This window comes from Lissotriton helveticus, chromosome 9 (assembly GCF_964261635.1).
Source record: "Lissotriton helveticus chromosome 9, aLisHel1.1, whole genome shotgun sequence".
Taxonomy (NCBI): domain Eukaryota; kingdom Metazoa; phylum Chordata; class Amphibia; order Caudata; family Salamandridae; genus Lissotriton; species Lissotriton helveticus.
The window spans coordinates 575199014-575271102 of record NC_136070.1 but is presented as its reverse complement, the minus strand read 5'-3'; the positions used below and the strand labels follow the sequence as shown (position 1 = coordinate 575271102).

Genomic DNA, 72089 nt, shown 5'->3' with positions numbered 1-72089 from the left:
ACTTCCCACTATGATGAACAAATGGTCTCTGTTTCCAGATACCTAAGAGCCTTGCTAGTTTATTCAGATAACAACCAACACACACTGTGGTCGATTGTGAAAATATGGTATTGTGTACAAAAAAGGGGAGAAATGCTCCTCTTTTAGGTGTCCCCTCACTCACCAGGGTTGCCCCACGGTGACATGCTTCATCATTGGGGCCATCCCAGTCCTCTACGGGCTGGGGCGTGCTGCGACTTGCGAAAGTTACGTAGGAGCACTTTATTAGACTATGTGTGGTGCATGTGTATTTGAGGAGTGGACTATGTGATGTGTGAAATACCTGCCCAGTAGGTTTACAATAAACTTTATTCTTGCCTCTAGGTGGTAATAAACGGGGTGGAAAGATAGGCTGCCCTAAACGTAATGTGTCCAGATGTACCTATCAACTCCTATCGTCGACATGTTTCGTGCATACCCCAAGCACTATGATGGACAGCTCACACAAGGGACCCCTGCGCACATCTGTGCAATTGCATAGTAACGCACACATGGACACTGGAGACAAAGATGGCGCTCGAGTTGCGGCACAAACTCAGGAAAACAATCATCAACACAAAAACATTTGTGAGCTTCCCACTATGATGGACAGCTCACTCAAGGGACCCCTGCGCACATTTGTGCAGTTGCATAGTAACGCACACATGGTCAATGGAGACAAAGATGGCGCTAGAGTTGCAGCACAAATTCAGGTAACAATCAACAGCCCAAAAACATTTGTGAGCTTCCCACTATGATGGACAGCTCACTCAAGGGACCCCTTCGCACATGGCATAGTAACACACACATGGTCACTGGAGACAAAGCATGTGTTTGAAAAGCAGCACACAAAAAAAAACATTCATCAGGCCAAAAACACTAGTGAGCTTTGCCTAGGCAGCACAGGTGTGTTTTTTAGCCACTTCAGAAACACACATCAGTATAAGTAATGAAGGACAGAGGCACTTGCATCCTTCATTACAATGAGCACTATCATTTTACTTTATAAATGACCCCCATCAGCATTTTTGTAGAAAAAACGGCCTTTCAACAACATTGCAGCCAAGAGAAGACTTCATAGATAATGTTCCCCCAACAAGCGGAGCGACCCTTCCCCAAGGGGCCGCTCCCCGAACTACGAAATTGATCACGAAACACAAAAAAAAAAAATCCCTAACATTCCTGCTGCACGATCGCACGATCGTGCAGCAGGAAACCTCTAAAGTGCCATCGAGGGAAAGGAAAAGCCTTTCCTTTCCCTCGATGCAAGTTTGAAAACAATCCCCCCCGCCCCAGCCACGAAACAAACCTCTTTTGCCGAAGACGCGCAGGAAGCAAATGGCTTCCCTGCGCGTCTGTAAACAAAAGAAGCCTCCGGTGACGTCAGCGCGCCTCGCGCACTGACGTCATTGATGACGCGGGCGGGGAGGGCGGGGGGAGGCAGGGGAAGGTCTTCCCCTGCCATCCCCGAAGAAACGAACAAAATCGGGCAGACTCGGGGGGAGCGCTGGCGCTTCCCCCGAGGGTGGGGCTCATGACGAGCTGGGCTCGTCATGAGCGTGCGAGGAGGCTACGCCATGACGAGCCCAGCTCGTCATCAGCCCCGAAGGGGTTAAGCCTCCGTTTGTTGGAATTTTCTTTGATATCGTAGTTCCATTGGCCAGTTTGATAGTCACTCATGTGTTGGTGTGTAAGTCAGATTACTTTGAATAGTTGCTCAGGAATGTTCCACTCCTTCAGCTTTACCCAAAGAATGTTCCAGTTGACTCTATAAAAGCTCCGCTGTAGTCTAAAAACATACATACAGTGTAGACCTCTGTTTATGGCTGTATTGGCAATTATATTGATACTGTTATATTATCCAAAGTTCTCCAGCCTTTTTGAAAGCCGGACTGCAATCTTAGCAGAATGTTCCGATTGAAAATCTAACTCTCTAGTGTGAGAAGTTGGCCTGGTATATGATGCTCACTAGTTCTAGTGATCACCTTGTACCATGCCAAGCAACCCTTATGGTGGAGGTTGTAAAGTCAACCTTATAGACAAGCTATCCTAGGGGTAGCATGGACTAAGCAGTCTTAGGCTAAACTCTGTAAAGGCATGTGAAGCAAGCTGTTTTACCATACACAATCCCCTTGAATACCAAATGAAAAGACACCACACAGATATATATTGAAAATATATATAGATTTATTTCTACAATTATCCCCTATACTCTTTATGAGCACAGAAGCAATAGCGTTAAAACAAAACACAGTTTAAATATACAAAAGTTGCACGAATATGGATGAGCCCTAGGGGCCACCTAAACCATATACTAAAATAGTGGTATAAGGACCACTATGGGGAAAGTGAAGAGGCCTAGGGCCTGGGGAATCGCTGGAGCTGTTCGAGACTAGCAGTGATGAAGTCGGGAAAGGCCCGCGGGACTCGGGTGCAGTGCGGAAGGCGCACGCATGCACCAATGCAATGTCAATGGTGCGTAAAAGTTACAAAGTTAATGTTTAAAGAACCTTCCGATGGACCTACAAGGATAAAACTTTAGACACAGGCACTAGAGGTGTACACCAGTGTGGGAACACCGGCGTTGCTGAGTTACCTCACCCACAGGAAGCGGGTGCACAGGTGCGAAGTAGTGTCAGGTTTCGTCACGCAGGTCGATGGTGCTTGGAGCTGAAGATGCTGCAGGCGGGTCGTCGTGAAGAGTTCCGGTGGATCCAAGGGTGGATCTGAAGAGGTGAAGACCTGAAAGCAGAGGGGACAATGTTCAAAGTCCCTAGCCAGTGACTACCGTGGAACCAGGATGGAACCAGGCGATGTCGGGTGCAAACAGGTGATGACGTGAAGATTGTCTCTGCAGCCACTTGGACACGAAGAGGTCAAGGACGTCCAGGAGTCGATCACGAGCTGCCCCACGAAGGCTCTCGCTGATGGCGGTGTCGGCAACTTGATTGGAGCAAACAAGCCTTGGCTAAAGCAAGCCACGCAGGAAGTGATTCAAGCTTCTCACTCGGACCAGCAAGGTCAGAGCGGGTGCTCCTTTTCAGGGGAGCAAGGGCCAGTCTGGAGCAACCAGACCAGCGGTGTAGTTTGTCGTTGTCGTCGCCAAGATGGCCGCTAGCCACGTGGCAAGTGGCCGGGATGGCGCGTCTAGTGGCACAGTGCAAAAGGGCCCCACGCAGATCGTGGAGATGCTGGGGGGCTGATCTTCGGTGCAAGGGCTGCTCGAGGTTGGGGCTTCTCAAACCCCAAAGCACAGCGTCGAGGGTACCTCGGGTGCTGCTCAGTCAGCTTCTCTGGGGTCTTTCAAGAGGTCTGGTCCCACGTCTCTCGGTGCCTCCACGGGTCCCTTCTTTGCAGGAACTGTGGATCGGGCTGTGAGATGTCTGGGCGTCTGGGTCTTGTCAGGCTCTGGGCTCGGGCTCCGGCGGGAGGCGGCAGCAAAGCAGACGTCGAGTTGCTGGTTGGTGCCTGTATTCACAGGGTGGTCACTCCTTGGCCACAAGGGAGATTCTCTTCAGTCTTCTGTGCAGCAGAATGTCGAAGTCCAGTTTTCTTCTTATTTCAAGTCGAGTTCAGGATGATATGAAGTCTCAGGACACAGCTCCTACTCTTATTCCAATTCTAGGGGCCGGATCACCTACTAGGTCCCTCCTCTGGGTGGGACCAGGAAGGGGGGCGGTTACACCCCCTCTCCTTTGTCCAGCTTCGCGCCAAGACTGGGGCAGGAAAGCCCCAGCACCGGTTTGAACTGGCAAATGCACGGGGACACCTTGTGTGCCCCAGGCATGTCTGATTCTATTCAGCCCTGTCCTACCCAATACACAAAATCCTGTCTGGGGTGGTGCTAGCACCTCCCAAGGCAGGAAACCCTTTGTCCAAGCTGCCCTCGCTGGAAGGACTACCAGCAGCAGGAGGTCAGACTTGTGTCTGTGGTGGCAGCATCCATTTTGTGATGCTGAGGCTCTGTTGAACTTTAACCGGGGTTCAGGTTATGTACATGTCGTGTCCCTCTAGAAGGGTGGAATGCTACCCCCGTCGCCAGAACTGGCGAGGGGGTAGTATTCCAATTCGTATGACACCTTACTCGACATGTTTTGATAAAGCCCAACCAAAGATAGCATTTAACCGCGAGGATTATAATGCACTTAAGAGTATATGGTATGGCAGTATCATGAAACAGCTAAAGGACATGGTTCCGAAAGCTGCAGACAGGCTCAGCTCATGCCAGAGCACTATCTCACATATTTCGAAGCACTCTGCCTCCAGGATTGATGAGGCCTTCCATAGGAGTGGCTGATAGGAACATATGTGTCCATTTTAGGTTAGGTAATGGCCTACTACACCTAAGTAAGGGGTGGTTACACCGACTTACCCCAGCTGAGTGATCAGCCAGTTGTGTCAAATGTGGAGGCCAGGCCAGGGGTGGCACAATACGTGCTGCAGCCCCTGGTAGGCCTTGGAAGCACCTATGCCCTGGGTACCTGGGTACACTGTTACAGGGGCCAATAAGGTGAACCAGTTCCAATTCAGTAATGCACCTAAAGTGCATTGGCAACAACTTAGAGAGAGAACAGCAGGCTGTGGGTCTGATTAGCAGGCCCACAGCCACATTAAGTCATAAACCAGTGAAGCAAAAAGCACAAATTTGGGGTGACCATAGGATAGCAGACCCTACTCTCCTACATCTAGTTCCTCCAGCAAAATCGCTGGTGAACACTTTCGCTTCCACATCCAAGAGTGCGACAGTTCTGGAATATTGGAGATTATTTATGGTCCCCTCTTATGGATAGGATGAAGAATAGACCCCTCTAGTTATCCAGAATTATTCCTTCTGCCAGGATCCCATTGTAGAGTGTTAACTGAGGAGGGGTTCCCAAGGGTTCAGATCTTGTTTGAAATCCATTGGAGGAACTTCATTCGAGTCTGGAGCACCATTACCCCTTAGGGCCGTTACTGATTTTACAACTTCTGCAATTGTGATCACTAATGGAGTTGACTTTCGTATGGTCCTACTTGGTCTCATAGTTTTCAGTTTCCTTATCCCCTACGATTGGATTAGGAGTCCAAGGACGAATATATTATCAGTAGGGCTCTCTGATGCTTTGGGCTCGGTGTCAACATGATAGAGGTAAGACAAGTATTTCTCCCAGGAAGATTCATCAATTTTTTGGAGGATCTGAGGATTCTAGGCTAACCTCTAAGATTCACTGTTATACCATCTTTGGGTGGATGTCAAACCATCTCCTAGCCTCAACTGTTGACTCGGCGTCCCAGCATTTTATTGTATAATCACAGGTTAAATGATCACCGGTTCACCCAATGAGGGGAGGTGTATTGGGGGGGTCAAACATGAGCTTGTTAGTACAAAAAAGAGTATTGCAATCCAGAGTATTGTTGATTGAGGTATGACTGCTCCAAATGTGGATGGAAAGCATCCCCTCATGCACTGCGTGCAGCAGGCTGGGGGGAAGCTGACAGGACAGAATGGAGTTGGGCCACTACAGCTCCCTAGAAAGGGATGACAAGGAGGTCAGATTCATCTAGGAAAGGGCTCGTACTCCGGTTAAAGTAGAAAGGTTGAGATACTGGTTGCAGTAGTATTAAAAGAGAGAATATGCAGCCATACTGCTAGAAGGGTTCAAGTTTTAGGTTAGGTTAAGAGGGCCCTAAGATAAGATGGTGAGCAGAGAATTTTGCTCCATGAAATAACACATAGAAGAAATGGAAAAGACGTTGAGGAAGCAAGTGGTAGAAGGTAGGATGGTGGGTTCTTTCACTGGTTGGCCCTTGGAAAGACGGATTATTTCCTCAATTGGAGTGGCGTCAATGAATGAAGAAGTTGACTCAGCAGTGGGTTCTCCCCCTTTGAGGGTAGAAACTCGAGTTTTGGCGGTAACCTCTCCCATTGTTCTGGGGGTTTCAGAGAGTAGAACTGGGGCCTAAAGGTTCCACGGCTTACAGCCCTTCCAAAAAGGGAAAGAGAGCCAAAAACTCAATTGCAATATTATTTTTCAAGCAAGGCATGTCCCAGAAGTGAAGAATGAAATTGTGGATACATTAACTCATTAGAAGTAGACCAGTACAAGAGACCAATGCTTCAGGATTTATGGCACATAGAAGTTTGCAAATGCTTTAATTTCTAGAGAGCTAATTGGCCCTGTCCCACAGAGTGTACATGCACGCATGGGCAGAGTTTGTGCCATCTAGAGCACCAAGAAGGTTGCTCAATCTGGAAGGTGGTAGGGGAAGATGCAATACATTTTTTGATGATTTAGATTGAAAGAGGTTTTTCTGCGGTAACTTTAACAGGTACATTGACGGAGATTCCTTGTCAATGCTTCTACTGCAAATTGCTGTGGGGTTTTGAGCCAACAACTGAGGAAATAGACCATAGGCATTAGAAGGGTGGTCTAGAGAAAGGATGGTCTAGAGAAAGGATGGTGAAGAGCAGTATAAGGTGGCTTATACCAGTGGAGTTGCTGGGGGGATTAGTACCTTTTTCACAGGTGTGTAATAATGCCAGAGAGGCGCTATTGTTCCCATTTATGAAGGCGGGTTGTTCTTTAGGCTTTTCAGGTATCAGAGTTATTGTGTTGAGGAATATGAAAAGGTACTTGAAAGAAATAAGGGGCTGTAGTGTGAATGACGTTGGTGTGGACAGAATTGATTGCTAGGAGGGAATAGAGATGGCCCAGGAGCCGAGCTGTAATTGACAAAGCTAGGTGGAAGGTAAATCGCGAGATGAGGAATTTCTGTAGGGAGGAAGGTATTATCAAGCTGGCTCATGTGGACATAAGGTTTGATAGCGCTGATTTATTTAGAGAGGATGGTGTACACCTTTCTTTTATGGCTAAGGAGTTATACCAGTTTAAGTTGAGTGACATGTTGGCAAAGTTGCTCGGGGAGAGCCTCTGACAGAGGGAGGCAGTACACCGCCTCCAACAGATTTTTATATGGGTGGCACATTTAAGTCATTGATTGTAGGCCACAATAACGTTGGTTTACACTACTAGGGTGGTAGATCAGCCTGTGGGGCAGGTGGGGGTAGCAATTGGGGTCTGGGAGCTTTCTAAGTTTATGGTTTCAATCTCAATTCAGTTATACCAAGAAGTACATTGTAAAACAACATAATGTGCATCACCTAGACGAGAATCCACAATTCTTGGTTTAAGTAATCTACAAATGAAACAAAACAGTGTTTCACCCTCCCTCTCAAAGCATTCAAGATGCTACTGTTAAATGGCTTCAGCAGTGTTATCAGTTCTCAGTTGATTAGATGGACACGGTTCCAGTGGTGGAGGCCAGTTCGGACAGCCGTAGGATACGAAGGTCCTTGGGGCAGGTTAATTCTCGGAAATCCTTTGTAAGGAGCGATTACCCTTGATTGGAAATAGAAAGAGTGATCTTTTCCATGCTGAGTATAGGCCAAAGGCGGTGAAGCCAACCCAAATGTATAACGCTATATTCTGGATCGACGCGCCCAAAGCCAAATCAATCTGCCACCCTGGCCTAGATTTTAGGGGGTAAGAAATTGGGTTAGACAGACCCAGAAGTGTGTATGAGAAAAATCGGGGAATATGTGCATCTAAGTGCTTGTCAATATCATCTAGCACTTGAGCCCAGTATGTCTGGATATGTGGGCAATTCCACAAGAAATGCACCAGAGTCCTCCCCCCCCCCCCAACAGGTCACACTATTATTCGAGTCGATCCTATGTAAGCGTTCTGCGGTTAGGTACCAATTTCTGGCCACCTTAGTGAGTGTTTCGGTGAGTGAAGTGTTGTAAGTGGTGTGGTGCGCTCTGTAGTATATATCCTCCCACTCCCTACTGGTCCGGTGTCTCCCTAGTTCCTTTTCCCAGCGGATCTGATTAGGTTTGTAAGAGTGTTAGGTTAGGAGGGTGTAGAGGTCAGATATTAACCATCTGTCAGATGTCTTGGAGACCAGTAATCGTTCATAAGGGGTAAGGCATATCTGCACCACCTCCTCATTGTCAGGGTGAAAAAGCCAGTGTCGAAGTTGCCGATAATGCAACCGTTCCGTCTCGTGGATGGTGTAGTCTGCTCGTACCGGTGTGAAGGGGGTCACCCCCTCCTCGTCCATATGTCCTGTTGTGCGACAGGGGGTCTGTTTCCACTTATGGAATGCCCCAGGGTTGTTCCCCGGCTGGAAATCTGGATTATCAGGTAGGGGTGTCAGCGGCGAGGGAAAGGAGGATAGATCACATATAGTGCCACACCAGTCCCAGGCCTCCATTGTGACTTTTGTGATAGGAGATAGGTAAAGTTTCTGGGGTCCATGCGGTTTCTTCAGGAAGGGACTCTTCAAAAGGAGGTCCCTCCACTGCCTGATCCTGTAAGAGCCAGTGCTGTTATGATTCCTCTTTGTTCCATTCTACTAAGTGTCGTAGTTGGGTTGCCTGGAAGTATAGTTAGAGGTTCAGTATCCTGAGCCCCACATCGCCTGGTGGAAGAGAGCTGATTTCTCTCCACATTCGTGGATGCTTCCCAGACGAATTGGCGCAGTTTAGAAATAATCCCTTTTTGGCGCGTCATGGGCAGTCTTTGGAAGAGGTACAGAATTTTGGGCAGGATAGTCATCTTAATCGCCGCAACTCTTCCCAACCAGGAGACTGTGTGCTGTTTCCAACGGGCCAATTCCGACCTTGTATGTCTGTATAGGGATTGATAGTTGAGCAAGGAGGTTTCCTGGACAGTAGAGGCTAGTCGGATCCCCCGGTAAGGGACTGCTGATGTCGCCTATATAATCGGGTAGTGTTTCCAAAGTGGGAGGCATGGAGAGATTCAGTGCCTGAGATTTGGTGATATTGATTTGAAAAGCCGAACGCCTCCAGCTCAGTAATAATTGCCGGAAGGGCAATGCTGGATTATCTGTTGCCAGCACATCGTCAGCATAGAGGCTAATTTTATGTTGCCCCCCCCCCCCCCTCCCTCCGAAGGTGGTCCAGATGATCTCAGGGTTATCTCGGGCACTTTGAGCTAAAGGCTCCATATAGAGGGTGAACAGCAGAGGCGTCAGGGGGCATCCGTGTTGGATACCTCTAGCAATGGAGAAAGGGATGGAGACTCATCTCTTCACTCTGACCGACGCTGTGGGAGAGCGGTAGCAATTCAATACCCAAGATCGAAATCTCCCGGCAGTCCCAAAATGGGTTAGGACCTGTTCCTAGAAGGGCCAGTGAACCCTCTCAAAGTTTTCTCAGCATCAATAGCTAGGAGCATGTACTCTTCCTGCGATCTTGAGGCCTTTTCTATGATATGCAAATCCTGTTTAGTATTGTCACTAGTCTGGCGCTGAGGAATAAAGCCCGCCTGATCTGGGTCTATGATAGATGGCATATGCAGACCCAGTCAGGACGCCAAGATGCTGGTGAACAGTTTGAGGTCTACATTCAATAGGGATATCGGGTGGTATGCGCTGCATTGGTGCTTATCTTTGCCAGGCTTGTGGATTACCGTTAGCAAGGCTGTCAGCATCGACCGTGGAATAGCCCCTGGAGCTGAAAAGGAGTTGAACAGTTGTGTCAGGAGAGGGGATAGGACATGGCAATAGGTTTTATAGAATATGGACGGGAATATGTCTGGGCCCGGGGACTTCAGGGTCTTTTGACCGGAGATCACCAAGATGACCTCCTCCAACTGGATCTCTGCGTCCAGAGAGACAGCCTGGTCTAGAGATAGGGAGGATGTGTGTGAGTCCGCAAGGCAGGAGGCGCCATCTGTGGGTTCTAAGCTTTGGCCAGAGTACAGCTCTGCATAGTAATCCCTAATGGTGTACGCAATGGTTATGTTATCCAAAAATTGAGTCCCTGTGGTTTCATATAGGGAGTGTACACCCATTTTCTGTTTCTGAGCGCGCAGCTTGTTTGCCAACGGGCAGCCACCCTTGTCACCCCCTACGTAAAAAGTGTGAGCAGGCGTTGCGCTGTAAATTCCGCTCTGTCAAGGTCAAAGCTGGCCAATAGCGTGCGCGCACCAATTAATTGACGCCTGACTCTCGGGGTACCTACCTGTACGCGGATGTATACCTTCCAGCTCTTTCACCTGCATAGATAGCTGGTCCCTCTTTTCTCTGCATAGTTTATTATCCGCAGCCGAAATAGTGAGGAATTGCCCGTGGATGACCACTTTAAGGGCCTCACAAAGTGTTGCAATGGAAATGTCAGGGGTGTCATTGAGAGCAAGATAGTCAGTGATAGCCCAGTTAATTTGCTGTACAACTTTGGGGCGTTGTAATAGGGCGCCCCTCCTCCACCAGGTCCGAGCTGAGTGGGTCATGCGGGGAAGCCTCATCTCTAGTGCCACTGCTGCATGGTCTGAGAGTGCAGCTGGGAGAATCTCCGCTGCAGAAGTGAGAGTGAGAATGTCTTTCGTGCCCAGAAAGTAATCCAGTCGGGCGTAAGTCTTGTGTGCATGGGAAAAGTAAGAATAGTCGCGGAATGGGGATGAAGTGTCCTCCATGTGATATATAAAAGCCGAGAGTCCTAAAGTCACCAGTGCTGCTCTTTCGTTAATGCCCCTGCCTGGCTATGTCTATGTGTCGAGCTATCCAAGTCATTGTCCAAGACTAGGTTGCGCTCGCCACTCACTAGGACCCTTCGTTCTGAAGTATGTAAAATTTCTGACAGGGCTGTGCGCAGGATTGCTTCCTGACCCTCATTGGGAACATAAATAGAGGCTATTACAAACAACAAGTCATTAAGAGTGAGAGAAAGTGCAAGAAAGCGGCCCGTCACTTCTGCCATTTTGGGTCCAGTTTGCCCCCTAAAAGTGTGAGCTACCAGGAAAGCCACCCCGCTGTTTTAGCATGCCATGAGAAGAACTGGTGCCGTAAGGCTTGGAAACAGAGCCTTGTGTAGACCTGCGGAAGGATGTGTGTGTCCTGAAGTAGGCAGAGGTCTGCTTTCAAATTCTACAGATGAGAGGACTGCCCTACGCTTCACCAGGCTGTTAAGGCCCTTTACTTTGAGGGAGAGTACCCTGAGAGCAGTGCTCCCACAACACCACCAGAAAAATCCAACAGCTACGCACAATGGAGTCCAACACGTAAAGCAACAGCTAGTTTGCCATCCCAATGGGCCAGCCTTCCGTTCATGTGTCCCCTGTTCCAACTGCTGTAAGTATGAGCGCTTTCCTGAATCAAACAAAACCCCATAGGAAAAACCATGCAAAAATTCAAATAGGAAATGTAAATATTAGATCAAGCAAGATGCAGTCCACAGTTCCAGACATCAAGAATAGGGCTTAGTTTGTGACCACATCTCCCTCCCCTCAGGGCCCGCCGCCCAACTACCATCTGTGCAGTCTATGGTGATACTTGCCCAGCTGTATCATGAGGAGGTGGCCTTAGCTAATGCCCCTAGGTCGAGTCCAGTGCAGCCTGTTGACCTTTGGCAATGGTGATAGGATCTGGTTGAGCAAATGTCCTCCCAGCCCGTGGGTTCGACACCCAGGGTGACCATCAGTGGACAGGACGGGGAGTCCCGGGTCACTGCACCATCCGTCGTCCAGTCCCTACCCAGAACCTTGCAGGTTTCCTCCAGAGATCTCAGCTGGAGGAGCTTCCCTTCCCATCGAAAAAGGAGGCGGAATGGATGACCCCATGAGTAAGGTATTCCCTGACATCTAAGGTGTGACATTGCTGGACCAAAAGCACACCTTTTTTGCAAGGTAGATGTGGCCAGGTCCTTGTAAAGGGTAGGTGCTTGATCCCTGAAGGTAAGGGGATGCTTCTCCCAGGCCTTGCGTAGCATTTCTTCCTTCAATTAGAAGTTGTGTCTGCAGACCAGAATGACTGCCGGTGGGGCTGTCTCTGCTCGAGGGGGGGCCTGACCCGATGAGCCCAGTGCATTTTTATCTCCGTGGTTAGAGAAGTGTCACAAATCGCTCGGAAAAGATCAGTGACTAAGCCAACTGAGTCCTTGCTTTTCGCTTTGGAGGATACACTCCTGATCCAGATGTTATTTTGGCGAGGTCTGCTCTCCAGATCCTCAGCGTGTGCCTGAAGATCCAGTTGCTGATTGCGGAGGCATAGTATTTTCTGCTGCAATGTTTCGACATCCTCCACATGGCTGTTGTCACGCTCCTCCAGAGTGGCTACCCGTTCTCCCAGTGAATCCATGTCTCTCCTGAGCTTCCTAATGTCGCTGGATAGGTCCCTCTTGAACTCCTGTAAGTACTCTCAGAGGGAGGTAAACAGATATTCAAGGAAGGAGCGTATTACTGTTTCCTCTAGCCCATCATCGTGTAATGTACCCGGAGAGACAACTGACAGGAGCGGTCCCCAGTTGCCCCACCGACCTGCCTAGAAAGCATCTTCTTGACACTACGGTCTTTCTTTGCTCTAGCCGTCACCGGGCAGACCAAGCAACCTCACTGGGCCCCAATAAGTGCCCACCACCAGATCCCCAGTGCAGGCTGTGATCAGGGCCCAGTGTGGCTCGGTGATCTGGGTGGCGCCAAAGTCGCCAAGCAATGGCGGGCTCCCCAGGCTTCAACTTCTCCTGGTGTCCCCCTCGCTGGTGTCCCCCTTGCAGTGAAGGTGAGTTGGTCCCAGGCCTGTTGCTCCTCTAGGACCCGGAGCACATCTCTGGTCGCCCCTGCACGTAGGTAGAGCAGCCAAGCTCACCCTGTATTGGTGAGGGGGCGTCTGCGTCTCCATTAGTGCCCACAACAAGGATCCATTTCTTGCTACTTCCCAAGGAAGGCCGCAGTGAAGAAATGCTCAGTGTACCGTTTATGCTAGTCCTGGCCTATCTGAGGGGCTTCAGGGTTGTTACTGCGCCTCTGTGTGCAACCAGTCATGCCGTTCACTCCTCCGGTCCGCAGGCCTTCAGGCATGTCCATCCAGCTGCCCTCTACACGCTGACCACAGCCTACTCTGGGCCAGAGCGATTCTTCACCCCACCTCATGAGTGATTAGGGCAGGATGCCCCAGCCAAGTTGCCCCACAGGCCAGAAATGGGTGCAGTGATCAGGGCCTTGCTGTCCTGCGGTGTGCCCCCGCCTGCGTAGCGGACTCAGCAGGGGAGGACGACCACCGTTCTCGCCATTTACTCCTCTGGGCTCATGCCTCCAGGTGAGAAAATCCAGCCATCCTCTACACGCAGACCGCAAACCCCTCCGGGCCAGAGCAATTCTTCACCCCTACCTCGAGCGTGAGTTGGACAGCCCAGCCAAATTGACCTACAGGCCAGAGATGGGCACAGTGGTCAGGGCCTCCGACTATGCCTCTGAGGTTACGGCCTCACTCACCACCAGTCTCCAGAAGGTGTGGCCCAGGCCAGCAGGTCCAACCAATCAGCACTGTCCCACGGGGGCCCGAAGGCCACCGGTAGGCATAGCAATTTCTTCCGACTCCAGCTCAATCCCAGCGGGGCACCAGGCCTCGCTACCCAGCAGACTAGAAAGCTCCAGAATTGGGCAGGTGTGCTGTGAATAGTAGTGGATCAAGCGGCAGGGCTGGAGAGACGGAGAAGAGCGTCTCACTCGGCCGCTATCTTGGCCATACCCCAGGTTTTCAGAGTCTAAAGAGGAAACAGAGACTGGTTGAGGAATTCAGTGGAGAGTTTGTGCAAGGGGTTTGGGAGAGTTTTTTTGAGACAGTGAGTATGTCTTGACCACAGGTATGGTTATGTATACAGAAGCTTTAATGTTAGTCTGTAAGGCTATGACAGAGAATTATGTTTTAGTGATGTCTCATTAAAGCAGCCCTGAGTGGATGTATGTCAGTACAACACGATCTTTTAGATCGCTGTACTTTACAACGCTGCCATTACAGCACAAGTTGTTACAACGACTTGCGTTGGAGGGCCCGGATTGTGTAATATTATAATTTTATATTCCAACACCAGTCCACGTAACAGTAGGGAAGGTGTTGGAATATAAAATTACAGTATTCCTTAACCAACAGCGCCATTCAGCGCACGTCGTAGTAACGACTTGCGTTGTAATGGCAGCGTTGTTAAGGTAGTGCGGTGAAAACACTGCGTTGTAAACTATGTTTCCCGCCCTGAGTTTATCTAAACAGTGATTGGTTTTGCGATTATTAGGAAGGTGTGTGCAAGGGGCGAGGGAGAGTTGTTTGGGAGTTGTTTTACAATATTGATGGGTGTTTTTAGGGATGGTTATATGTGTTGTGTAGTGAGGCGTTAATGTTAGTCTGAAAGGCTGTGGCAGAGGGTTATGTTTTTGTGATATGCACCTGCCTCTTTAAAACAGCCTTTTTCACACAGAATTGAGTGATGTAGTTACTTGGGTTGCGCCACTGTACCCAAAGTAAGGACTGGGAGAAGGTATCACACATTCCATTTCTCCATTCCATCTGGCAGTTATGGAGTGTATGAGAGTGAGATGACGTTAGGGGAAATAAGGAAGGGCCCTTGTGCTAGGAAACACCAACAGAGGTAAAAATTAAGATACTCAGTGCTAGAGAATCAAGGATAGGCCAGAGGTAGAACGAGGGATGGCGGAGTCCTCTGTCCCGAAAAGTATAGAGTCAGACCTCTCAGGCAGCCACACACAAATAGATACATTTGTTATACAATATTTTAACTACTGTCTGAGATTAAGAAACACCAAACAGGTCACTAAAATCTGCACTTTAGGCGGCAATCTCCAGTACATCAGTCAGTCAACCAAGGTCCTGGATAAAGACTATAGATCAGATCTGAACTCAATTGGGGCTAGCAGAACAGTGAAATCAAAGTTTAGCATAATACTTTAAAAGGCTGGTTACAGAAGCAAGTAGGCACTCCTCTTTTTGTTAAGGCTTGGATAGATGTAATAATAATAAAAAAGCTCAATTTACTTTGGACACTTACATCTCATTAAAACCTCAGCAATGTCTAACTGAGCATTATAAATATAGCATTCAAACAAATTATTTGAGGGTCAACTATTAATGCAGAAATAAGAGCCGGCTGGCAGAGAGATACCATCAGAAAAAGATAATTCATTTGATTTGCATTTGCCCAAAACTATTAAATGTCAGTTAAATGCTAGTTTACCACTATTGGACAGGCAATTTACCAAGAGTGTAAAAAGAGACGATGCGCTGGTAATCAATCGTTGAAATTAAATTTAAGAAGGTCTTTGACAATATTGGATTCTGCTTCACCAGTTTTGCACTTCACATCCTGGCAGGCTGTAGAGATTTCTTCCTTTTCAACATCAAAATGGCTATAATTTGTAACATTTCAACAAAGGGTTTGAGGAAAAGGAGTTGTCTTTGTGTTGTCGTTTTAGATACGCAACACCATGATGATTATCTTAAATGATCTACAATACGTTTGACTGGACTATACATTTCCTTGTGGGTACATAGATGAAGAGCGAGGTTGAAGGTGAGCTCCTGGCAGCTCATCAAGGTGGAGCCCTCCAAGGTTTGCTGGAGGCTTAGTCTAGTAATCATCTTGCCTTGTGTGGCCTCGACTAGCCATTACATGCTAAAGACATCATGCTAAGTTGCTTAGCTGGCATCAGAGCCGACACTGCGTTTGGGTGTGTGGTGGATGGTGCCGGGCACAGATTGAACCCCAACAGTTTCATTCCAGGATTTCAAGCTAAAAGGGATGTGGCGTGGTTTGAAACGGAGGTCAGGTCTTTCTACGGGCCTGGTCTGGATTCATGGGAACTAGGACTGCTAAAGAGGAAGAATGAGTGGGTGGATGAATAAATGAATGAGCGAGCGTCTTGTAGCTTTGGGAGTTTGGTTGAGAGAGGAAAAGTACAGAATTCCCTCTGGAAGTGCTGTGAGTCAAGGAATATATGGCCTGTACACTGTTCCCTCAGAACACTGCACTTGCTTTCAATGGCTAATAGAGACGAGCAAGATGGGTCAGAGGGCACGCAGGGACTTTAAAGAAGAATCCAGTCCTTCATACTGGACTATGTTGGCATATAGGACAGGGATGAAAGAGTGCCTAGTGTCAGGGGGGTAGAGAGGTATTGTGTGCATACGTGCAAATAGACCCAATTCAAGCAGGAGACTCCCACTTTATGAAGCCAAAAATGGCTTTATTTAGATTATCTTCGCCTGATAATGCCTCTGCTTCAATAGAAGTCAAGGGGGGGAAATACATTCACCCAATTATTTCTTTTAAAACTCCCACTTTCCTCTTTTAAAATGTTGGTATGTATGCATGAAGCAAGACCGATATTTCAAGGCTAACTCCCGGGGCGCAAACTAGCATAGATGGTCTGCTGAAAGCACTTCTGTAGGTATATTTGCAAGAATTTCTTTTGTGATTTTTTTTGAGAATATGAGGCTGGGCAAGACATGTAAGGCAGCATCTATATCAGACCTAAAAATAATGAGTTTGCCATCCCTCTTAAAGCCGCGTCAGTGTTAGTGCAATTTCTCAGCCATCACATGGAAATGTCTTTCAAACAGGGATGAGCCTGAAATTGATTATAAGCTTTTCGACAGGGTGCTTTGTGTCAGGTTTCAACATTAAATGAGAACTCCATGCTCTCATTTTGAACATCGAAAACATTTTCAATTCAAACTTTGGATATAAAATACTGTTGCTACTAGGTTTGAATACATTTTGAGAGAAAGTCAGTGCACGAAAAAATCTTAAAACAGGTTATTGAATTAGAGAATGCCTAATCTTGAAACGCTGGAATGGGTCAACTTTTCACGTAGTCTGTAAAAAAAAGAGATCTTCCAATCAAGGTTGGAAAGATACCTGGAGCTCTAGGAACAAGTTTTTGTTGCTACAGTTAAAACCTTTCAAATGCTCGCCTTCCGTCTTGAGGTGTTGATATATCTACCGATCCAGCTCAGATTATATTCAGAAATGTCTCAGATTTAAACAACTTCCTAAATAGAAAAATGTTTTACTATATCACTTGAAATTGTGGGGGAAAAGGTTCTTTTCAGTATTTTTAATTGACGGGTTTGGTGGAATCTATTGGGAAATCTAAATTTTAAAGGAATCTAAATTTAATCTTGTGTCCATAATAACCATGTTGCTTAATACTTTAAAAAGATATTAATCCAACAGTAGAATCTATTATCAGTAAGCTGCAAGAGCAAAAAACTTTAGTACCTCCCTCTTGGAGCAGTAAATACCACTTATTCAAGTTGACATACTATGGAATCAAATGCAGAATTCAGTCATTACCACACCCAATTCTGCATGGGCCAGTAATTGTTTATTTTCCCAATTAAATAGCATATTTGACCGAGCAAAGTTTATCAGGGGAAAATTGGAGGGAATTTATTGATCGCAAAACTTGAAATTCTGCTGTGTGGTAATAGGCATAAACATGCAACAGAACAGTAATCCACCACTCAATAAGCATGTTAACTGAAAAATCACGTGGTCCAGCTTGGAGATTTGCGAATTACGATAGTATGGTACTTTACTGTTGACATGCAAAATACATAGCACACAATATTTTTGTTTAATTATAAAACCTCCAATCTTTATTTTTAATAAATTACTAGTGTTTCCGATATTGGCGGTCAATAAATATTACAGATACCAAAATGAATAAATAACAAAAAGTCATTAAAGAATACAACACATTAACATTGGATGTCAGAGGCTGCTTAGATTCACAAGACTCTTCCAGAAAAAGGGAAAATGCAGAAAATACGCTACACAAATGAGGACAAAATCATTGCAGACGTTCCCTGACAGTTCTGCTTTTCCATTTTTTTTATATTTTGTCATCCTCCCTCCTCTTTCGACCATTCTTCCCCCTACACAGAGATGCAATTTCTCCTGTGATATAAATGGGAACTACTATTAAATAAATCCTTTCAGATTCTGCGCAGACCATTAGAAAATGAGGCCACGTAGCACATACAGGAATGGCTCTGTAGAGTTTCTAGACATTGGTTTAGTCAAATCTTTAGACCTACTGTTTGTCACTCAGAATGTTAAAGATGTATCTGTGTAAGTTTCAGCAGGCCCAAATAGTGCTTAGAATGCCCAGGAGCCTTCAAGGGTGCAAACCAAAGACTAAAATTTCAATGGGTGAAATGGCAACACGAAAGGACCAGCTTATTCCGGCGTTGGCACAATTTGACTCACCAACTGGCAAAGTAAACAAGTTGCATTAAAAAGGAAGGCATCAGACACTAATGTCTAATTTCCTGGGCTATCCATTGACCGGCTTTAGAGAAATAAGAATTGAATTAAATACCAAACAAATCATACAATCATTAAAATGTCAATTCGTACAGATGCGTAATGAAGACAGAGACTTGTAAATTGTGGCGCGAGAGCCACTGAAGGTCTTCGTGTGACACCTGCAATTCAAAGAGGGAGATTCAATTGCCTAAAAGTAACAGTAAATTGTTCACAGTGACTGGCAGAGAGAACAATGGAGGAGGAAAGCGGGTGAGCAAACATGACTTATTGCATCTCGTACACAAGCAAAAATACCCAGCCCTTATTCTCAGTCAGGTTATGTATTTGCCACAAATCAACAAACAATGCCAAGTGCAAATCAAGCTCCAATGTGATCGCTTCGCAAAATGTCAGGACTAGGTTAGGACAGGGACATTTGGAGGCTAAACTCGGTTACTTGATGTTCATGCTCTTGTCGCAGTTACAAACTTCCAACGGGGACAGTAAAAGGACGCATAAGAGGCAGACAGGTAGCCTATTGGGAGATTTTGTACAGCACAATTGGATTCAGGCTCAGGCAGATTGAAATGAGAGGTCTCTCAGAAATGTACAGACAAAGCGGCTCAGCTAGTCACTAGTTTGAAAGCCTCGTCGACATCTCTGAAATCCCTGGGTTTCCAAGAAAACCAACTGGGCTCTCACAGAGGAAGGTCTAAACTGGACAGTAAAACTGCACAGCAGCTTCTTGCAAGGGTTATTGGACACAATATTGAGGTCAATAATTTCCACCTGCACTTATATGGACTACCAACATAGCCAAAAGGAGATGCATATAAAGAGAAGCTTGGATTTACTATTCTAACTCCACATCTATTTGCCTCGACGATATAGTCAGTATTGCGGAGTCGATATACGTGCAAGACATCATTAAAACTTAAATACTGTGGCACCCCTACCTTGCAAGAAAGAAGAAGAGTGGTAGGTATGCCTGCATCTTACAGGCTGCCCCTCATTAATGCATATATTTTTTAACATTTCAGCCACGTGTTGTCTTTTTTTCCCCATTGGTTTTGGGAGCGTACATCAGTAAGGCAGTTTAGGTGGAAGACTAAGGGAATGGTCTCAGAGATGAATATAGATAGTGCCATATTAGCCCTTTCATGTTTGTGGGTGTAAATTCTTGGAGGGCACACGGTGCTGAAATGAGATAAGTGGCCTGTTCTTCTTAGGTGCTATTTCTGGATGCTAATTGACCCTGTTGAGTGCCCTTAGATATCTCCTTAAAAACCCTGCACGCCGGGGAGTGAAGCTATGTTGACTTTGGCAGTGGCACATTAGAGGGAAGCGATCACCATGACCACTCATGCCTCAAGGTGCTACTGTTCCATGGCTCAGTTTGGCAGACTGTTACATGTGGATTACATTTTTATCATTAGATGGGGCTCATGCCTCCCTGTTGGCGCGAATACAAAATGCTGCAGTCCTTCCATTGGACTTTGGCAACCTAGAAACAAAAGTTAAAAAATAAAAAAACCTTATAAAAATTCCTCCACTTTCTGTTCTCACAACGACAAATGTGTGCGCCTCTTTTCTCAAAACCAAAAGATGATGGATACAGAGCTATAAATATAGAAATAAATCGCAAAGCAGGGCAAGTTGTTCATGTCCTCCTGAATGCCATCACACAACTGAATAAAATTTGTGAGTTGTGTCTGAGTCCACATCGTACAGTGTCATGTCACAGAAAGCAGCCGTGGCCCATACAGGTAAGAGCGGTGGGCCGGTTGAGGGGGCAGGTTTCAGCAGACGACCACGAGGGAAAATTCAATAAATAATTAATTTTCTCTTGTTGTCTGTCGAAATCCTCCCCCACGCCCCACCGCTCTTACCCACACAGGCCGCGGTTGACAGAAGGGAATGATGGTAAGGAGGTTTATGTAGAGCTGGTAACTTTTTCTTCATGTATAGAATTGTTGGTGACTTTAAATGTTACAGCCAGTCATATTTCTTCCATAGTTAGACCACTGGTTGTGGACACGAGCATCACTAGTTCAAAGCACAGCGGGATCCACATGCTTTTCTTAGGTGCGTAAAAAGCATGCTAGACCTGTTGGACAGAATTAGTGATGCAATACACCTAGATTTTAGCGGTTGAGGGCAGAGTACGACTAGAATTAGGACTGATATGCCCAAAACAAATCCACTTCCAATAATAGACCAATAGCTCACATTTAAAAGACGAGGACAAAGCTTTGGGTGTCCTTTAAATGTCTGCCTTCCTTCTAGTCAGATTTGAAAAGGCTACAAGTAGGCATGGTCAGCTAATTTTATTGTTTTTTGTTGTATGTGATTTGTTTACACAATAACAACTCTCTGCTAATGGTACTAGTCAGGGATGCAATGTGGAAATTAACAGATAAGTGGACCATTGTTCATTGGCACAATGTTCGATTTCCAGTAAAAATGTGCACTCAAAAACCGCCAAGACTTATGTTTAAGGTATTACATATGTTTTATGTAATACCAACGTTGAGTATGTTTCTGGAAGGGTTGAAGGGGGAAATTATTATGTTCTTTTGTACAACCTTCATAAGCCTCTTCACCTACGCATTTATGTAATGGCCTAGTTGAGACTAACCTTCTGTTAGTCGGTTTTATCGTTTATTTCAAGTAGAAAATTAAATTTAGTGGCTGCAAATAGCAAGTAAGTTACATCATGTTTTTGAGAAAAAAGGCACACACATTCATTTTAAGGGTGGTTTGGGGCTGCAAAGATATTCACAGCATGGCAGTTGGGCAACCTTGTAGAGGTGACTTGAGTAGTGACCCCAATTTACACCCGATATTGTAAATCTCTATATGATCATCTGCATACTCAATCTATCCTGCCACTGTGTTCGGTCCACAGTGCGAGCCTGGAAGAAACCTGTAATCCTGAGATTTTCTAAGAAAAAACACAAATATATTACATATACACACAAAGTAATTAAATAACAGGAGATCCCAGTCTCTGTATCCCTTTTAGGGGAGAACTTAGTCAGAAATAGCTCTCTATCCGTCCCCAGAGAGGCTTACAGGTAGAGCAAAACCCCTGCACTGGCTCAGATACATGTACCTACAATTAGAAAGTATCACCCCACATTTGTGCTGGTGGGCTGGAGGTTCCCACAAGCCCCTCTTCCAACTCTTGCATGACCTCGAGGAGAAGTAGCAGCCTTAATGAAGATGGAAAAAGAGTGGTGCTGCAGCCGACAAGAACTTTGTCACAGAAGAGAAAGCGTCATTGTTTCGCAGTGTTGAGGCAGAGTCATTTTCTTGTCTACATACTATAAAGGAACAGCAGCTGAAATGTGAAGTCGTTTACACATCCTTTGAGGAGGTACTGCCCTTGTGTCTGTCTTGGACTCGGGTCTTTTGGCCCATTTCCCCTCTTGCAGCCACATCAATTGTCCCCACTCATTTATTGCAGGAGTGGGCAGGACGAGCGCGTTGTCCTCCTTGGGAGTTCAAGTTGCGCCCGGCTTTGCGTTAAGATTCACCATAGTTCATTATTGCACACGCTCTTGACCCTACTCCTGTCCCTCCCCTCACCCATATTTCACCCCCCGCACCTTAAAACATGTCCTGAGATCAACCACCCTCTGTGATTGCACACTTCTACACTTCAGTCTCCAGCCCGGTCAGCTTCGGCGTAAGGATGCGAGGCGTGACCCCGGAGTTCAGGTCCGTCTCGAACTCTAGCAGCTGTCCCATAAAGTTGAGGTTGGGTGAGATGGCTGGCCGTCGGCCCTTGACGTACTTGTAGGCGTCGCCCATGGTCATCAGGGTGTGCTTCATCAGGTAGGCAATTACAATGGTGGCCGAGCGCGAGACGCCTGCCTGACAGTGCACAAGAACACCCTTGCCGCACTGTTGGGCCTCTTCTGCAAGCAGACAAAAAGAACCGTCATCTCCTTCCTCAACAAGAAGTCCCCACAAACAATATAGCCCGCCCACATGCGGATAAACATAGGCTAAACAACCAGATAGCACAGTGATCGCCTCTCACCAGCGACTCCCACACAAGCATGCTGAGGAAACCTCCCATAGCCCAACAAGGGACAGACACTGCTACCCCATTCAGGCAACCAGATAGTAAAGTCCAGAACGAGCCCACGCTGACATTCTGATACATACTCTGTTGCACAACCAGAGGAAAGAGCCAAAAAGCCCTCACAATTTGGTGCTAAACAATGAGTTAGTTGGCGCTTTGGAGGGAACAGCATCCAACGGTTTGCTACACACTGTGGTACAGAGCCATTCACAAACCAGTGGTACATTCTTCTCGTGACCAAAAATGGACATATACACCAGACGTGCTGCTACACACAAGCCAAACTTCCTGTCTCTCTTCACCCGCCCAGAGACTTCATAAACGGGGTCTTGCTGGGCGGAGGCAGTACCTAACACACACTACTTCCTGAAACAAAATGGAGCACGCAACTCAATAGAATGGCCATCTCCTTTCCATACCAACAGACTCCTCCCAAGCAGGTGGTAAAGCTCTATGTGGCTCAATTTAGGGAAGCACGCAAGCAACATTCCGTAACACACTGGGTTAAAAATAAAATACCAATGGTCATTGCTTTTCCGCGAACAAAGACCCCCTATGCTCAGGCAGTAAGGCAGTCAACATCCATCAAGGAAAAAAATGCACACCCAACATTCTGCTACATCTGCCTTTCGTACTTCCCACTGCACACACAAGAAGGTTCAATGAGTAAATAGTAAGAACTTGTTTTTTTAACACAGTGCATCTTATTTCACTTTTGCTCTTTCTACGCTCTATTAATAACATGTGTTACTATTACCCAATTTAATGTACTCGGTTTAATGGCCTCGGTAAGATGGAAGGCTGAATGAACTTCATCAGGATTCAAACTTGCGACAAGTGTAGGAGTGCATACTTCTGCAGAGTTTTCAACTCACTGATCCAACCTTCTGGCTTAATTGTACTACATTTTTTAAGCAATGAAGGATTAAAGGTTGACTTACCTTTGTCGTGGTTTGCACTTGTGGCCTTCAGATTTTAGTTGTGAGCATGTAAGACAGCAGGATGGATCAGTGAGTTGAAAACTCTGCAGAAGTATGCACTCCTACACTTGTCACAAGTTTTAATCCTGATAAAGTTCATTCAGACTTCCATCTTTCCGAGGTCATTAAACCGAGTACATTAAAATGGGTAATAGTAACGCATGTTATTTACAGAGCGTAGAAAGAGCAAAAGTGAAATAAGATCAAGCGCTAAGTACGAAACAAGTCATTTAAATTTTCATTAAATTCTCAAATGATAAGCAAGCATCAAACTCAACAAAGGAGGAGTACAAGCCTTATTGCTTTGGTCAGACTCAAGCGAAGCCACCAACCACCTCCTGGATCACGGTTTCATGAGACAGTACGCAAAGTCATGTCAATCTATGGGAATATAGCAGACAAATCCAGGACCGACCCTAGCCTGACTTGCCACCTACCAATGAACTCAAAGGCCTCCTCAAAGTACTGCCTCAGGTTCTGCTTGCTGTTGTCGGTGGCTGGCAGCCTCTTATAGCGGACGTTGCTGGACTCCAAGTGGTAGAGGGGCAGGTGGGTGGTGACGTTGATGACATGGCCAATGTTTCGGCCCAACATGCTCTCCAAGTCCTGGGCATCCCGCTCGTTCCCCAGGAACAGGAAGGGGAGGATTGTGCTCAGCTCTGCGTTCTCAATGTCAGGGGTCAGCAACGCCCCGCTGTTCTCCACTGGCCGGGAGATGACATCTTGTGGATTCTCCGGGTCTTCTTCAGAAGTGCTACTGGTACCTGCAGAACACACAGAGTGGGGTTTAACTCATGATTTACAGTTTGACCAATATACTTGTAAAATGTTGATGCACATTTTTGGATTTCCATGCAACTTCTATGTGATGTGCAACAGTGAGACAAGTATATGGGCTTTCTCTTCAGGCTCGATCTACTGCATACTACTGCACAGAGCATGCCACCCAGGTGGCTAACTAGCCCTTGTATTGCTTAGTGTCCTTCAACGTTGAAGATGGGGTGCCTCACAACTCGTAAAGTTGTGGTGAACTAAACTGTTACCATTGGGGTGTTTGGTCTACTAAATGCCATCACCTTCCAACCAAAACACAATTTGATGGATTTTGTGCTCACCAGCTGTCTGAGGAGATCCAAAATACAAGTAAACATATTTTAGGTAAAACAAAAATATGACAACCATATTTTGCAAAAACAGTAACTAGGTGTAAAAAAAACCACAACAATAAATTACCTTTGCAAAAAAACGAGGAATCTACCTCATTCCCTATTCCTCTAGACAAAGCAAAAAATGTTGCCTTTCATTCCGTCTTTAATCTGACCTACCGCCTTTTAATGATATGAACCAGGCTGGTCATCAGTCAAAAAAAGAACTCTATCAACCCTGGCGTCCAAGCCATCTCCGGCACTGCTCCAACCTAGCCATAAAGCTTGTCAATCACATCCCATCCCAAACCTTTATTCCATGTTTGAGAAACTCCTCACTCCCTCCCAGGTTGCAACCATCAGCATCTGGATGTCCATACATTGGAACTTACTCCTTGCTATGTAAAAGTTTTGCTTCCACATTGCCTCATTAATTGGTGCATCGCAAATTTGCTTAATGAAACAAAAGTACCCAAACAACCAAGCCGGCGTCTGCTCATTACTGTACTCTACATTCTCAATCATCATGCTCACCTAATTTGAGATTTTATTTTACAAAATGGGGCATGGAGAAGACTATAGAAATAGTAAGGGGACACTGTTAGGATGAACATTCCATCAAACCAAACAGCAGAAGCTCGCCAGCGTTGCACTTCTGGAAGCTTCTTAAGACAATCTGTGTTGGGTCGATTGCGCACGCTCAATTTATCATGCTCACATCAAAGCTGGCATTCAACTTATCCCTCTTCAAGGTTCTGTCTACATCAGGTGTCACCCACGAGTAGCGCGTGAGCTACCAGTAGCTCTCCAGCTACTTGCGAGTAGCTCTCCTGTGTGAATCCCAGCCTACGACTATCGAAGCTTTTGCGTCGTTTAATTATTATACGTATTCCAAAATGAAAAAGCATGTAGTCAAGACGCAAATGTGTGTATTTTCACAGCTCGTAAGCTAATGTCTGTAGAAAAATAGGAAGGGTGGGATCACACTGCTGACCTCCCAGCATAGTTTGCCCCTTAGCAATATGGTAAATGCAGTTTGTAGAGCACACTTACTTGGTATTTTGCTGGAGTGTTCCACCAAAGTTGGTGCAGGTCAATGCTGTACATCTCTAAATAATACTAAGGGGCGAACTGTGCTGGGAGGTCAGCAGTGTGCTCACACCCGTTCCTGTTTAAAAAGGCTCCCTTGAGCCAGTGAGCTGACGAGCAAGTGGAGATGCATGCACCTGTGCGCCTGTGAGAGGTATTGAGACCTGCAAGAATTGTGGCAGCCTGCCCGGCAACCCCAAAAGAAAATCGTTTTTTGATCTCTACTGATGACGGATAAAATCCAGAAACACATGTGCCTAGAGATGACAGCACTAATCTGCACCACTCTGGTGGAACACTCCAGCAAAATACCAAGTAAGCGTGCAGTACAAACTGCAATTTCATAATGCTAAGGGGCGAAGTGTGCTGGGAGGTCAGTAGTGTGCTCCCACCCCTTTCTGTAGAAAAATAGTTGAATTTTCAAAATGTGTTTAACGCAATTAATTGAGATTTACTAATCATATTTATACCTTGGTGATTCGAGGGTTGCAGCTAGGATTTGTATGCACTACCCATGTAATATTTCAGTTCAAATTGTCAAAGCCTTTTTGACATTATTGCTGGAAACCCTGCGTAGTGCACCGATCTTATCACTGCTGACACTCTTGGATGGGGTGTTCACTTTTACATCAATTAGTATAGTATTAGTAGCTCGGATGATTTTCATTGAACACAAGTAGCTCGTTACAGAAAAGGTTGAAGACCCCTGGCTTAGATGTTACAAAACAAACTACAGCCACTTTGCAACCAAACATGGTCCTGTCTCCATATGTGTATGAGTAATTGCCAGAGCCACTGGAAATATGTGATTCCGGTGTTTTTTTGCATACTTGCAGGTTTGCAGAATTTGCTACATAATTCATCTTCATCATAACTGCAGATTAAAAAAACCATTTTAAATCGTTTCTAGCTCGAACGGATCGAATGTTACAAAAAATGCCACCACGTGTATTGCTGCGCACTGGTAGGCTCGTCACCGCCCAGAGATACGTCCCATTTCCTTTGCTGATGGATGCTTTTGGGTGTTAAATTGATACCAATAATGAGCAACATTTGCCCAGAGAGTGCTAACGTTGTAAAAATGACAACATAACGAAGTGATACTGGCACAAAAAGTGCCGCGTCGTGCTCCATAATGTGTCTAGTCTAGACGCATAATTTTAACTCTGCGGCATCATTTGTTTCTCTCTTGCCGCAGAATTCCAGCGGGCCTGGATTCCAGAGTGAACATGATATTTCACTTGCACCCTGTGCCGTTCCTAGCTGCAAGGTGAGACAGAAGGAGCAAACTCCCAGAACAATAGAAGCACAAAAGCAAACTTGGCTATCGAGGGAGAAAGTCCTGTCGAGCAAGAAAATGACGAACACCAGGAGAAGGAGAGGCCAAAAAAGACATTCCCCACCACAGACAATGGAAGCAGAGAACAAAGCAAGACAATGCCTACGCCCTTTAAGCAGGAAAGATCTGATCTAAAGATCAGAGTCTTCTAAGTTGGTGTAACCTGGGGGATAACTCTGCTGTGGCTTCACCTTCCACGGAGGGAAGATCTGACCAAGAGATCAGTCTTCTACGTCGATGCTACCTGAGCGATAGCTCTGCTGTGCCTTCACCTTCCACGGAGGGAAGATCTGACCTAGAGATCAGTCTTCTACATCGGTGTAACCTAAGGGATAGCTCTGCTGTGCCTTCACCTTCCACTGAGGGAAGATCTGACCTAGAGATCAGTCTTCTACGTCGATGCTACCTGAGCGATAGCTCTGCTGTGCCTTCACCTTCCACGGAGGGAAGATCTGACCTAGAGATCAGTCTTCTACGTCGATGCAACCTGAGCGATAGCTCTGCTGTGGCTTCACCTTCCACGGAGGGAAGATCTTCTACGTCGATGCTACCTGAGCGATAGCTCTGCTGTGCCTTCACCTTCCACGGAGGGAAGATCTGACCTAGAGATCAGTCTTCTACATCGGTGTAACCTAAGGGATAGCTCTGCTGTGCCTTCACCTTCCACTGAGGGAAGATCTGACCTAGAGATCAGTCTTCTACGTCGGTGTAACCTGAGGGATAGCTCTGCTGTCAGAGCCCTGCGGCTGATGGGTTCTTGAATTTTGAGGAAAGATATTGGCGCAACCAGAGAGATAGGTCCATTGACTTAAAAGAGCTCTCTGTAATAGCTCTGCTGTCCAAGACCTGAGCCAAAAAGTTCACCCTGGCCTGAGGGAAAGCCATTCAGCATGTGCCCGTGAGAGCCAAGTGGGGCGAATGTACTGTTCTGAACCCGCACACTGACAGAGCTCTGCTGTCTGCGCGCGGAAGACCTGTGGAACCCGAGAGATAGTTCTGCTGACCGAGACAGGAGTCTGTAAGGTCTGTGTAATGGGGCGTATACTATGGGTAAACCCCTAGCAATAGCTCAGCTATTTCAGACATGAAACACGAGCCCTGTATCACCTGCAGGGTAGCTCTGCAGTATGTTGCGGTGAGGTTTAAATTGAGAGATAGCACTGCTGTCCTAAGCCTCAGCCTGTACACCGTGCAGTCTCTGCCTGGAAGACCTATGTTACCCCGGGGATAGTTCAGCTGTGCCCACACGCGAGACAAGAGTGACAGAGTGTGCAAACCGAACAGATAGCTCTGCTGTCTGAGTATAGTATAAGGTGGGGGATCTGGTGGGTATCGGAGGCCTGTACGATCTGGTCTGTTTAGCCACAGAAATAGCATACTACAACTGGGAAAAAATTGATACTTACCCCTTTAACTTCCAATTGAGTTGGGTTATTTTAGGAGGTGGACAGTTCAAAGGGATGAAAAACGCAATAGCTTTGACAAATCAAATTGCCCACAGCCCTCCCAAACAGGCCTGGCAGGCTGAGAATGTGTGGGGGGTGCCTGTGGTGTCAGAGGCCTCCCCACGCACAACAGAGGAAGAGGGTGGGGATCCGCAAGCGATGAGGTAATGCCCTCCGACCTCCACCGCCTAGTTCCAGCTCAGGGAGTGGGCGGGGCACCTCCTACTCGCAAACCCCTCAAGACACCAGCTGCTCCGGTGCCCGCTGTATGAGATGACATCACCCCGGGCCCCACGACACCCCTCGCGCCCCTTTGTTGGGGGCAGGCCCAGCTGTCAGCCCGGGGCAGATGGACGCTCCCCCAACACAAAAGACGGAGTTGTCAGCCGCCAGTGACAGCTGCCAGGACCCAGCCCTGTTTCGCGCCCACCCTAAAGCGTGGCACAGGCTTGTGTGGTGCCTTCGGCGCTCGGTCTGGGCCCCTTTCTGTTTGTTGTTCTTTTGCGTCACACAATCTTGCTCTCTCCCATAGTCCTGTACCTTTCGATTGGGACCCTTTTGACTGTGTTGTGTACTTCTGGATTTTGATCTGCCCAATTTTCTCCACCTTTTTATTAGCGTCTATATTTGTCTTCCTGGTATACCTAGGGGTGTTGTTGGTCTCTCCCTTGCTTCATTTCTTTTTATCAAGGCAAACTTTTTTTTTCTGTGCGTCTTCATTTGGCGTTGCATATTCTGTTGACGGTTTGACTTGGGTCGGTCTATCCAATGCTTTAAACGTCAATACAAAAGTGCTGGTACTCTCTATTTAGAGTACATATTTGCTCCTGAGAAGTCTCAGTACACTCCCATTAAATGTATTTCAACAGAGGTAAAAAGCGCAGGTACCCTCCTTTTCAAATGAAAGAAGTGCAGGTACGCTTCAACGCCTCGTCAGGGGTAGTAAGCTCTATATAATTACAATACTCGGTACCTGCCCATTCAAAGCCCTTCTAGTGTACTTCTAACTTGGGACTCTCCCGTTCTTGGTTATTTTTTATTTCGATTTGGGCCCATCCCTTTGTTGTGAAGACCATAGTCTTTGCTTTTCTTCTTTACTTTTTTGGTTGGGGCATATACGCCTGTCTTTAGCACTTCTCGAGTCAGGCCTATCACTTTCACCTTTATTCTGGACTCATGCCTTCCTTGTTTAATTCTTATTTTCAGTCTATCTCTTTGTAGTTAATATTAGATTTAAATCCGAAGTTTAGAGTTTTCATGTTTTGGTATGTACCTACCTTAGCTACTTCACAGGTTGTGCCTTTGCACTAACTTTCATGTTTTCTTTGCACATACACTTTATTCTTTACTGTTATGTGTCGTAGCGCCCTCTAAGAAAGCACAGAGGTCGCAGAAAGTCATCTTGCTGGGGAAACGATTGATGTTTTGCCACAAAGTATGCTTGACCCAGGAAGGTTTCCTTCAGGAATGCACTTTTTAAAAAATGCAGAAATTGACTATATACAATCATGATGTTACTTTCAGTGGTCGTTCTTATGTGGCTGAGGGGCAGGGCGGACGTGCACTGCCACAACCTGGTGCACATATTGGAATTGTTGGCGAAGCGGGTGATAAGAAGTGAGGTGCATCTGCGGAGCTGGGCATCGGCCCACCACTGGATTAGAAGGCAAGCTCCTGTGTAAGACTGAGGTGCAGTGGCAAATCTGTGTGGGGCCCCAAATATGGAATAGCAGGGGTCCTGCAGGGCTGGGTGAAAGTGCACTGGCAGTTTCATGTAGGTCTCGGTCATGGAATTGTGAAGCTGATGTAGGACTTACTCAAAGGAGATAATACTACAACAAACCCCTTTGTCACCAAAGATTTTTTGAGAAGTAAGTGGGGATGGTGTACCGACATCCCACATCAAGCCATCTCTAAGTGTTCTCCTATCCGTGCTTTAAGTACTAGACCTCTAGTCTTTAACCACAAGCCAAACTGAAAGTGCTTAGAAGCCTGAGGTGAAGCGTTGGTGCACTAAGATACTTAGGGGTCCCATAAATGCTGGAAGCTTGTCCTCGAACCTCTATTTGTAAGCCACAGGGGGATCTTGCACCTAGAAGCTCCTGACTCAGGAATAACCTATGCCTGGTTGGGCAAAGTACCAGTGCTCCAAAGGCAAGGACTGGGTGTGAAGAGGGTGCCTTAGTATTTTTCATATGCCTCAGCCCAATGTCATCTAGAATCGGGTGGCCCTAATGCTGTGCCATCATCGCAAAAGTTTACATACTAGGGAAACAGTTCCAAGATGGCCGTTGAGGGTAGCACTATTATGACATCATGTTTCGCACTTTGAAACCCTACGCACTTCTTTTAGTTGGAAGAGACTGGAAAGTAAGTGAGGGATGGGTGTCAAGCCTAATGGGAAGCCAAGACATGCTTACAGAGGTCTACAGCGAAGCGGCTCACCTGGAAAATCTAGAAGTCACTTTAAGCATATTCACTGACAGAGCTACATGTCCTAAGATTTCAGACAGGAAGTCAGCTGTGCAACATCAATGAATCAAAATGAGAGTTCCAACCCAATCAAGATCTAACACCTAGTACTGCAACCTCAGCAGAACAATGCAAGGGGTTTCAGTTCTCAACGCAAAATTGCATTATGCCAACTGAAGGACTCCCCAAATGCAATTTTAATTTCCTTTGCATTAACTGGACACCAAGGAGGGGGTGGGGCGCCGCACATATGCCAGGATAGCCTGTAGGGTGGGATGAGATATAGCAATTGTAAATTTTTCAAGTATGCAATGAAAACTCAACAGTCTTGCATAAATTAAGGGAAACATCACTTACAACGCAACTTTTACCACGCAATGCTTTTACATCGCAACTTTTACAACGCAAACCATTACAACGCATTGCGCTGGGGGGCGCTCTAGGATAGGGAATAGGTTTAATGTACTATCCAACACCTTCCCTACTATCCACTGGGACTGGAGTTGGAATAGTAAATTAAACTATTCACTATCCAGCGCCCCAAAGCACTATGCGTTGTAATGGTATGCGTTGTAAAACTTGCGATGTAAAAGCATGCATGGTAAAAGCATGCGTTGTAATGTCGAACATCCATAAATTAATATTAAAAATGACTCTCCTAACAGATGTATACTGGTTTTGCGGTAAAGAGCCTTGCGTGAACCTTTGCTGTAAAAAAAAAAAAATCACACCACTACACTTTTTTAGATGGAATACCATCCATAATGTGTATCAGTTTTGTTTCATAAGTTGTGTTGGTAGGACAATTAAATATATCCCTCTCAAACTAATACGGACTTTGTTTCCACATTAGGAGGCCAGAGTGTAGACCTGGGCTGTGTGTACATGTGATGGTAAGAAACTGTGTGGAAGCTTTGCTTTCAATCTCAGGAACTGTAGAACCAGAATCCAGAACAAGTAAGAGGTCCCTGTGCTACCAGAAGTTCTGGGGTTCAGTTTATGGTTCAGTGATAAAAGTCGAAATTTTCTGTCCAATAGAGAGACTGTGATGGAGGAAACTCAAGCAGCGGGATTCTGCTCCGGATGTAGTACTCACTACACTAACTGAAGATTTTCTTATATCATCAAACTCTAAATCAGGCGCTTAGTTGTGGTATGGACTTAAAGAACCACACCACAAATGCTAGCATTTTAACCCCTTCTCAAGGTCATTCCTTATTCCCCCACTTTGGAAAGAAAGGGAGTGGTCATGCATGGAGTTACCAGAACACAACATGAGCTGTGAAGCTTACCTTTGTCTGCAGGTGAGGGATCTGGGCATGGCCTGTTGAGAGAATTGAGTACCAGGTGCAGGTTCTGGGTGGTCGGCGGCTTGGGAGGCGGGTCGCTGCTGGGTGCTGGTTCCTGCTCACTAGCGCTGCAGGCTGCTGTGGGCTCCTTGGGCCAGAGCCTCTTTAAGGAGTCGCGACCCTCCCGGGAGGTGATGAAGTCCAACATGGCCAGCTTACCCTGCTGCAGGCGGCGCCTCCCTGCGGTGTCAGAGCAGCTAAAGTGCATGGCCCCCTGCAGATGGCTTTTTGTGTACTCCACCAAGTTGCGGCAGTCCAGGATCATGGGCGCCTGCGTGTGCACCTTGCATTTGGTCATCTTCTTTGCCAGCTCCTCCGGCCAGATGGTGCGCACGCTATAGTCATCGTCATAATTGCAGCTGAAGGAGGATCCCTGAGGGTCATAGGTGACAATGGGGTCGCTGCTGCAAAAGCTGCAGGAGCTGCTGACCGACTTGACGGAGGGGTTGCAGGTGAGGCAGGCCAGCGACTTGAGAGCAGACCCACATGGCAGGCAACTCAGCTTCTTCATTGGGGGGCTGCAGCTGGAGCAGGCCAGCGACTGAAGACTGGATGCACTGGAGAAGCAACTCAAGGACTTAAGGGTTGGCCTGGAGGGCAAGCAACTAAAGCCAGCAGCCTCTTCGCAGCGGGCGAACCTCCAGCAGCTGCGGCAGCCGCACTTCAGTGGGTGCATAGCCCACCGGCCACAAGAAGAAGCCACTGGGCTGGATAGGTTGGACGAAGTGGGAGACTGTGCCTTTATGCAGCCCAGAAGCCGAGGCGGCTTGTAGTTCTCCTTGGATGGACTTTGCTTGGGTTTTGCGCTGTGGTGGTTGAAAAGCTTGATTAATTTCAGGCGTTGCAAGAAGTCTTTGGGTTTGTGGTCCAGGCGGGTGGATAGTTTGGACTTGTGGGTTGGGGTGGGCTGGCTGTCGGGAAGGTGGGCATAGGCCGCGTCCTTGGCAGCCTGGTGGCCTTTTTTCACATAGAGACCCGACCGCCGCCCAGTGCCGAAGGCCCGGTCCAAGTGCAGATCCAAGGTCTTGGGCCTTTGGAGCGCCACAAGACGTTCTTCAAGAGGCGAGGGAGGCATGGGTGACACCGGGCTGTGGGAAAGGATGGAGAGCGTAAAGTAAGGTAGTGAACTTTCGCAAGAGGCATAAAACACATTACACAACACCACAAACGGAACACACATACATCCACACAACACATACAGAGAAGTAAAAAGCCCTGGGACAGAGGGAAGACGTTTTAATTGCACTTATGACTGCAATGGCATAAGATATACGTTATTATCATGCACATGTTCTTGTAACTGGAATGTCATACACAGGGAACGGCTCAGTGTTACTGTGGAAGTACTTGCACAAAAAAGGCAGCACATGGTGGCTGTGGATGTTCATGTCAGTAGAAGATCCTATCACGTCCGGGAAGCAGCCGTCACAACGCAACCATTACATCGCACTACACTTACAATGCAGGCATTACATCGCAACATCCTTTACAACGCATGACACTACAACGTAGGCATTACACGCATACCATTACAACACATGACACTACATTGCATGTCACTACAACGCATACCATTACAACGCATACCATTGGAGTTAGAATAGTCATTTTTACCCCGACATTATCCAATACTTACCCTACTGTTGCACCCCCCGGAGTTAGAATATTAATTTTTACCCCTATACTATCCAATACTTACCTTAAATGCAATGTAACGGTATGCGTTGTAAAGGTAGTATGCTATGTAATGGAATGGGTTGTAAAAGTAGTTTTTCAAAATGCGATGTAGTGTCATACGATGTAATGGAATGCGTTGTAGTGGATGTTGCGATGTAAAACTGCGTTGTAAGTGCATGCATTGTAAATGTATGCGTTGTAACGTCATACATTCATCATGTCCACGTGCCACCGAGTCTACAGCATTTCTGGTTCTCCCTGTAATCTAATACATAAAATAAAAAGATGAGGGAGGGAAAACCGAGAAAGGACGCTGACAGCAGTTTTTTTTTTGCAAAGGTAATGCTAGTGAGTTGGTGCAGTGTTGTCTGCCTTTAAGGGAAGCTCGCGCAGCTCCTGCTTGTGACGCACGTGCTCGGTGTATGAGGGGAGGCAGGTGCGCAACGTCCAATGAACTGGAGAAGCTCCAGGCCCCCAACCCCCTTCCACCCGCAATCACTTTCTACCTCCCTCCCAAGCACCCAAGAGGGATTCAAAAAGGTCATTTCTTCTAAAATAACTCGAGGGGGGATGTTGATAAATCGGCTGCAACGGTCTGCTGAACCCGCTGGCTCGCAACTTCAAATCTCTTTCATCTCTGCGAGATGAAATGAATTTCATTTAATGTTGTAAGAATACCTCCTGGTGCTATTAAGTGCCTTGGGGCAGAACCATACAAAATGCTGACAATTTCTTCTTTTTTTCTTATAAACCACTGTGTATAGTGGGTAGAATGACACACTCCAAACGTATCCAACCACGGAGGTCTCAATGCGTGACATGAAACGAGCACAGGATAAAGTGGCAATAATAGCTCAGTGGGCTGAGCTCATGTTGTAGAAAGCGTGGTAACATTCAAGTTCCAACCCCTGCAAGGTAGCTTCAGGGGTTAAGGGTTTGTCACAAAGACCTTCAGGTAACCTGGTTCATTAACCCGGTTTCCTACACGAGAAGGATAGCTTAGTGAGTTACTGAACCTGCAGCTGAGACTTCCATTTTACCGACAGGTCGCTGCACCTACTGCGGAAATGTGTGTCTGTAGCCTGCAGGCCACAAAGTCCTTCCACGGTAAGACAGCTTTTGTTGTTACCGTGCCTACTTACAGGTGACAGTGTTGAAAGTTACAATGCTTGCAGACAAGCTGGTGGGTGGGGGGGCGGGGGGCGGGGGGGAGCATATGGCTGTTAACGTAAAAGCCCCGGACTACAGCACTGGGGCACGGTGTCCTCTGGTAACCTTATGCAGAAATTGTGTATGGCCTGCAAGTGACAGGCTCGATTTCTTGCAGGAGTAGGAGTTTAAGATATAGCCTATGTGTTATATATCTGCCCCAACAAAGTCCTGGTAGAAGCTAGGCATCGTTTTTTAAAGCCTATATGTTTTAAATATAATCTATTTACTGTTAATGACATGATCGCCTTAATTAGATCGCCCTCAAATGAATTTATTACAATTTGTATACATTTTTAACATATTTTTATCACTATTTTAAAAATAAATTATATATCTGTTTATATTTATAATAATGTATCGAAGTTGTATCCATTTTAAACTGTTGATCTCTGAATGGGTCTAAAATAATCAATTGAATTGAATTGCAGGACCAACCTGGACTTTGAGCCTTGCAAGGCAGGTAAAACGAGTGCATTTAAATGTGATGAAAGCAACACCTATTTGTTCAATGGGCAGAACTGTTGCTGGAGGTTATTTCACTTGCTTTGCTTTTCCCCTCTTCCCAGTGCTTAAATGGGCAGGGGTACCATCAGGTACTCACTACCTGCACTTTAATTTGTAAGGGATCGTACCGGCACTTCTCAGCACTACTGACATGCTTTTACTGACATGCTTTTAGTAGGAGTGTGCACACACTTTTCAGCAGAAAACATACAATCTGGGGACAAGGCTGCACTTATATATTTTTGTATTTCGAGCGCTGTCTGCTCTACTCACCAAGAGAAAAACTGATCATCCAATGTGTGTATCTAAATAGATTTTTCTGGGGAGAAGTAAAGTTCAAGCAAATTTGCCCAAGTTCTTAAAATCAGAGCTGCTCTCCTGAAACGGGGTACACAGGGTAGTATATACAAATATTAGGAGGGTCCTGAAAAATATTTCTATTACCCCTACTCTCTCCAACACAACAAAGATATTTTGACATCCTGTGCATGCGTTGGATGTCTGTCTTTAACTAGAGGACCACAACCCATGAAGATATCCTCACTTCTCAGCCAGCTCTATTCCCAAATATCTGAGGGCAGGAAGGGGGGCTTCCACCCACCTCCCAGGGAAAAAAGTTATAGAGACCAATGTAGCTCATACAGAGTGCTTTTTAATGAACTAACTATTTGCAACGAAAAGTCCAATGTATATATGAAAGGAACTAGGACCACTTGTTCTCTGTGCCATAAAATGCAAGATTTAGGACTCATTTTACCAATAAAATCCTGGATATAAATCTGTCCACTTGTAAAACATTAACTCCTATTATGCTGAGTCCAATGTTTACTGCCCCAATAAAATACACTATATCATAGCAAAGGCTTCCTCAGCCATTTCCCTCCTCCTCATTACTGGGACCTCCAGAGGTGAAAATCTCCACTTGCCATGTTGTTTCAGATAAATGGAGCAACTTATACAAAACACACTTGGTAGGTGGATCACCTGGATACATCAATTGGCGGGACCATTTATGTTTCATGCCCAAAGCTAACGTTATAATCTTACACATCATAAGGACAATGAGGTTTCTCACTTGGTCACGTTTTTACTGATGGTATATTTTTAGGGATTGGCAATAAATCACTTAGTGTAAGGAAGGTTGAGAAATAGAGGTTTCTTGTGATACTACCAAAGCAAAAAATTAATATTGGTCCAAGCCAAACACATTCTGGAAATACACAATACAGAGACAGTTTGGCATACCATGAACTATAGCAATGGGCAACTTCACGTCTCCGTTTACAAGGAATAAACAATCCACGGATTGTCTCTATAGATCTTTCAGCTTAGCATCTAAACACTCAATTGGCAACGTTGTTCAGGTGAGAGGCGATTCGGCAGTGGACACCAGGTATACATCCTGCAGAACCGCTTTCTTGGAAAGGTCCATTTTTTTCCCCCTGTGCATCATGATCTCCAGGTGCAGTTCTCACACCGAAAGCAGATAACAGAGTCTCATAATCGTATTCTGGCAGTCTATGATACGGTTTCCAATACTTCTAGAGATGCTCTTGGGCGGCCGATTTCTTCTAGCTTATGCACCACTCCTCCTCTCAGGTTCAACCCCATGATCAAAATGTTTCTGCAACAGTAAACTCTTTAAATGGGAATCTTTGGATTGCCCTGGTCTACGCCAGAGCTCTTGGCAGAATCTATCACATACATCCAGCACGTCTGGATTGTTGGCAGCCACGGCCCGTGCAGGTAAAAGCAGTGATGGGGGATTTCGAAGGAAGATGGCGAGGGAAATTTAATTATTCATTTAATCTTTCCTCATCATCGTCTGTCAAAATCCCCCCACCGCTCTTACCTGCACAGGCCGCGGCTGATTGTTGGTATCACCAAAGTTTACGAATCCATGCAGACAACCTGAAATCATTGGTGTATGGATGGAACATCATTTCTACTTTAGCAGAGATCTCTTTGGTTATTAATTTCCTGATCTCAGTGGCAATGCAAGGAAGGTGGTATTAAACAATTAAGAGCTACCATTCGTCAAATGTACTAAGAAATACCAAACCGGAAGTTAATAGGCAAACTTCTTCTAATACATCAGCTTCTCAGATGCATAACATATCGTCCATCTTTTAAGGAAAATCAACATTTCCCAAGATGCTACCAGAAAAGTGACAAATTTCCACACCATAACTGAATTGGAAAAGGGCCCACTACATTTTCAACAGGTCGCAACGGAGGCTGGCAATGTGAAGAGTTAGACCCCTCCAAATTTGGGTCCGGCCAGTCCTTTGGTATGTGGGATGCTTGTACTCCTGCTGGCTTTGTTGTATTTGTTCTATGTGTGCTTCCATCACTGCCCATGATGTATTTCATGAACGTGAAGGGGGCTGTACAGTTGCTTTGAAATCTGTACCCATTTTAAGTGTTGGAGAAGCCTGAAATGTTGCTGCAGCCTAAGTTCTGTTTTCTATGTGCGAGGGAAGCTTGCACAATTGCAGTCATTACATATCTGTTCTGAGAACGCAGAAAGCAGTAATTGGTGCTACCCATGCTGAACTTTTTACTGTGCGCAAGAAGTCATTCATGCAAATTGTATTTGAAATATTTTAAAAGAATATATATCAAATACTTGATGGGGTGGAAACATGCACTCCAAACAACGTGACTGGTTCTAGTGATGGACAGAGCAAGTACACATTCATTTTATAAGTGTTTATCAAAGGGTGTCAGCTTAGATGGGAAGTATTTTAGTGTATGCCTAGGGTGGAGGAGAGTGAAAAACAGTGTCCCATGTGGTCATGGCTGCCATTCTAGAGGGAGAATGGGTTCCGGTTTGTGGGTGGATAAGGTCTAAGACAGCCGATAGCTATAATTTCTTTTTGTAGGTAACAGAATCTGTTTATTGTTCCGTGTGAAGAGACATTTATTTTGTTCCTGTATGCCAAGCATTATTGTATATTTCTTCTTTTTGCCACGAGGTAATTTCAGACTGTCTGTGCTATATCTGTTTTGTGTGTGAATGATGCTTGCACTGCACCTTACACCAGTAATGTGTCTGAGGGATGCTTGCAGGGACACTACCAGTGCTGCACCTGTTCTGTGCACTAGTGGCACTTGCTCCGTGTTGAACCCGATGTTCCTTTGTGTTTGATGAGAGCTGGAACAGCTGCTGCTTGCGCTGAAACGGATGTATGACCTTACAACGCATGCTTTTACAACGCATGCCATTACGACGCAGGTTTTACAACGCAAGTCGTTACAACGACTTGCGTTGGGGGGCGCTGGATAGTGAATAGTTTAATTTACTATTCCAACTCCAGTCCCCATGGATCGTAGGGAAGGTGTTGGATAGTAATTAAACTATTCCCTATCCTAGAGCGCCCTCCAGCGCAATTCGTTGTAATGACTTGCGTTGTAAAAGTTGGGTCGTAATGGTAATGCGTTGTTAAAGTTGCGTTGTAAAGGATGTTTCCCGCTGAAACTGTTCTGTACATGTTCCTGTTCTGTGTTTGAGAGGTGCTTACATTGGATCACCTATTGTATGAGAGATGGTATCTTGCACTATATGTTTTGCTGTTGCCCAGGCTGTCCAAGTCTTGTGTGAGGGAAGCTTACTTGCCCTAAAGATGGTATGTTGTACTTTGTAAGCATGTGCGTACACATACAATCAGAGGTCGTATTGGGCGAATCTGTGGGGACCTAGATGCCTATATCTTTATAACTTTGAAAAACAGTTCCCCTACATTTCATTAAAAGACCACCGTCCTGGAACAGGTAATTCTGACAGATGAGATGCCTCCGCTGGGAGGAAAAAGAAGTAGTCTCACCGGGAAGCCTGCTACCTCAAAGAAATGTAAAAGGGTCAAAACTAGTTCATCTGCAAATGTTAAGGCTGCTTTGAAAGTATTATTAGCATGAATTGATGGGGTCAAGAAGCTTCATGATGACAAAGATTTTTTTTTTTGAGTGGTAATGAAAAGGTGCAACCATATGGGTTATGAAGATTGTGCTTTTAATAAATACTTACAAAAATGCTTTCAAGACGTACTGTCTGATTGCATATTACTAATATCTATATTTTGAAAGTACTATTTTCACCTTGTACCTAAATATTTTTGTGGCAGTCTAGATTGTGTTTTACGTAATGCAGGTTTAAAATAATGACTTACATATTCACAGTACTTTCTCTCACAGTTCTCATAGACAGGAACAACGTAGCACTGAAAATACACAAGTCACCATTCCCCACTGCACCAACCAGCATTGTGGCTCTCTGGCTAAAGACACAAACATCTGCAACAATTCAATTAACCGACAGAGATTTCACAACATAAAACGGTGCATTGCCCACTGATTCATTTACCTTGCATTCATCTTTCAAGTTGTGAGTTATTTTATATGCAGTTAAGTGAAAGACCAACAAAACAGATAGTTACAGAATGTTTTGTTTTTTCAACCAAGGCTTTAGTCCTGCCCTCACACTGACCCTCTTTGCACTCAGGATCTCAGTTCCCATACGTTTTCATACGCCCGCTGCATGCAACCGCGTTTGAACCGCTGAATCTTTCCTTCTTCGTAGGAAAAGGTTTGCATTGTCTAGTCACGCTATATCCGTGTGCACAAGGAGATAAACTAGAACTTCTGCAGTCCGAGGTCTGCTCGTTCTGAGTTTGCATAAGCTCGCCCTGCAGAGCCGTTCATGCTGTATTTGTTCTGCGCGTGGGAGGAGCTCGTGCAGCTGCCTCGAGAAAGTATCAAACTAGGGCTGTTGTTTTTGCTCTGCCTGGCCTCTGTTAGGTAACTATTAATCATCGGTTCCGTGTTTGTCGCACGTGTCACGGTCCCGTGTTCACACCTGCACCTGATCGGCGGGGCCTGGCTGTGTGTCCTCGTGCCACAGTTACAGGGCTTCACGTGTGCTGGTCTGAAGCGTCTGCAGGAGCGAGCCTCAGGGCGGCACGTGCCAGGGCGCGACCTCTTCGGAGCGTCCATGTGGTGAGGTAATGCTGCTCACCTCTTACGCAGCTCTCCCGGGCACCCACTACGAGGTCCCAGTTTTCCGCCTGGTATCTCCCTATGAGGTGGCGGGGATTTCAGGTTATAAATCCCCAGAATGGGGAATAACCTGCTGGACCTAGGATTAACGGGTACTTTTACACAGTTTCCCCCTAATTCCGGGGAGTTTAACACCGCTATTTACCAACTGCCGTACACAGGTGGTACCTTCGGAAGGCAGTGGAATCAGAGTGTGTGTGCTGGGCGTCTGGGGAGGCTGCGGTGGGAGGGGGGGATAGGGGGGCTGTGTGGAGGGCAACACCTAGTTTTTCTGGAAAGAATGAGGTTGGCAGGACATATAAAGATGTTAATGGGCAAAATTTAAGGAAGTCGTGAAAAGGTTTTTTAAAGTTGCCATAAAAGTAGAGAGCTAGTTGTACCTCTGGGGAAATGCAGGGGCAGCCCTTCTGCAATGGTGGAAGAGCGTCCCCCCACTGGCTCAGAGCCAGCAGCAAAAAAATAAAACAATATTTCAATATTGTTTTATTTTTAAGCCACTGGCTCAGCCAGCGTGTACAGTGAGGGGCAGGGCCGAGGCCTGGGAGGGGAAGAGGAGTGCAAAGTGCACCCCCTAAGTGCTCATGTGTGTTAGGCCGGGCGTGTTAGGCCGACCACAACACACATGCACACTTAGGTTTCTCTAAGCTGGCTGTATGGAACAGCCAGGTTAGAGAAACCCCACAGACTCCCTGACCTGAGTGGAGCGTCTTTCCAGCCTGCTCAGGCCAATCCCAGAGTCCCAGCACAGAGGCGGGAGGCGGCTGGCAGCAGGTAAGCGTAACTTTTTATTATGATGGTAAACACGCCCACGTACCCCCGTATCCCCTCCCGGGCAGAGGGAGAATGGGTTCTGGAGATCAGTATGTAATGGATGGGGATTATCCATACTTCTACGGCCTCTAGCAGCCCACTTTAGATATCTAAAGCAATGGAGACCAGACCAGGGGTACTCCACAAGGCATGGAGGTGGCACAGAACGTGGAAGATCCCAATTGGGCAAGGTGTTTGAACAGGCAGGCAGAAAGGAAACCATGTCAGCAGGGTTGGATTGGGATTGAAAATCGGCCCGGGCACGCAAAAAAATAAATAAATAAATCGGCCCACATTTGCATAAACACTCCTCAAATGACTGCTTCGGCGTAATCTTATAAAACAAGCACTGGCGTTGCCAATAGGTCTCGCAGTAGGAAAGTTGGAGCTATTACAATTGCAAATAACAATGCCTTTTATTTTTGTTTTCATTTAAAAAACATAAAGGGCTTTGTCATTTACAAAACCAATAGCTCCAACTTTCCTACTGCGAGACCTATTGGCAACGCCCAGGCACTGAAGGGAACTAACTGTGCACAGATGTGTTTCTTCTGAAAGAGCATAATGTCTTCACTCACAGTTAAGTTTGCCACTGGCTGAAGTGAGCTCACCCTTTGCCCCTTGCTGTACGCTGTGGTGGGCGGAAGAAAAAACGTGAATAGCACAACAAACCACTGAATGAAGAGTGTTGGCTAAGCGAGCCAAAATCGCTAATTTTAGTAAAATACTATTGTCATGGCTAAATTCAGATTTAAAAATAGAATCCCGACACAGGTAGGTAGGTCCCTGTACGCACACGATCGTCTAGAGTTGATAGTAGGTTACACGTAACTTCCTGGAGTTGTGTGTTCACTTAACATTGGTGGCTGCTGAATGCCTCACACGACGCCGATCCGCAGACGAGTGCTGCTCAGGCGGCTCGACACAGCAAATGGCCGCTGCTCTTTTAAAGCCATGTGCTGGGCATGAATGCAGCTGCTGCAACATAAAAGACCAAATGGCTGTTGACATTTGGTAAACCCTAAAAAAGTTTACTGGGCAAGGCCCTCTCCGAGAGTCCATGAATGCGAGAGAACAATCCGCATTCTTGGGGGCTAAGTGTGTGTTTGTTTAAGACCCACCCTCAATTCAGAAGCTAATTGTCTGAATGGAGATGAAGAGGTTGGTGTGCTCTTTTGGCCAGCGGGGGATTTAAGCTGTGTTTTTTTTGTTTAGTTAAAGCCTCGACCTAGTGACGCAGCGCGGGTGGGTGAGGAGATGGGGCTGACTGTCAGCTCAATTACCAGCTCCCAGAAGGACAGGAAATAAAGCGCTGTAGTTACAACGGCAAGCTCTAAGGCATTTACAGTGTTACAAGTGCAAAATATTACACCATTAGCCTGAAAGGGAACTATAAAGTATAATCGCGAGTTAAAGTGAACTGGCGATGCGTCGAGGCAACAACTTTACATAAAATAATTGGCTGCGCACCGCGGGTTAACGGAGCCTCGGCTCGTATTATTATCACTAACGAAGCTGTCATTACGGACGCCGGGCATGAATATTTTACAAGGTTGGCGCCTGCCCGGTTCTCCAACGGCTGGGCCCAATCTGCACTTTGAGGCTCTGCAGGGGCAAGCCTCTCCCTCCCAAACCACGGACTCCCAAGGCTGAATCATTTAACTGTCTCACAAGAGAAGGGCGAGGCTCTAGTGTAAAAAAAGGGGATTGTGGGTGGGCAGAGATCCACACGATGGTAGAGGAGCAATGGGAAACATCACAGTTGAAGAAACTAAGTTCTGACTGCAAAGTTAGGGGAGGAGAAGTAAAGGCTGTGTTTGAGGGGAGAGAGAGGGGAGGTGCTGGTGTGGGAGGAGTGCTGCTACGGCCTGGGGGAAGCTGGCTGGGGAGGGGTAGGAGAAATGAAAGTAAAGGCTGTGTTTGCGGGGAGAGAGAGGGGAGGTGCTGGTGTGGGAGGAGTGCTGCTACGGCCTGGGGGAAGCTGGCTGGGGAGGGGGAGGAGAAATGAAAGTAAAGACTGTGTTTGCGGGGAGAGAGAGGGGAGGTGCTGGTGTGGGAGGAGTGCTGCTACGGCCTGGGGGAAGCTGGCTGGGGAGGAGAAATGAAAGTAAAGGCTGTGTTTGCGAGGAGAGAGAGGGGAGGTGCTGGTGTGGGAGGAGTGCTGCTACGGCCTGGGGGAAGCTGGCTGGGGAGGGGGAGGAGAAATGCAAGTTTATGGCCCAAAGGCGCGTGCATGTGGTCACGTGAACTTAATGAAAACCGAAGCAAAAAGCCCGTGGTTTCACGAGAATTTTGAGCACTTGAATTCTCGCTCCCTCAATGCGCTTGCGCGCATTGTAGGTCACGAGACCTAAAAATGAGCGGGGGGGGGCTTGGGGAGGAAATGTACACGTTAGTTTACACTGCTGAAATACACCTGGAAACAAGTGAGGCCACTTCTACTCAGGCCCCGTGCCCCCGCTCAGTATGTGCATACATTATTGAGCCGGCCCGAGAGACAAAGGGAGTGACACCTCTTGCTAAACTGAGGTAATGAACACCCATCCGCCTATAGAAGGGCCACTCAGACACCTACTGGGCCACTGGCTGTATTCGAACAATAGAGACAGCGCCCAAATGGCCCCCCAGACTGCTAAAAAAAGCAGCCCTTAGTAAAACTCGGACACCGGCCCCTCGGGCATTGCCCGAATGCCCGCGTTACCAATCCGACGCTGCATGTCAGGACCTTTTCCCTGGACAAATGTGGGTCTGTAAACTAGACAAAAGTGCCCCATGGTCTACTGAGCCAGAAGTCGCTACAAGACCAAAAGAACAAGCAAACAGGCATCACTGGAGGGATCTCTGTCCAGAGAATCACAATACAGTTCGGTAGCGGCACAAACGGCGATGGGAAGAAAAGTATGGGGTTCTTCAGATTCTTTAGCTCTGCAAATGGAAGCTACTTTTCAGGAACTAGACTTTTCCCATCTTGTGGGCTACATTAACTCTACTCCGCTTACTTTTCAGCCGCTCGTGATATATTCAATGAGGGTGCCTAACTTCAATACGATTGTCTACAAAGTAATCCCAGGCCCTCTGGTCTAGATTGGCAATTTACTAGACAGGGTATAAAGAAGAAATTCAAAGGACAAGGGTCTGAGGTGGGAATTCGTGGATGTAGTCTAATGTCAATTCACAGGAAAAGGAGTGTCCAGTGGCAATTCCCAGTATTTGGGTGTAAAGTGGCAATTCACAGGAATAGAGTGTAAAGCGGCAACTAACAGTAAAAGGGTATACATAGCAACTCTTAAGAAAAGGGTTTAGGTGTCAATTCATAGGAAAAGGGCTTACATTGGCAATGCTTAAAAAGAAATGGGTGTAAGATCATAGGCAATTTTGCGAATAGGGCGTAAAGTTCCAATTCAAGGGAATAGGGGTTTATATAACAATTAATAGGAATGGGGTGTAAAGTGGAAATTCAAGGTTGAATGGTGCAAAGTGGCAGTCCACAAGAATCAGATGTAAAGTGGCAGTGCAAATGAAAAGAATCAACGGGATTAGGGTCTGAAGTGACAATTCACAGGAATAGGGCCTCAAGTGGAAACAGAGACTCATAGGGTCAAAGGTTGTCACTGTTGAGACCTTTGAAATAAATCAGGGGCACTAATATGTTAAAGTGTGAGATCGGCAGCACATTATATTCAACCCCAATAAGACACACTGATTCAAAGTAGAAACCGAAGAAACCACCAACTTACTCCAGTGAAGATTAAAATCACCAAGAAAAAGCAGAGACGGCACATGCAAAGTACAAAGTAGTACAATTAGTCTAACCATCAAAGATGGTCTATAACTGCAGGATTCACTTAAACTGTAACAGTGAAAAAAAAAGTCGGAGAAATCGAGGGAAAAAATCAACACAAAGCCTAAAGATAAAATGGGCTGCTCTGGAAGTAGCAGGTGTAATTATTTACGTTTCTCATACAAGCAGTGCTTTAAGTGGGCAGGTACTCACAAGTACTGTACTTCTCTGAACAGGAGCAATACGTTTAATGGGAGAGCCCTGGCACTTCTTGGTAGCAACCATGTACAGTGTGATAGTAAATATCTGCACTTTTATTTTTCCATTTTGAACACTGCAAACGACCCATTCTCCTGCAAAAATGGTTGAAAGGCTCAAACACTATTGAGCACGCATAAACATGTGAGATAGCTGGCAAACTGTTTCTTCATAATCCAGGAATGGCAGGATGGTATTTTATCTGCAGTCACAGAATGAATGAGAAAAGCGATGATCACCGGTTTCACTCAAATCATGTAGTGGTGTCATGCGCAGAGCACAGGCGAGACAACCTCAAATAGGTGACGGAAATTACTCTGGACCCCATTCCATTCAGCTGCTTCCATTATATTACAGACAAGGACTAACCATATGGAAATTAACCTAGTTTCTGGTCCAAAAGTGTTAGCACACCTGCAGGTGCAAAAAGCACCTTTACCCACACACACATTTACGTTTTGTGGTGTGCTCCTTGAGCGCAGCAGCCATGGCTTCATGCATCACTCAGATTTGAATTCATCCGTGCACAGAGCGAGGAACCATGTAGGGGTATGGAGTAAAAGCGGAGAGTAGGGGCAAAGTTGTAGCTGTTTCATCTCAGAATGCATCAGTGCAAGTCATAAATTCAGAGGACAAAAGGATATTTATTGTTCACACTTGTAACCGGGTTGGAAAACTGTTAATGTTGCAGAGGCACTATACTACTTGTTGGGCCAAAGATAATTTTGGGCATTTTTATCTCAGGGGGTTTGTCTGCATTAACCGAGTCTCCCCTCATACACTCTGAGTGTGTTAACCTTGGACGCATACCATGTGTATCTACTTTCTTCCTGATTTACTCACTCATGACATCACTACTAACATTAGTCACATATCAGGAATTACTCTGCACTTTGGGAAGCCTGCTTATGCAATCCGTGCTATGTCAGCTCCTACTGATGTCATGGCTTCGGTCATCCCTTTCGTCACATGGCTTCGGTCATCCCTTTCGTCAAATGTGAATCAATTATTGATGCTGCCGGTCACAAGCTGAAATCACTCTTAGAATTGCACAGTTGTCAATGTTGGCGTCAAGGATTACATCATTGCTGAGGTCACCCTGTTTTAATTTACTAGGTCACAGATGAAGTCATTGTTGATGTTGCCCTTTTGTCATAAGGTCTGCTATGGTTCTCGCTACATCAGACGTTTCGAATTGCAGATAAAATGCAAGCTGGTAGCTAAAGGTCCATCAGTAATGGTGGCTCCAATGGTCTAGCCTCAACTACAGGACTAAAAGCCCAGGAGTCCACAGAGAATGATGTTCCAATTTGGCCTGGATTTACAATTACCTGTCTACCAATGGCCCACTGTGGTCCCTAAGCCACAGTCATAACTTGGCAATACAAGCCTAAATATCGAATCACCGCGGGGGGAAGAAACTGATCTTCATCACTATTCTGTGACTTCCTGTCTGCCCACTAGGCGTACAAGCACGCCTCCGGATCCTTGCCATTTCGACACCCAGAGCAACAAGATCCCATCCACTACCCGGATCCCTTCTCTCACAGATCACTTTCAAGCCATACAATACCTCGCACGTCTTAGCAATGCAAATCGGACCAACTCTTTCCTGGGCCTGTCACCAACCTCCATAGAAGTGACTCCCTAGCCGCACATCCGCCTCCACTACCAGTCTCCCTCATCATTGCACCTTCGTACCATTCAAATTCCCATGAAACTAACTTCCTGTACAACTACAGGCCTCTACAATTCAGTCTCTATAACCTTCTTCTCTGGCAGGTTACACCATCTGATACTTGTAGGCCGTTTATCAGTCTCTCTCTAAAGTTGAGAAAGAACACAGACAGCAGGCCCATTTCAAACATGCCCTAATCTGGTCGCAACCCAGTTATGTTCTCACTACATATCCTGATGAGATCCTGAGTAATTGGCCTGGTGATAATGAGACAGTATTCAGATAGTATAGCTCAATTAAGCTGAAAGAGGCCCAAATGTTGATTACAATCTGACCCCCTGCTGGACCTGGTCCTCTACTGGCTCATTCGTAAACTTTTTGCCTTCACCCCTCCCGTTTTCTTAACCCGTTTTGTTGGCGTTTAGGACTCTGTGCACTTTACCACTGCTAACCAGTGCTAAAGTGCTTGTGCTCTCTCTGTTTAACATTGTAATTTTGGCTTAAACCCAATTGGCACATTTAATTTACTTATAATTTCTTAGTAAAGTTGTACTACATGTACATACGATTAGTACATACAATTCTACTAGTGGGCCTGCAGCAGTTAATGTGCCACACAATTAACTAGCCCTGTCCAAAATGTCCCAGTTCTGCCATTGTGGCTGTGTGTGCAGGTGTAAACTACCATTCAACCTGGCAAAATAAACCTTTTGCCAGGCATAAACCTCCCTTTTTAATACATACAAGTCGCTCTTGGTTAAGTCCTACTGCGCCCATAGGGCAGGATGCAGAGTATTAAATAGTTGGACATGTCCTGGTAGTAAAAAACTGCAAAATTCGTTTTTCACTACTGTGAAGCCTACCTCTCCTATAGGATAACATTGGATTGCCTAACTACATTTAATAAGTGATACCTTTTGGTTGGGAGCAGTTAGACATATCTGAAGAATTGTCATTTTAAATCCTCTTTAATGGTTAAGTCAGATTTTAAGTCACAATTCTGAAAATGCAATTTTTAGAAAGTTGGCACTTTCTTACCCTAACGTTTTGGTGCCTGCAGCCTGTGCCTGGGTATGACAAAGGCCCATGGATTGATCTATTCTGTAATGAATACCCCACTTTTACTCCCCAGGTCACACACTTATTGTACTTGCTGCATCTGACTCATGCGCATGGCAAACTACAAACATATCAGCAATGCTAGGGTGGCAAAACATGGACGCCACAAAAACCAGATGACCTTCAATCTTACTTTTAACAGGTCAGTCCGTCCATCTCCGTGTCTTGCCCCCTCAGCTTTTGTGTCCCATTCTCTTAATTTAAAGTCTGCAACTTAATTGATTTGAAGTCATGTGATTCCTTAAATCTCTGTTAAGTCCTATTCATGCAATATACATCATATATCACTTAAAAAAAAAAAACCTTGGCATAGCCCATAGATCTGGTGTGAATCTGTTACATCCACCTAAACGTGCCCTAATAATATGCTCTCCAACTGGGGAGCCAATCACCTGTAGTTCAGAGTGATTCCTCAATATCAGGTGACCGTTCTTTCACAGTCACAAAGATTATGACCATGAGGGCATTTGCCTAAAAGGAACAGGATAGCCTCACACACCCCTTGGGTGTCATGCTTCATTATCTGTCTAGGGAGAACTCAAAAGGGTAAGTAATCCAGTTACAAATCCCTATCACCTACCCAGCCAGAAAAATTATCCTTTTATTGAAATGGCGGTGAAGGGATGGTTAAAAAGAAGTGGTAGGACATATGAGGCTATATTAGGCGGCTCATATCCACAATGGTCGAGGTGCCAGCAGACTGCATTTGTGGAAGCCTGTGATTCCATCCATAAACACATTAAAGCCACATTAATTGACTTTGCCAATGCTTGTTAATATCTGTCAAGTTCAGCCATGAAACAGAAGTTTTTTTTTAAAGCATTCAGATACCTTTCACGTGCCTCCTACTTTTTCCATCCCAAATCACATTACTACACTGTATTTTTTAGCAATATCACCTAAGGACTCCCAACAACAGCTGGATTTTTCTACTTGCGACACACGGTCTGGTGCACACCATCCTTTAAAGCTAATTCCCGCATTCACATCAATTAGAGTCAGATTTTAGGTAATGCAGAAACGAGTTTAAGACCTTTCGCTTCAGACAGATATTCAGACTAGAGACTACCGTGTCACTTTACTTGAATGTTTTGAAGGATACTATATCTCCCTTCCTCTCTTACAGCACGCAGAAGCAATCTTGGGCTAGTGTGAGTGCTACACAAAGCAACAAAATAAATTGTAATCCCATGAGACAGTATGCTAGGTCAATAGCTGCACACCTACAAAAATACAAATTAAACATTCCACTAAGTGTTTATTTTGTAAGAAGATACATCCACTGCACAAGTCTACAAATAGTAGTCTTCAAAGTAACATTTATTGCTGAACAGTGATATAATCAGAATGAAATATATGCAGGGTTTAGACTTGGAAAAACAAATATTAGGTTTTAATTTGTAACCATAACTGCACTCTACTTATGTTTTAAAGTAAATGTTTCATTATTTAAAATCATATGTTACGGTGCTATATCAAATCCAATCACCCTTGATGGGTGGCTGATCCCAGTTGTGCACTGCCTGTGGCAAGGAGCAGCAGGGATTGGCAGTTAATCCTATCTGCACAAGGTTTAGAAATCTACTCCCATAGCGCACGGGCTACAACATACCACGTTCAACAATTCCCGGCACCCAATCCACGTACAAGTTTCCAACATCCAATCTTGCAAAATGTATCAGTGTCTCTACTGAACTCCTAGACTTTTGCAAAGAAACCAAGCATACTTTATTAAGAAACTGCTAAACATTTAGGAAGCTAGATGAGAAACCATGATGGCTAACTGCATACCTGGCTTCTATCAGACAGCCAAGATACTCCAAACTGTAGTCAATGCCCACCTCTCTTCACTAAGCACAAACCACTCTCTTGAGAATTCTCTCAATGAGTGATTAAGATCACCTTCATAAACATAGTTAGAAATTACATGCTCCGTGATTCTGTTTACCCTCTCTGGGTAATGAGTACCATAACGCTACTTAACTGGCTATCATTATGCGGAACATGATGGTCATCCATTAGCTAGTTCTTCTTCTTATCCAATAGCCCTCACCTGATCAAACTGACACCCATTCTCTTTGCTTCCACCAACATATCTTTACACCTTTTGAGAGTGTTCCGAAGCCTTGCTTAAAAACAAAAACTAGAAGTCTCGACTACCGCCATTACTGCTTTTCCCGAACAACTAAGGGATTCAATGAGCGTACCGTACCTATCACCCTTACCAATTTGCTGCTAAGCCTTGAAAAAGTTGTCTATACGACGAAACACATGTCGGCTCTCAGCATCCACGCTACATACTTCGGGTCAACATAACCAAGATTATTTGTGTTTTTGCTTTCTGTATTTAGTTGGTTGTTGATTCTATTTTACATACTGTATGGTGCTGTGTTTATTAAAACCAACTGACAACAAGGTCAGTTGACAAACTAATTTGGGGTTGTGCTTTGTATTCAATTTTTTGTCTTTAATTGTATGGAGAAAACTTCTCTTTTCTCTATACAGGATAACACTGAGTGAGTGGCACAGTGTTTCACATTGAGCACACCAGTACATATATACTTAAATACTTTTTGGAAGACAGTGCGGAGGTGCTGACCTGCGCTCTATTACCACCGCCGTTTGTTCTCAAATTGTCAGCATATCGATGTAGCCCCCCTTAGACTGTCATCATGGCCATCCTTCCATGTCTACATGATCATGAAGCTAAACATCCTCCGCAACCTCAATCTGGGCTACCACATGTAAGGTGACATTACTAAAATTTACAAAGAGTATGTAAGAAATAGGTGATCAGGTTTGAGTCATGAAGTGGTAAAATGAGGACACACTAGCACAGTTCAATGCCTCAAAATGTGAAGTCCTGCATCTGACCCCGGGAATGCCACCTCAGTCCTAATCAACTGCCCTCCTCTGTGCCGCCAAGCCCCCAAACTCCTATCTGAAAGGATTGAATCTGGCAGTCCCCTCGGCTGCAGACTCCTTCATTCTTCAGCAGGTTACAAATCAGCAATTTTCGACATGTGTGTCCCACCTGCAATCCAACCTCTGCAGCTGCTGCCACCGGGATCATACTTGTCTTCAGGGCAGCCATTTTGCAACAACATCTCCTGTAGCCTTAGAGAACCCCACTACTTGTCAAAGCTATAAAGTATTAATGGTGACTCATCGCTCCACTACTGGCTTTGGGCTCCAACTGGCCTTTATAACCGCTCTGGCAGTGTACTGCTGGTTCTCCGAGTGATGTCTCAGTATTCTGTTCAAGGGCTTGTACAGATGGAAACCAAGCAGAACAAGATGCATGCATACTCTTCACAAGGCGGAGCAAAACATCCAACAGCATAGCATACACTATAACAAGAAAATATCACATACCCAACCGACACATCACTTCCATTTAGGCAAAACCACAAAAATGTTGAATCATGTTCAGACATTACTAAACCATTGAAGATACTGCCCACTCTCACAAGGAGACATGCAGTACCATAAATATAACTGAACCAACACTAATCACTCCAAGCACCTGTTATAGAGGCGAGCTTTCGGGTAGATCTGATACATTTTTCTGGAATTAAACGTCTATCCACCATTTTCTTTTTACTTCTGGTCAGACTATTACATGCTCCTGCTGGTGGCAGACAATAGAGCTTCATGGAGGAGGCAAGATATTTGATATTTGATATTTATTGTCATTTGTAAAGCGCTGGCTTTCGCTCCGGAGGGAGCATCTTGGCGCTGAGCACACAGAAAGTCGTCTATGGGGAGCATGGATCAAATGGCTGCGAGAACTGAAGAGTCGGACTGAGTATAAATCCAAGTTTTCAGGGATTTCCTAAATAGGCTTTCGGAGGGGGCGTGCCTCAGGCTGGGGGGAAGGCGGTTCCATGCCTTGGCCGCCAAAAAAGAAAAGGTCTTTCCACCCTTGGATTTTAATTTTATACGGGGTTCAGAGATGAGGTTGGCGCCCGATGACCTCAAACAGCGAGTTGGATCTAAGCAAAATACTGTGCCCTCCATGCAGAAGTGGGATAGACGTGTTACCCTATGCTCCATACGGATGTCCTTTGTTAAGCTTTTTGAGATGTAATTATATCAAACCAGTAGCGGGTCCGTACAATGCAAGCAGCCACAACGTTCCTTCATTCATTGTTTATGTAGCTTATACAATTCTTTTTAAATATTGTAATTTGTTTCTCTATTTTTTTGTAAATTACAAAAGCCATTGGTGAATCCTGATTTAAGGCCACTGGTAATGGTGATGGACTGCAAATTACTTCCAATAATAATGTGTGGCGCAATTAAATTTAGAGAAAGAATAGCAAGCTGGCCAGACAGGGCCCAATCCATCTGCTATCGAAGAGTCTTTTCCCTTCCCAATTGCACAGCACTTGCCCAAATTTGACAGGAGTTCTGCTTGGACTCACAGCACTGGGCACTCAAAGCCAAGTTTTTAATATATTGCGTGAAAGCCAAACAAAGCAAAAGATAACACACTGAAAAGCAAAATTTGGGAACCAATACAAAATCCCCTGACTAATGCGCCCAAGTATCTCAACGTTGTGTTGGACATACTGAGATCTGGTCTAGTGGCCCCCCGTGCCAATAGTCTCCAGAGTGCTAACCACGCAAGCAAAAGCAATCTCAAGGGGACAGGACGCTCTAAAAATGAAGATTTTGTGCAATGCAGGAGGAATTACTAATTCACATCCTTTGCGTATGTGAAAAGCTGCATCACCTAAGAATATTCTGGCTTTCCCTAATATGGCGTGCCTTAAATATCAGAACTTGTTCTGCAGCTTTTGAAGCATGCCTGAAAAACGAGTCCTCGCAGCTAGCTACCAGCTCAATTCCTGAAGTTCCTTTGAGCGGTCTGGGTATTACCAACGTGCACCAGATACTATGCCCCAATAGACTGCTAAAGACCTAACAATCTTTAAACTCATATCTTTGATAGCAAGCCCAACATTGTTCTGCTCCACAGAAGGACTAACTGTGATAAAACGAGCCCCCTATGATCTCGAGAAACCATTTAGAAATTGCACTTTAATCAGGGCTTTGTTAAGAAGTACTGTGTCTGGTTTTGGGGCCAGCTCAGAGGCACTGTGCACAGTTATGGGGAACTTCTTACACCCCATTCAGGGGTAAAAATTGCACTTTATACTTTTTTGTGTATTTTCATATCGGCGCCTTATATTTATGCACTTTTAAAAAGGCACAGGGATCTTTTTTTAAACATCTTTTCAAATTTTAGCAATTTTCAATTTGTGCTTGTTGTAGGCCTCTTTTCAGGCCTCCGTAAGGATTCCTTTTTTTATACTGTTGATATGTAAATATGCATTTATGGTTTTTATTGTAATGATTTTAAATAATCGCACAATAAAGAACTGCCTAGCTCTATTTTTATATGTGTATTAATATGTTTGTTTTAGTATAACATCAGTAGTAGTAGCTCATTTAGTATTTTTTATATTTTAGTGATTTTAATAATGTTTTGATTGAACCCTGAAATAACGAAGAAAATAAATACCCTCAAATGAGTACCTAACACTCCTGTAGTCCATTTCACAACACTAATCCAAGACACACCTTACTCCCTACTATCGAAAGCAGGAACACTTCCCTGAAGCCACTGAGGTTCAAGTCTCCACTGTCAATATCAGGTCCTGCCTCTGCTACAGCCATGTAAGGGTACTTATTACTGTTCAGCAAAAATGACAACTTTACACTTTCCTATTGATCACATCAACAATACACTCTTTCCTAACAACAGGTACCGCAGCAACAAGGGAAAGCACACCAGACCTTCACCATAAAGAGTACTCACTGCCCTAGAGCAATATATTAGGTAATCCCTTCCCATAATGCAACCCAGGTTTCCTTTCACAGAAAAATATTAGGTACTCACCTTCCCAACAAATAGCACGGCCTTTTTCTACATATATGTGGAAGTTATTTTCACAGTTAGTGTAAGTATACCAGCCAATTGTAACCCGCCTTGTTAGAATAGTAATTTGTATGCTCAATTACACATTAGTATTTCAAAGCCACAAAATGTTAAATTACTTTTTAGAGATATTTTCAGCTTTTTCTGTGCAAATGGGGATTTGGGGGGGTGGCCGACCAACGGGAGGCTCGCCCCCCCCCCGGGGAAGTTTGGGGCACCAGGGGAGGGTGGGGGGGGGGGGGGAGGGGGAAGCTTGGCACAGGGTCTCGCCGTAGCGGCGTTTTTGGGCTGGTTGGGCGGTTTGGGCTTCTTTTGGGCTTCCTCTGGGCTGGGGAATATATAACCGGCCATTTTGTGTCACCGCGCACGTTTGTGGTGCGGTGACACAGCAGCCAGGTCGCAGGGAAATTTTGTGCGTGGGATTTGAGGCCTAGCGGACTGTGTGGCGGCGGTGCGCGGTTTTTCCGAGCCGTTGGTCAAGCGTGGGCCTGACGTGTGGGGTGAGCAGGCGGTGTGCGGAGCGGTGCACTGTGTCGGCGGTAGGGGGCGTGCTGGTGAGCGATGTCGGAGACGGACCCGCGTGTGCTGGAGGCGCTGCGGCTCTTGGAGGAGGCGGGCCGCATGGACTTGATGCGGCCCGACTTCAAGGTGAGGCCGCCGCGGCGCGCTGCCATCGGCGCCGCGGCAGCTGTGGCGGCGTGCGACCCGCCGAGATCGCGGGCAGTGCAGCGGGGTGGGAGGGGGGGCGGGGGTGTGAAGGGGGGCGGCCGGGCAGCGGAAAAGGCTCCGGCCAAGGTGAAGGGGGGGCTCGGAAGGCCCGGCAGGCGGGGCGGAAGAGGCCCTTAGTTTTTGTAACAGGGGGGGAGGGGGAGGTGGGGGGGGACGCGAAGAGGTGGTGGCAGTGATTGAGGCACGGCCGGGTGGCCTGGGGGGTGTGGGGGAGGGGGGTGGGGCCCGGATAGTTTTGCCTGGGGGGGGTGGGGGCACTGGAGGGGGGGGGCGGGGGGATGAGAGTGCGGCGGGGCCCGCGGGGGGGGAGGGTCCAAGTGGCAGTGGGGAGCACGGGGAGCTGGTGGAGGAAGGGCTGGGGGGGGCGGTTTCGCCGCTGCTCATTGAGGAGACGGATGTGGAAGATAAAGGGGTGCGGGGTGGGGGGGGAAGACACGGAGCGGGACTGGAGTGGGTCCTCGGCGGAGGAAGGGGGGGCAGGGGCGAGGGGGCGGACATCGCCAGGGCAGCAGGGCCGGGGGGGGGGGGGAGATGGGCCGGGTTGGAGGGCAGAGTGGGTCGGAGGCGCTGGGAGGCGTGCGTGGAGGCGGCGGCTCGACTGGCGAGGGGGGTGGGTCGGGGTGGGCAGGTGGGAGAGGCGGGGTTGAGGCGGGGGTCAGGAGCAGGGCTGGGGGTCCGGGCGGGCTTGTGGCGAGTTTTGGGGGGGAAGCGGGGGGCAGTGGCGTGGCCTGGGGGGAGGCAGGGGGAGTGGGGCGTGGAGGGGGGGTGGGGCCGAGTTGGGGTTTCGGGGGGTGGGGCGGTCCGGGGGGATGGGCGGGGGAAGGGGGTTGGGAGCTAGCAGGAGGGGGGGTCCCGTCGCGGCGCGGAGGTCATTCGGCGGGATGGGGGAGGGGTGCGGCGATGGGGTGGGGGTTTGGCGGAGGGGGCAGCGCGTGGGGGGGCGAGGGGGGTTGTTTTTACCCTGGCATGCTGGACTCCACCTTTTTTCCTTGGCAGGAGCTGTTGGTAAGGCGCTCGGGGGAGCAGCATGCGGCTCCCACCCACCGAGTGGATGGGCCGGCTCTGTTTGGTGCGGACGGCCGAGCTCCAGCGAGGGACCTGGCTCAGGGACTTGGTGAATGGAGGCGAGACGCGTCTCCGCAGGCCCCTCCCCGATGGGTCTCTACGGCCGCCGGGGGTGGGGGAGTAAGGATGGACACGACTATTTCTGAGTTGCCTGCGAGTGTGGTCCATAGGAGGGGGAGTGTGGACTTGATGGATTTAATACGGGTGTGTCGTGAGAGAGCGGGTCTGAGCCGGATGGAACCCCAGGTGGGGGGCCGGGGTGGTGTGGTGCCGGCGGATGGTGAGTCTGAGGAAGAGGGAGAGATTCGGGAGGATGGGGGGGGCTGGTAACGGTGTTGGAAGTGTATTTCAGGTGCCGGCAAGGCGGGAAGCACCCAGAGTGACGGCCCCCTCGGCTCCACTGGTTAGGCGGCGGGATCCAGCAAGGACGCCGACCTTGACGCCAGGTAAGACAGGTGACGGCGCGGGGAGCGCTAAGAGGCGTTGTGTGCAGGTGTCAGTGGGGTCTGGGGGCGATGGAGAGGATGGGTGGCGGCTGGTGCGGGGACGGTATGTGCAGGACGCGGGGGTCGGTACGGACGGCGCGGTGTCGGGCGGGGCTGCGCCGAGCGCGGGAAGCGGGGCGAGGCGGCGGGTGACAAGGCGTCGGGCGGAAAGGAGGCGGCGGGGGGAAGTAAGGAGAGTTGTGTGATTCCGGTGCGGAAGCTGCCGTACATGGGGTTGACCAAGCCGCTAGGGGCACATCTTTCTGCGGCTACGAAGGAAAAGATTTGGAAGGGGGAGTACATTGATATTATGAAGCTGCTGCATAGAGAATTGACATCAAAGGAGGGGTCAAAGGAGGAGGAGCAGGAGTTGGCTAGGCGCCCAAAGGTTCCCCTGACGCTGGACAATTGGTCAGCGGCGTTCCTCATTTACGCGAGCGTGTATTGCGAGAAATTCCCGGACAGGTGCGTCGCGCTGTTTAAATACATGGACGTGGTGCGGAGGGCGCAGGTGACCTACGGCGGGTACGCTTGGTCTCACTACGATGAGGAGTTTTGGGCGCGCATGGCGGGGGACCCGGAGGCCCAGTGGGGGGAACTAGATTCGGATCTATACCAGCAGACGATGGGAGGGGCCAAGTTTGGCCGCACCATTTACACAGCCAGCGGTTTGCCGCTGGCGTCACCCCCCTTTGCGGCTCGCCCCACCCGTGGGGGGGTGGGTCAGGGTGCCTCCGGCAGCCGGGCCGCGGTCGGGGCCTGCTGGGATTTTAATAGGGGTGCCTGCGGGCGGGCGGCGTGCCGTTTCCGGCATGAGTGCTCTTCATGCGGACGGAACCATCCGGTGCTGCGGTGTTGGGGCACCGGGGGCCCCCCAGGCCAGCTGCCTCCGCAGAGAGGTGGATTTGCCAGAGGGGGTTCAGGCGGGGGGAGGGGTGGGGGTAGAGGGGGGGGGGAGCCGGGGCTCTGGGAAAAGGCTCGTACGCCGGTTAGGATCGAGCGGATGGAGCCCTGGTTGGCGGCGTATCCGCGGGCGGAGGATGCTGCAGTGCTGCGCCGGGGTTTTCGGGAGGGTTTTCGGCTGGGGTACGAAGGTCCCCGGATTGCTCGCTGGGCGGACAATCTGAAATCGGTGAACGCGCACAAGGGCATAGTGAGAGAGAAACTGTTCAAGGAGGTCAGAGAGGGGCGGATGGCGGGCCCCTTCACGGCGCCGCCGCTGCCAGGATTGATCATTTCCCCCATCGGGGTGGTGCCTAAGAAGGAGGAAGGGCAGTTCCGACTGATACAGCACTTGTCCTGGCCGGAGGGGGAGTCGGTCAATGCGTACATTTCGGCGGAGTTGGCGTCTGTGACTTACTCGTCGGTGGACGTGGCGCGACGTCTGGTTGCGGCGGCGGGACGGGGCGCGCTGTTGGCAAAATGCGACATCAAGTCGGCCTTCCGACTCCTTCCGGTGCACCCGGCGGATTACCAGTTGCTGGGGATCCAGTTTCAAGGTCTCATCTTTGTGGATAAAGCGCTGCCGATGGGGTGTTCCATTTCATGCGCACTGTTTGAGCGGTTCAGCTCCTTCATTCAGTGGGTTTTTTCCAGGCGCACAGGCTCGGAGTCAGTGACGCACTATCTGGATGATTTCTTCCTGGTGGGGCGGCCCGGTGCGGCGGACTGTCAGCGGCTGCTGGATGGTTTGGCCGGGTTGATGGGGGAATTTGGGGTTCCCTTGGCGCCAGAGAAGACGTGCGGTCCCAGTACGGTGTTGTCCTTTCTCGGTATCGAGCTCGACTCGGTCGCCATGGAAGCACGCCTGCCGGAAGACAAACGGGTGGCAATGTTGGCTTTGGTGGGTGGCATGTTGGCGAGGAGGAAGGTGACGGTGCGGGACGTACAGGTGTTGTTGGGACATTTGAATTTTGCGTGCCGCGTGGTGCGGGCTGGACGGACGTTTTGCCGGCGTCTGGGGCTGGCGTTGTCGGGTTTGCCATTGCCACATCACCATGTGCGCCTCTTGGCGGGGATGAAGGAGGACCTGCGCATGTGGCGGGCTTTCTTGGAGCGTTTCAATGGGGTGCCGATGGCGCCGGCGGAGGACTGGGAGTGGGAGGTCACCATGTACTCGGATGCGGCGGGCGGCGGAGGTTTCGGCCTGTACTGGGAGGGAAAATGGTGTGCGGAGCAGTGGCCCGACCATTGGCAGGCGGGCGGGAGGAGCATTGCGTTCCTGGAGTTGTTCCCCTTGGTGGTGGCGGTCACGGTGTGGGCAGGGGCGTTGGCACACAAGAGGGTGCTTTTTCGAGTGGACAACATGGCCGTCGTGCAGGTGGTGAACAGGCAGTCGGCTCGGGATCCGCAGGTGCTGAAACTGATGCGGGTGTTTGTCTTGCGGTGCTTGGAAAATGACATACTGTTTCAGGCGCGCCACGTTCCCGGTGTGGACAATGACATTGCTGATGCCTTGTCTCGTTCACAGTGGGAGAGGTTCCATGGGCTAGCCACGGCGGCGGAGGAAGTCAGGACGCCGGTGCCGGAAGAACTGTGGTCGGTAGGCGAGGCCGGGTCTTTCAGTTGGTGAAGACGTCGGTGGCTGTGTCTACGTGGAAGGCGTATGAGCTAGCATGGGAGGAATTCCTGCAGTCAGGTGCAGTGCGGCGTGGGGACAGGTGGCAGCGCGAGGAACAGGTGGTAAGATTCATGCTGGCGCTCATGGACAGGGGCTTGTCGCGGGTGTCGATTGCGGGCAAGTTGTCGGCGGTGGCTTTCATGGGGAAGATGTGGTGGGGTTACCCTCCGTCGGCAGGGGAGCTGGGAACCAGGCTGCTGGAGGGGTGGGCGAGGGAGCGGGGGGCGACGGTGCGGCTGCGCCGTCCCATCACGGTGGTTTTGTTGGCAGGAGTGATTGGCGCGCTCCCAGAGGTGTGCAGGGATGTGGGCGAGACGGTGCGTTTCTCTACCTTGATGTCATGGCTTTTCTTTGGGGCGTTTCGTGTGTCGGAGTTGCTGGGCGCGAGGGGGAGGCGGGGGGTGTTGTGGGGAGAGGTGGAGGTGCGGGCCCAGGAGGTGGCAGTGTGTTTGAGACGCTCGAAGACGGACCAGCGGGGGGTTGGTACTTGGGTGGTGCTGGGGCCGGGCGACAGGGAGGGGGTGTGCCCGGCGGTGTGGGGCAGGAGGTTGATGGCTGAAAGTGGCGAGACGGAGGGGGAGGTTTTTGGGCGGGGTGGGGGGGGGAGGAGTGACGGCGTCTCAAGCATTGTGGGTCTTGCGGCGTGCCCTGCGGGTCTTGGGGGAGGATCCCCTGGCGTTCGGGACGCATTCTTTTCGGATCGGGGCGGCGACGGAGGCGGCACGGAGGGGTTGGGGTAAGGAAGAGATACAGAGGCTGGGTCGGTGGAAATCGGACTGTTACAGGACGTATGTGCGGTTGAGGGAGGCGGATGGTTCGTTGTCGCAATGATTCCCGATTTTCATATATGTGTCTTTGCAGGTGCTGTGGCGGGGCCGGATGTGGCTGTCCTGAATTTGTATATTGTGGGACATTCGTTCGTCAAGCGGGCAGAACGAGCGGAGTGGGACAGGCATCAGGCGCTCAATTTGGGATTGGATCCGGGGTTGTATAGATGTCATTGGAGGGGGAAAGGGGGTAGGCGTTGGCATGAGTTATTGCCGTTGTTAAACACATTGGTGAAAGGGGGGGTGTGCCCGGATGTGGTGGTAATTCACCTGGGCGAGAACGATTTGGTGCAATGCAAGGGTTTGGCGCTACTCAAGCAAATGAGGCAGGACCTGCAGGAAATCAGGAGGCAATGGGCGGGCTGCCATGTCATATGGTCAGAGTTTATTCCCAGGCGGGTGTGGAGAGGAGCTGAGCGCCCAGGGGCCATAGACAGGGCTCGTAGGAAGATCAATCGCGAGATGCGTGCCTTCTGCGCCAGGGAGGGGGTGGGGAGGATGGAGCACCCGGAGTTGCGCTATGGTGCAAACTATTTCTTCCTGGAGGATGGGGTTCACCTGTCCAGGTACGGCATGGAGCTGTATGTAGTGCAGCTAAAGGAGGCTTTAGATGGGGCCCTGGGGGTGGTCAGGTATCCCAGGAGACAGGAGTCCTAGGGGGGGGTCGAAAGTCGTAAACGACTTTCGAGTGGCGCTGTCCTAAGGAAATAGGGTGGTGTGGCTGGAGGCCTGGGACTGCATGGTAGCGGGGGTTGGGGTCATGGAGGTCATTAGGGGCATTTAGTAGAGGGGCAGGTTGATGAGCGTATGTTGTTGTATTACTGTTGCAATGTTCGGGCTTACATTTAGGGGTGGGGGTGGGGGGCTGTTAGGCAGTTTGTTATTTAGTGAGCAGTAGTTTTGTTCGGCACAGGCCAAGGGGGATGTGTTATACGTGCACCTGATTCCAATAAAAGCGGCCTTTTTCACACACTTCTGGTTGTCAGTGTCTTTGCTTCCCCCCCCCTCACCTACTGGTGTGCCCCAATGGGGATTTGGGGGGGTGGCCGACCAACGGGAGGCTCGCACCCCCGGGGAAGTTTGGGGCACCAGGGGAGGGGGGGGGGGAGGGGGAAGCTTGGCACAAGGGTCTCGCCGTAGCAGCGTTTTTGGGCTGGTTGGGCGGTTTGGGCTTCTTTTGGGCTTCCTCTGGGCTGGGGAATATATAACCGGCCATTTTGTGTCACCGCGCACGTTTGTGGTGCGGTGACACAGCAGCCAGGTCGCAGGGAAATTTTGTCCCACCCACCCTCCCTTTAGTAAGGTTTTCTTAATTTTAGGGCCCGGGGTTTTTTCCCTTTGTGCGGGGGGGGGGTCGGGGACATGGTCCCGAGGGGCTTTGTTGGTTGATGGTGCACTGTTTAGGGTTGCGGTTGTGTTTTTTGTCGCTGGAACAGGTGCGTTGTGGGGGCTCTGTCCTAAGGAAATAGGGTGGTGTGGCTTGAGGCCTGGGACTGCATGGTAGCGGGGGTTGGGGTCATGGAGGTCATTAGGGGCATTTAGTAGAGGGGCAGGTTGATGAGCGTATGTTGTTGTATTACTGTTGCAATGTTCGGGCTTACATTTAGGGGTGGGGGTGGGGGGCTGTTAGGCAGTTTGGTATTTAGTGAGCAGTAGTTTTGTTCGGCACAGGCCAAGGGGGATGTGTTATACGTGCACCTGATTCCAATAAAAGCGGCCTTTTTCACACACTTCTGGTTGTCAGTGTCTTTGCTTCCCCCCCCTCACCTACTGGTGTGCCCCAAAGCCCTATGATGTAGAAATCACTGCCTTTGCTAATTAGGCCCCTATTTTTTTTTTAAGGACATGTTCCCCACTTTCCGTTCAAGTAAAAGGCAGCTCAGGTGTTCAGCACTGGTTGATTACCAGTACACAAACTTAATAAATGAGTAGTTTATCTATAGTTTAGAGACTGGTGCGCGTTGCGTCCCACGGGCAGTGGCAGGAATTTGGCTGTGGCAGAGTGGCTTATATTAACTGGGGCCACCACAACTGAGTTGAACTCGGCTTCTAGGGAAAAACACTGGTGTGGTTTACATGCTTGAAGTTTCTTAATTTCCGTCTTCATTGAGTCCCCTGAAGTGTTCGAATGCTGCCAGGCCAGAGAGTAAGTGAGAAAGCTCATTCGTTATGAAACTCCTTCCTGTCCCACCATTGCCTTGAAACACCAGTCAGATTCCAAACGGGCCCAAACCCCCATGCACCCCAGACATTTAGACCTACCTACTGCATCCGACGGCCTAAATATCCACCTTGCTTACTACCATATATGCGTCTCATCATCTGTCTTCAGTTAAACTCTTCTCTTTTTGTTCTGACCACCCCTTCCTTTTACCATCCGTGAAAATACTTCCGGTTCCATAAGAGATATACAAAACAACAAGAAATAAAAGACAATTGTGGGTGTCCAGACTAAGCTATTGTTGACGTCGCTTCCTGTCCTAAGAGGAAGTCATTGTTGGCATCCCTCTAATTATTAGTGGTGAGATGTTAACAAACTAGAATTATTGTTGACATCTAGGTGGATGTCACTGTTTGCGCTGCTCCCCAATTGCTACCGCTGATGTCAAGGTTAATGTCCTTGTGTGTACTCTGTGTTTGTGCTTCTGAGAACAATTTTTTTTACATATTTATTTGCTTTGATGGCACATCGATTGTTGGTGCTTCCAATCTGGTTTGGTAATTTTTCGTTTCAACTTCATTTTCAGAGGCCCATCGCCAAGTCGCTTCTAAGATTAAGTAGAAAGAAATAACCGTAGAAGTAAACATACAGTTTAACAGGATGGTGTAGAACCAAAGCCACCTGGATGCAAAGACACACATAATCAAAGAACAAACACTAAGCAGTAGCAGAGGACCAGATGGAGCGAAGAAGGAGAGAGAAGGTATTGGGAGTGGCAGGCAAAGGGACCGGGTTCAATTGGTGAGGGAGAGATGCTCATGTGAGGCCGGTGACAGGTAACATGCGAGCTGGCAGGATAAAGGGTCGTCATCCGCCGCGAAGGCTCCGGCCCTCTCGGGTCATGCCTTCGCGGTAATTGCCTTCATGAAATGTTAACTCGAATCCCCCATCGTGGGATTGAGACAGGCCTCTCAGCCGACGTGAGGCCCTCTGGGAATGGGAGCCCCCGGGCTGAGGATTACAGGGGTAAATGTAGGCCTCCCTCGTCTTTACTCCAGTTCCCATAGGCCTCCAACAGTGGCTTACACTTGACCCTCTCTACCTAGATCCTCACCCCAATTACTAATCATCTCTCTGTCTCCATTCGTGGATTGTGGGTCACATGGTCCCCCACACCATAGCTAAGGTTGTCCTTTTTGTCAAGGCGGATATAATTTTTAACGTTTACGTTGTTCTGGGGATTTTGGACGTCAACTTGAGGTGATACCTGATACAGTACCTGCACGTACAAATATTTGCACAATCCCCATACATATATATGTATATACGCCAAGTGAGTAAAAATATTTAGGCCCATAATATGGTATGTAGCGCAACTGTGCTAATACAATCACAAATGTATTATAATATTTACACAATTCATTCTGGTGTGTGTGTGTGTGTATATAGAGGAAAGATCTCGGGTAATCATGTGATATTATGATTTATATATTGCAATCAAGGAAGGGGGTTTGATGACATAAGCAACAGGGCCAAAGGCCGAGCTGTTCATAAAGATTACCAAAAACCTGTGATGGCAATAGAAGAACATTTAACATTTTCTGTGGTATTTTTATATCATCTTTATTTTTGTGCAATAAGCGCCAAAACATTGTTTTTAAACATGAAGTGATTTACCGAAAGTGAAATACGAGCCAAAGCTTTAACAGTATTGAAAAGAAAAGTATAAAATGATGTAGAGAAGAACAGATACTTCAGAAAAACTGATTTTCTTTCTTAAAAACATATCCTGGGCACTGAAATTAGAGATTGTTGAAGCTACTGCGAGCAAGGCGAGTCACCAAGGTGCCCTGATTTCATTTAGAATGTTTAGGCTTTGATTAGCTTTTACAGATAAACTGCTAATTAAAGAGTGAGCTGTGGCTAATCACCAAGACTTTAAGCTTCTCATGCAATATTCTGCTATCAATAGGCTCTGGTCGTGGTTTTAACATTCCACTTATGTTTTAGTTTTCGTGAAGATGTACTAATTAAACAATGGGCAATGGTGAACCTCCGATGACGGAGTTATTATGTATAATTTCTAGGAAATATAAAACTATTTCACAGGTCCTTGTGAAATGTGATATTTCTACCAAAAACCAATGCTGTAAAAACATCCAAGCATGTCTATATAGTTTGTGCCAGTGTCTAGCGTACAAACATTCCCACAAGTACACGCATTACCCCAATACCTGCAAGTACATACCTTTCCGCCTCCATCAAACAATTAATAGTGCCCGACGCGTTTCAGGTTTAAGAACACCCCTTCCTCATGGGCTTGCAGCAAATGACACTCGAAAACAGCATAATCAGTATTTCCGGCACATTTTTATTCTTGAAAAGCCCCCAGTGGGCGTGTGCTGCCTGCACCGTCTCACCATCATTATCTGGGACTTGTAGTTCATAATGCTGTGACTTTGTTCGTCCTTTTAGTAAGGTCGAGTTTTCACTTGTTAGTAATGCTCAGTCCTTTAAATGCCCTGAGTAGGCTGGGGTGCCTTCCAAGATGCTTAGGGCACTTTGTTGAATATATATATTTTCTCAAAGTCTTCCTGTGTATCTAGGGTACGCGCTAGGTGCGCAAATGGAGTCACTACAGCACTAAAGCTTCATTTTCACGGGTTGTAAGTAACACAAAGGCCACAGATTTGAATCTTACAGCTCCACTCTATTGTCGGGGTCGCTAAATGAGTGCTTATTAATAGTGACACCAGTTATTTACAGCGTCTAGAGCCAAGGCCAGAAAGCACTGTATAAAAGACAAAGGCAATTCACCAAACATAGGGTCCGTACAAAGAGACGTGTCACACACAATTTACATATCCAAATACGAACACGCATTCAGGCTTAGGGTGGCATAAAGCCGATTGTAATCTTTAGTTTTACCAGAAGGTGCCTTGGCACCTGGACGCCTTTCTTTAACACAGGGTGCACTCTGGGAGAAGCAGTCCCTGTTCAGATAAACGGAACTAATTGTACTAACATCTATGAAAACAGCGATCTGTACAAAGGAAAGCCAAGGCTAGAGAAGTAGAGTTCAGGTAACCTCACAAAAACCAGAATATTAAATGCGACTCGCCACATTTACGCGCAGACATACATACATGCCGTCAGTTCTCTCGCTCACATACAGGCCAGTCAAGGAAGCAGTCAGACATGCCTTTACACACATATGTAAAAATAAAGAACTATCTACTCCACACACCTGTCATTGTTATTAGCACACATACAGATGCATCGGAGCCATAGGTAGAGACCTAACCATACCCATACAGAGCGATCACACTTACTGATATAGACGTATGAGTCTGATACGTATGATATATGAGCACTCCCCAAGCACACGCCGATTAAATGCACACACTCCAACCTATGCCATTCACACACACATCTTACCATGCACACGGACTTTTCATTGCCTACTGATTCATACATGCAGCGCACACATATATACCATGCACGTATAGAATTATCATGCACACAGACCGATCACACGCCAGACTCCCCGCACGGCTGCAGGCAGACCACATACCTGCTCATGCACAGACACTGCAGACAGGCTACGCTTCACAGGCTGCCCAGTCCCTAGACACAGAGAGACCGGAGTAACCCTTCGTATCCCCCGTGCCTGCTTTTCACGCAGATTCCCGGGCCTCTTACCTGCATCAGTGGCTCTGCGCGTTGTAACTCGGGTGCTGGGTCCGACCACCTCCGCTGGCTTCGGGCTGCACAATGTCTCTGCTCTCCCGGCCTTTTCGTGTTTTTGCGGGGTTTCTCGGCCGGACGCCTGCCTGTTTAGCTTTATGCTGAGCTTTTAATGGGAGAGAATGGGAGGTGCCAGCTCAGCCAGGGTGACATCACCCTTAGCCAATCAGAAGCAACGCTTATGATAAAAAAAAAACTTACTCACAGCTCGGGAGAGAGAAGGGCCGCGGGGCATGAGATGAGCACTGATTCGTTGTTTTGTGTTCACAGGATTAGTGGAAACAGAATTGACTTCACAGATCATAACACTGAGCAAACGACGCCTGCTGAGAATTATATCCCTTTTGTTTCTTTGTTTCGCTCCAGGAGGGTGATGGGAAATGTAGTCTGGTCGCTGCTTTTATTCTCCCTCGCAGAACAGGGCCAAATTTTCGCTTTAATATTTTTTAACCTATAAAACAGTAGCGTAGTGTATTCAAATGAAATTCAAAGAGAGAGTACATAAAATAACCGAGTGCACTTGGAATAAGAGAAGAACGCGAATCATAATACAGGGAATTTAGTAAAATTGGAAAAGGCCCATAAAAAGAGATGGTTGAGAACAATGGATATATCATAACACTATATGGCAACATTATAGATCAACAGAGGAAAACAAAACGACAAATAAACAAGACAGAAACATTGGCTTCCTCATAAAATGAAAACAATAGCAGAAGCGAATAGAGCGAATTAATAAAACAAAAGTGGGGTAGCTAATACAGTGGCCAATAGAGAAAGCATAGATCACAAAAGAGCGAAGTAAGAGAACACTAGAGAACATGAAGAAAACGACGGAGAAGGCAAAAACTAATCGGAGCCTTGAGATATAATTAAATAACTCATTGCACATTATACATAATACACAGAACGATAGATAAAGCGGCGAACAAAGGGCATATCATCATATAATGGAACAGAGAATATTGAAAAACGGACAACAATAGAAAAACGGGCAGAAAAACATCAAAGAAGACAGAGAACAAAGATTATAAGAACAAGAACTCAGAAAGCAACAGAGAAAAGAAACGGAACAATAGATAAGACATCGAATAAAGGGCATATCGTAAAATGATACCGAGGACATAAATGAACGCTGAACCCTAAAGAAAATGCAGACAACGTTGGAAAGGAATAGGACTATGGATATACAATGGAACCGCGCCTGAACATCAAATAATAATCAAGAAAAATACAGAGAAAAGACAAAGGACGATAGATAAGGCAGGGAACAAAGAACATATTATAGAATGGTACAAGAAACATTACAGAACACGAAACTAAATAGAAAAAGCAGAGAATATTAGAGAAGGCAGAGAATAGTGGATATAATCTGGAAAGTTGAATGAAGATGAAAGAACAAAGAGAACAATAGAGAAAAGAGAGAAAGACAGATAAGGTAATCAACAAAGGGCATATTATAGATTGGTACAGAGAACATTAACATTAAAAACCAAGGAACTTGGGAAAAATACATAACATTAGAGAACGAACATAACTATGGTTATACCATAGAACAACAGAGAAAATGTTGAAGAACACAGACTGCAATAGAATGAGAGCAAACATAAGGCAGAGAGTTCATAAAACAGTAGAGAGATAATGCATTGAACAATAAAGCGAACCTCTAGTACATGATAGATATGAATGCGTAGAACCAGATTTTCGTCCAGACCCTGTGGTTTGAAGGATCCACATAGCAGTATCAGGGCTGACTTCCAAATTTCACTACTGGCCTAGGATAATGGACACTTCAACTGTAGCAGACACCCTACACTTTCTTTGGCTTCTTCACTCTCCAGTGGTAGCTGTGGTGAGCAGTCAGGGCGTACTTAGAGGAGGCAGTGTATGTTAGGCACCAGGTATTTTAAATAAATAAAGATCAATGTTCAGTCTACAGAATTAATTTAATGCAGCTTAGATAACCATCCGTCTACTGGCGTTTGTGTTTTTGCAGTTTCAAAGTCCGAAAAAATAGATTGAAAATAGATTGAACAAAACATTATTGTATTTACAAATAGATGAATACTCAGTTGCAATGGCAAACAATTGTTACAGCAGGAAGTTGTTTATGACCCCTAAAAATATTTGACGCAGCATAACAAAACCAAGATGGCGGCTACCACCTATTAAACGGATGGGAATGATGGTGACCTGTGACAAGGTATGTGAAGCATCGGTTGTGAAAACAAAAAACAAATGTGTGCAAATCCCTCTTGCCTTCAGATTAATTGACCTACTTGTAGGCTGTTAGTGACCCTGTGTTACTAAAGAGAGACACAGAGAATCAACAGGTGGCAGACAGTCTCCCACAACATAAGGCCTGGTGGACAAGAGTCCTTAGTCCTACACAGTGCAGTGATATCAGGAAGTAGAGGGGGCTCTGCTGCCCCGGTTATGACTAGAGACAGAAAGGTTTACACTGCTCACATGGAATTCAGAGCCTGTGTTTTTTCTGTGGCTAAGATTTGGACTATCTGATGGATAAAATTAGGTTGTATCTCAAAAACGACTGGTCAAGTTTTTTGGGTGTACTTGGGCTGTCTTAAGCTCCTGACACCATTGTGTTGGGGTCACCAGGCTGGTTAATATGCCTATATCACAAAATCAGCTAGTTACTCTCAGGATTCTCTAGCACTAGGACGCACCTGGCAACTCACCAATAGGGGCACTAAAATAACTTTGAAGGCTAATATTTCAAAATCTAATAGTGACGATAAAGTGCTTTTTTTGCTGGAGTTTCGGTGACAAGTCCCTACTGTTCCGAGTTCCACTCTCACTAGAGTTAAGGCGCTCTTTGGATTTCTATGAGGGCTAGTCCCAAGTGATCGTAGTATGGAATATCGAATCCCAAATATTAACAGGTCACAATATCATGCCAACGATATCGAGGGACAAAATATCGAATAGGTAAGTGCACTGAGAGAGGTAAAGATGTATTACTCCTAACTCCACATTTCCAAACCTTCAAGCTATATATCACCATTGTATGTATATTTGGGGTAAGGTATAGAAAATATATAGCAACTTACCTGTCAATATTTTGTCCCTCCATATTGATATTTGTGGTTCGATATTCCCAGCCTTCACCGTCCTAGTCTGATCACCAGCTACATGTTGCTAGACCTTGACACCATGCCACAAGGAGGTCAAAAGGGGACCCACATTTCTATACAGTCCGCACTTTCAGTCCAAAAATGACTGTAGCCCATCACATTGAGGGATTTCACCCTCTCGGGTCTCGTTCAAAATCTCTAGGTCGGTGAAGCATAAGCATGTTTTCACATATTCTCAAACTTGTGAAAACTGCTTCCTTCCAATTGATCTTCTTCTGAAAAATCAACCCTGATGCAGCTCCATCAGACTTTACTCCTGTTGTTCAGCACCAGTCCTCTCTCATACTGACAGGGCCAACAACGTACTAGCCAACCATCACAAGCCTACCTCTCTCAGCCTAAAAATGTCCTCCATGCAGCAGCTCTAATCACCAAAAGTGCAGAGAAAATATCGCACTGTGAAAAACATGCATTGGCTACCCAATTTAATTTTAAAAAGTCTTTATTGCGATTGTTCATCTTAAAAGACAGGACAGCCAATTAATGACAAATTGGCTACCCATTTAAGTCAGAATTACCTTCAAAACTGCATGTATTGAGCATAAAACAGTACACTTCAGTCAGCCCAAATACCTGAAGAACATATTCCACTAGAGGCTTATCTCGTCTCCTACCCAAAATCCGAAAACAAAAAAAATACACCTTGAAACAGTCATCCTCTTTCCAAGCACCAATAATCAGGAACTAGTGACTCCAGGACCCCAGACTCAATGAAAACGTTTATTATTTCAGAAATATGTAAACGCCCACCTCTTCAGAATATATATTAATGTCTAAATCTTCTATTTCTCATTCCATCAGAAATCCAGCAGCTTCATATACAGTCTGATGTACTTACCTACTACCTGTTACCTTCAAGGACCCAATATACATAGTTCCTTCCTATTAAATGCCACTGGGTTGTTATTTTAACTCTGTATTTCACTGCTATATGTCAAGTACTCCACCACCAGTGGCTAGATCCATACTTTACAAATATAAATTATAAAAGAATGAAAAAAAATTGTATGTCAACATTCCAGCATCACATATAGGGACCCCAGGACTTGGCTTGATGGAAGCCCCTAATACAATAAGGCAAGGAGGGCATGTAGGGATTTATTGGAGCATGCAGAGTAAGCCTGCCTGAAAGGGTCATAATTCAAGGATGTTTACCTGCACTCGTCTTCTGGTGAGTGGGTTTTGGTTTTCACCCTAACACCACTGATGCCAGTTCTTTGAGACAGTTCCACTCCCAATGGTGACTTGCTGGCTGGTTGTTGTATGATTCAGAAAAGGGGGTGGTGATGAACAGAGTGTCTGAATTAAGCAGACCACTCTTACCCAGTCCAAAGATCAGGGCTTGATCCATCACCGTTATTTATCTCACTGCCCCATCCCAGCTCAGAACCTGGCTATATACAAATTAGTCTGTCCCTGGCCCAGTGCATCATGGGAACAGGGCAGACCAAACTACCAAGCCAATTTTTCACCAGAAAGGAGACAAGCTACCGGGGACCGGTTTCTGGCATTTCAGCCTCTTCGGCCCGGCTTGCCTGAATCCTGATGGAGCAGTGAGAAAGGGACTCATGTCTGAGTATACCCTGCCACACCTGTAGTGGCCAAAAATGATTCAGAAAAGGGGGTGGTGATGAACAGAGTGTCTGAATTAAGCAGACCACTCTTACCCAGTCCAAAGATCAGGGCTTGATCCATCACCGTTATTTATCTCACTGCCCCATCCCAGCTCAGAACCTGGCTATATGCAAATTAGTCTGTCCCTGGCCAAGTGCATCATGGGAACAGGGCAGACCAAACTACCAAGCCAATTCTTCACCAGAAAGGAGACAAGCTACCGGGGACCGGTTTCTGGCATTTCAGCCTCTTCGGCCCGGCTTGCCTGAATCCTGATGGAGCAGTGAGAAAGGGACTCATGTCTGAGTATACCCTGCCACACCTGTAGTGGCCAAACACGATTCAGAAAAGGGGGTGGTGATGAACAGAGTGTCTGAATTAAGCAGACCACTCTTACCCAGTCCAAAGATCAGGGCTTGATCCATCACCGTTATTTATCTCACTGCCCCATCCCAGCTCAGAACCTGGCTATATGCAAATTAGTCTGTCCCTGGCCCAGTGCATCATGGGAACAGGGCAGACCAAACTACCAAGCCAATTCTTCACCAGAAAGGAGGCTGGTTGTTGTAGACACCAAGGTTGTCCTCAGGTGAAGGGTGCTTCTGGGCCACAGAGAAGCACTTCAGGTAAGAGTCCAGGCAGAATTTGTTTAATCTTTGTCCCTGATCGATGAAATGGGAAGCACACAACTCTAAAACCCCGGAAATACTTTTAGGTCCCCACAAATCTTCATACAATATGTCACTTGTCCCTCGGAGGCCTCTCAGGATTGGTTCATTGCTCAAATGGGTCCACCTATTGACACCCTCAATTCCGAAATGCTTTAATAGCACGGAAGATTAAGGTGGTCAATCGGGGGAAGGAAAGGAAGGGAACAGCAGGGAGGGAGAACTGTGGAAAGAAGAACACCCTATTATAGCACTGTTTATCTATACATCTGGAAATACAGTTATTACTTTTATCATTACACGTCTTCCCTATATACCTGTAAAGAAAAAGACAACACTCTTCTGGAGTGATTTCAAGTTGGCTGATCAATTCTCTGCCTACCAACCTTACTTCAGACAATACTGTGAACATAAATCAAAGGGTTAGCCCTTGAAGTAAGTAACAACCATCATCACAAAACTCTTTCCTCCTACAGTGACAACCCACCAATGTTGGCGCTATGGACCACGTCACAAGGGGAGGAAGGATGGTTTCTATGTTCATCCACTGCAGAACCCTTGCTATATAGGACAACAAAAACACACAACATGTAACATAAATATATCTCTACAACGGATTTGTTTGTTGATAGTCTGCAGAGCATCATTATTACTTCATAATGCAATGACTCTGATTTTCATGATTACTTTCACTGGCAAACATTTTGAATGTAAAAGAACAATCAGTCAATATACTACCTGATATCTTATCGTTTCTGGTATTATGTTTTGAAAGTATACGTGGCTGAACGCCACACCAAGTTCTTTCATGGTAAACAGTGGCATAAAACAAAGAGGGAATTCAGAGCTCCCTTTCAAGTCAAGGCGTGATCTGATTGTTTTTTTCAAGAAGAAGTGGTAGGCCCCACCCATCGGCATCAATGGCATCAAGGAACGAAAAC

At 46.9% G+C, this 72089-nt stretch overlaps 1 protein-coding gene across 2 annotated transcripts; it reads right to left on the bottom strand.

Annotated features, from left to right (window-relative positions):
* Positions 1-17214: 17214 nt before the first annotated feature.
* LOC144781597 (dual specificity protein phosphatase 10-like) lies at positions 17215-65818 on the bottom strand. 2 transcript variants are annotated; one of them, XM_078660518.1, is made up of 4 exons: positions 65667-65818; positions 31980-33124; positions 23635-23961; positions 17215-22047 (listed from the first exon to the last, which is right to left on the bottom strand). In XM_078660518.1, exons 2-4 carry the CDS (start codon positions 33109-33111, stop codon positions 21782-21784), a joined length of 1725 nt encoding a protein of 574 aa, XP_078516644.1. In that variant the 5' UTR covers positions 33112-33124; positions 65667-65818; the 3' UTR covers positions 17215-21781. The 2 variants fall into 2 exon arrangements, with proteins under 2 accessions (XP_078516644.1, XP_078516643.1); XM_078660517.1 differs by lacking the exon at positions 65667-65818 and adding an exon at positions 64213-64295.
* Between the last annotated feature and the right edge of the window lie 6271 nt (positions 65819-72089).

Coding starts and splice junctions, on each gene's coding strand:
- LOC144781597 (XM_078660517.1), bottom strand. Junction 23,962..31,979: donor TCCCTCACCTGCAGACAAAG/GTAAGCTTCACA, acceptor TGTGTTCTGCAG/GTACCAGTAGCACTTCTGAA. Junction 22,048..23,634: donor GGAGGCCTTTGAGTTCATTG/GTAGGTGGCAAG, acceptor GTCTGCTTGCAG/AAGAGGCCCAACAGTGCGGC.